The following is a 72,089-nucleotide window of genomic DNA, read 5'->3' as shown; positions in this document are numbered from 1 at the left end:
CGGACCTGGTCCGAAACAGCAGACTTGTAGGCTATTAATAAATAATGGATACATACAAGCAGATGACAAATACGTTATAATAACCGTAATTAACCTACTAAACTATACCTGTTCCATCTCTATACAGCACTCTGACTCTGTAGGCATTATGTCCGACTCGAAATGAACACCGTTACTGAGAGTTTCTGATATTATCATCATTCCGTGAGATGAAATTGTCCTGAGAGACTGAGCGTGAGCTCATGAAGCTCCGCCCCCTGGGTCGTCCAGCAGCAGCTCATTTGCATTTAAAGGGCACACACTAAAACAGCGCATTTTTCTGAGCCCCAAAAAATGACAATTTAAACATGCTGTAAAAAATGATCTGTTGGGTATTTTGAGCTGAAACTTCACATACACACTCTGGGGACATCAGAGACTTATTTTACATCTTGTGAAAAGGGGCATAATACGGGACCTTTAAATGATTATCGTCCAATAGCACTTACATCACTTGTGATGAAGAGTTTTGAGCATTTAGTAAAAAAGTACATAGTATCTGTAACACAGCATCTCATAGATCCTCTGCAATTTGCATATCAAGCCTCTAGAGGAGTTGAGGATGCAATTATAACTGTACTGCATCTGTTGCACTCACATTTAGAGAAACCAAAAACTCATGCAAAAATTATTTTTGTGGATTTCTCATCAGCTTTTAACTGTATTTCTCCCAGTATATTAGCTGCCACCTTGGCCAAAGATTTTTTAATAGATAGTAGGACACTTGCTTGGGTGATAAACTTTCTTAGTTCTAGAATTCAGCAAGTTAAAATAGGAGGGTCTATTTCAGACAAATTGATTACCTCAGTCGGAGCCCCCCAAGGATGTGTTTTATCCCCGTTATTATTCATTTTATATACAGATTCCTGTGCGAGTTCCTTTAAAAATAGACATATTGTAAAGTATGCAGATGATACTGCTTTAGTGAGTCTTTTAAATGATGGGGAGGAAGAACATGGGCCTGTTCTGGACTTTTTTTTTAACTGGTGTGAAAATTCAAATCTTTCTTTGAATATCTCAAAAACTAAGGAAATGGTTATTGATTTTAGAGAGAAAGAGCAAAGTGAAACTCATCCTACATTAATTAACGGGGAGCAAGTACAGTTAGTAACAAATTATAAATACCTTGGTGTAATGCTGGATAATAAACTCAAGTGGTCTGACTGTGTAAGTAAAAAGCTTCAACAGAGAATGTACTTCCTAAAGAAATTACTGTCCTTTAATGTCCATAGTAGAATATTGTTGATGTTTTATGGGGCTTTTATTGAAAGCATTGTGTCATTTTGTGTGATCTGCTGGTATGGCAATGCCTCTGAGGCTCAGAAGAGATCATTGGGGAAGGTGGTAGTAACAGCAAGTAAATTGTTAGGAATAAAGTTAGAGAGTATAGAGAGCATATATAAAGGAAGAGTGTTAAACAAGGCTAACATCATTGTGAATGATAAGAGGCACCCTCTATCCTATGCTTTTGAATTGCTACCATCAGGCCGACGATACTGTGTCCCTAGATGTTTAAAAAATAGGTTTAAATTCTCTATTATTCCCCAAGCAATTAAGTTTTTAAATTCTCCTGCTTCCAATGGTAGTGGATAAATAGTTGCCAGACTGGATATCTTAATTAGGTTTACTATTAGATTATTTTCTTATGTATTCATATTTAAATATGCCAAATGTGAATTTGTCAAATGTCTGTGTGAGTATACGCTGCAAAAACAATTTCCCTACGGGGATAAATAAATACTGAACTGAACTATGGGGATTAAACAAAATACGTTTAGATGGAGCAAGCAAGGAAGTGGCCTTCTAAATAGTATAGTCAATCTCTGTCTAGTGATCAAGACTGACGATGGGACAGTTGGGATAGTTTGTGACAATGGGATCCGCGTAAAAACAGCAAACGCAAGACCCTAAACAATATTGGTGTCCAAATGAACGAGTACAATAAGAATGAAGAGTTAAATAGAATAATCAAATATCTAAAAATTAATGCATAATCAATATTTATGATTAGTTCCTAGTTAGAAACACAATCTAAATGTAATAATAATTCAATGGAAAAAAAATATTTTTTTAACGCTGAAAAGACACTCATTATACCTTCGCCCACGCCGTTGGCTTCCGTCATTGGGCCGACGAGTGGTTCCTCACATATGTAAGGGTGTGTGTTTTCAGACTTTATAATGTTCGATGCCGCTTTACCCCGACCCCTATGCTTGTTCCATCGAGAATTCAATGTGATTTCAGGGTGTCCAATCTTGCTGAGTTTAAAGCGAAAATTAGTCCTCTTAATCTGTAGGTAGTGTTTCCATTCTTCATGGCCAGTGTGAGTTCCTTTTTCCCTCAAGCAAGGGTGGGCATTTATTGGGGCTTCAGCTGCCTGATCAAGCTGACTATCAGTGGTGTATGCTGCATACCTAGATCTACTCAGCCATGCCTGTAAGAATGTCCAATCTTCATTTTGGTGGTGGAATAAGTAGCATTCCACTGTTGCTGAATTTCAGCAGAAAATGAAAAACGAGGGACTACAAAAACTTGAGTCCAAGAACTGGTTCTTGACTCAGGAGACGTATAACTATGTCAGTCTCAGTGCTGCTGCAAAAGGAGAGGGAGTGACTAGTGATCGACCGATATATCGGTCGGCCGATAAATCGGGCCGATATTTGCGGGTTTTACGTGTATCGGCATCGGCCAATACGCGGCTGCTGCGTTCGCCGATAGTTTTTTCCCGGCATTATTTACAGACAGGCGTCCGCAGGCAGCTCTGTGTTGCTGGAGAGGCTGCAGTTCACGTGCAGCCCATGCACTGCCCCTTCCACACTAGCAGAGTGCTGGAACTGGAAGCGTCTTCAAGACAACGGTAAACTTACTAAACTTTAAAGTTTTAAACTTTCAAGGCATCTTTTAACTGTTTGACTTAGCTGAAATATTGCCATACACTTTGAAAGTGGAAACACGTTGCTCTATATGTGCGTGCAACTATAGCCAAGCAAGTTTGTGAGTCCAAATGGAAAACGCGAATGCCTCATCTATAAAACTGCTTGTCATTGTATTTAGGGAGCTGCAAATAGCGAAGTTTGAGGCTATCCATATGCATACGGCAGCTGTTACGAACACTGTTCATAGGATTAAATAATGCCGACGTGATTCCGTGATATTTGTGGGAGTTTTATTCAGCGACCACCTGGCTGTTTGTCGTTTGTCCGGGCGCTCCTATGCCGTGGTGAGATGAAAACATCTGCTAAACTTTTCTGAATGCCGCAAGCGCACGCGGCAGGTCATGTGACAAAAAACAACTGACCTTTCCATGACAACATCGAAAGCTCGGCCGAACAGCTGATCAGAGCTGGACAGGGCGGGTTTTTATTTCTCATCTCCATAAATATATGTAGTCGTAAAGGGCTAGAAATAAATTAATCCTTACTTCCTCGTCATCATGGAGAGAGCAGTTCATGGTTGCATGGCAACAATAGACGCGACTGGAGCGCAAGCGCTTGTAGAAAGGGTAGAAAGGAGAAAGCGGGGCGGCCGTGCTTTCCACACGTTTTTAGATGCGATATGTGAACAGTCCCTAATTCATAATAAACTGAGAATCTATTTGGTTTAAAATAGTTTTTGTTTTGTATAAAATGGACTAGGTTGTAAATAGTTGGTTACTTTTAAAATTAAGTATAGTACAGTTTGCACTTTATTATGCTGCTTGCTTGTTGCTACTGTGCAATAGTGTAATTATTTTATTTATGCTTAAATATTTATTTTCAAAATTTGAATTATGCTTAAATATTTATTTTCAAAATTTGAATTATGCTTAAATATTTATTTTCATTATATTATATTACATTATATTTCATTTTTTTTACTTGTTCTACCTCACACGTTTTTAATATTTGTCAAATACTGTTTTTTTTAAGTTCAATAAATGTTCCTTTTTTAAATTGAGACTTGTAACATTTGTTATCATCATTGTCATTTTTATGATGTAAATTGAGTGAGCAAAAGCAGTATCGGCTCCAAATATCGGCCCAAGAAAATCGGCAGCCCGTATCGGTCATCGGCTAAGGCTGATGAAAAAAAATCGGTATCGGCACTAAAAAATCCATATCGGTCGATCCCTAGGAGTGACAGCAGGCAGCCAAGGGTAGCAGCTCACTCACTTTATGAATCAGGCCAGTTTGTAGCAGGGCAGAAGAAAATGAATGAAGTAGTAATTCAGATTAAGAAAGAGAAGCGATAGATTATGTGCAAGAATTTGCTGGTGAACAAGAGACAGGAGCTACTGCGGGAGAGTTACCAGAAGGAGATGCAAGAGAAGAAAGCCAGTATAGAATTGCTAGTATAGATCAGGAAAATGTGATTGAGACCCTGCTGGGGAGTTACCTCCATAAGCCAGCATGGAACTGCTGCAAATAAAGAGGATGTAATTGCAAAACTAGTGGTTTTGAATTGTCCTACAGATCCCGCCCACATGCAGACATTTAATATTAATTATAGTGACACATATATTGAGAAATGTGTGAGAAAGTCGGACCTTGCCAGCCTGTTATGATATATAACACAGACGGCCTTTCCTGAAGAGATGGTACATGGATCGCCCATGGTTGGAGTATTATTGTATTATTAGTATTATTGGAGTATAGCAACCAAGGCAGCTTCCTTGAACTTGTGAAAACATTGGCCCTGTATGATAGCGTAATGAAGCTGCATTTGGATGCCATGCAGGAAAAACAAGCCTCCATGAAAAGCCCCTTGAAGTGTCCCTTCTCTCAAACAGGAGCCAGAATGACATAATAAAGTCCTTAGGAGGGAAATACAGAATGAAATCAAAGATGCTCAAATCTTCTCTCTTCTTCAGGAAAATTGACTTGACTTGAAGAAGAAGGGCCAAGGATATGATGGGGCTGCAAACATGAGTGGAATGCACAAAGGTCTACAGTCCCGAATACGAACACACAATGAAAAGGCTCTTTATGTTCATTGCCAGGCACACAGGCTTGAATCTGGTCCTGGTTGAGAGTGCAAAGTCCAATATTCACTTTGTGACATTTTTCTCCTTGGTGGAGAAACTTATTTTTTTTAAATGCCAGCAGTCCTTGTATCCTGGTCAGCATGTTGTTGAGTGGCAGAAGTTGTTTGGCCTGCCGAGAAAGATCCCTGACAGCACTCAAAGTTCTGAAAGCTTTTAATCTCCTTGTTTGCTAAGAAATCACCACTTCCAGGTAACTGGAGTAGCCTCTAATGCTCTCTACACAATTTGTTCAAACATTATCACAAAGTTATTCCCAGTTAATACGTAACACCAGCCAGCTAAGATGATGTTACTTTCTTTACTGCACAAACAGTTTACGGTTCCATTGCTTACTACTGTGGCACGCTAATCACAAAAACCATATATCGCTAACTGTGTGCTCAATGTCTTGTAGACAATATCGGCTAACAGCCTACCGACACTTTCTCGAATGGGTCCTGCAAGGCGAGAGATTGGGTAGAGGCTGTCATATCAGTCTACCCGCTTGTGTCGTGCAGGCAATCCGACTGAAATATCCAGCTCCAGATGGCCAGTACTGCGGGCACCAAGAAGTGGAGGACGCTCAGGAGGAACTATAAATTTTGTTAACATTATTATTATTTTTGTTGTTGTTGATATAATTATTTAAAAAAATGGATCACATTCGCGTTGTTGTTGTCCTTAATAGTGTTGTTCCAAATTTATGTTTGATAAATAGTTAGGCTATTGGACGACCAACATTTCATAAGTGGAACTATTAACCAACTGTTGCCTTACATGACAATAGATAGCAAAATGATGGAATTTTGCAAGTCTAAATTGCATTATATGTTTTTTACTAGATCAGTTTACTCCCATGTTTATAATGTTGAACTTTAGTGTAGACAGAAAGAATTGAATAAGTTTTTTTTTCTTCACAAATTTAAGAATTGTGTCATGGATAGACAAGAAATTAAAATAACAAGGGCATACTTATAAAATCTAAACAAAATAATAGCTAATTTAGCTAAAGCTAATGATTTATATATACATCCAGTATTTGCATTATATAAAAAGGCACAGAAGGTGTTGTCCCAGAACAGAAGTGAGAGAGATGGAGATTGAGTTGGGTGCTATGTGAAGAGGTCTCAGAAGTGGCTTTTGAACAATGCTTTGGCAGTTTCTTTTGATGGTTTTGGTAAAGGGGCAATGTTGGGTGGCAAATCAGGTTGTGGCAGGGCGAGTGAGGAGGTTAGGTTTTGGAACTTGATGTTCGGATTGTATCTACTTTCCAGTACTCTCGATTAGATCTCCGACAAACTTCGTTGTGTGTGGCATAGAGACTTTTTTCAATATCCAATGCTTAGACTTCTTGCAGTATACTTGATTGAACTGTGCTTCTCCTGTAAATGACAAGGAGTATAATAACACAGAAAATATGAATGAAGATTTGATTGTAGTAGAGTTCTCTCCCCAATTAATATATTTGGATTATATATATATATATATATATATATATATATATATATATATATATATATATATATATATATATATTATACACTTTTTAGAAAAAGTATGCCAATTCAGTTAGCTGTTAACATTCTAATTTTGGTTATTATACTATTCGAGGATCGTACATGGTAACAAACCTGTCACTGTGGTGGCTTGTTTCCTTTTTACAATGTTTTCATTATGGTCGAGGATGGCGAGGTGGGACCTCTCCCTCATTCCATGGTATGAGAAGGCCTGCCGCTTGGGGAGGTATTTCAGCATAGCACTATGAAGGGGCGGGACTTACCAGCTCTATATGGTCGAGGTCTTTCAAGAGCCTTTTGTTTAGGACCAGCGACGACCGGGCCTGAAATGCCACTGAGTCTTAGTCAATCCACTAAGATTGACTCAAGCTGATAGCTTTCGTCAGTTGGGCAAACTTCAATGCTGCTGGCACTCGTATTGAGGCCTCCAGGTGTACTTGGGCATGGTGACTGTAAAATCAAAAAGAAGTGTACAAACTTACAAACTGTGCTGCTTGGATAGGGGTATGTTTCTTGACTGGTGTTGACTCGACGACACCAAAGCAGCAGCAGACACTGTTGGCAGAGGCGAACCAACATTGAGTGGGGGCCCCAGGCAAAATTAATCAATGAGGCCCTTCTAAAATAGTTTTTTGTAAATATATCTTTGATACCTAGAGATATAATTATACAACATACAAAAAGTAGTCAAAACACATCTAACAGAACATTGTTTACAACATTAAATTACTTATGTTTTATCAAGATACAATATCATTCTCAAGATACAGTACATAAATATTCATATTTATAATCTATTGTCACCTTAAAAACGCCGTTTACGAGCCTTAGCTACGGCAGATGCTGTCACGATGTCCTCCATATCCAAAGACCTTCGAATGTTCCGATCAATGGAAATTAGTGGAAGTTCTGAGAGCCTCTCTTGGTTCATTGTTGACCTGAGGTATGATTTAATCAGCTTTAAAGCTGAAAAACGTCTCTCACCAGAGGCAACGGTGACAGGAAGAGTTAGAAGCAGACGAAGAGCAATGCTCAAGTTTCCATACAAATCTTTGCTCCTTGAAGATGTAATCTAACATGTCACTTGGTGAAGTAGATGAATGATCAGGAAAGGTATGGACAGCAGCCCTGACCTCCATAACCAAATCCTCTGAATGTATGTCATGTAAGGCTCTTTCCCATTTTTTGCAGTTGTCTTCGAGTTGTCCACTATGCAGTGCTTCTCTCATGTGTTCTTTTGAGAACAGAAAACTATACATGGCATAAACATCCTCCAGCTTACAGAATCAGTCATTGAGACTTCCAATGGCTGTGTCAACCAAGGGCAGAAAAAAAATGTCTCAGAGTTACAAATGATTTGCTCTAATCATCCGATCGTGGTTGTATCTCTCTATTAGTGTTACTTGATCTTAGTGCTGTATTTGATACTATTGACCACAACATTCTTTTAAATAGACTAAAAAATTACGTTGGCATTAGTGGAATTGCATTAGCATGGTTTAAATCATACTTATCAGTTTGTAGCAGTAAATTAAGAGATGTCTTATCGATCACAAGTTCAGTATGGTGTACCACAAGGCTCAGTACTAGGACCGCCGCTGTTCACTCTGTACATGCTACCCTTACACACACTCACACACACACACACACACACACACACACACACACACACACACACACTCTGTACATGCTACCATCAGGAGATATCATTAGGAAGCATGGAATTAGTTTTCACTGTTATGCCGATGACACTCGGCTCTATATTTCTTCACACCCTGACGAAACTTACAAATGCACAAAATTAACGGAATGTATAGGTGATATAAAAAAATTGGATGACTAGTAATTTCCTACTACTTAATTCTGAAAAAACAGAGATTCTAATTATTGGACAAAAAACCCTCCTCACGTAATAACCTAGAATACTGTCTAACACTTGATGGCTGCTCTGTTAAGTCTTCGTCATCGGTTAGGAACCTGGGTGTGCTCTTTGATACCAATCTTTCTTTTGAAAGTCTTGGTCTAGTATCTGTAAATCCGCATTTTTCCAATCTAAATTACATCATATGCTGTCATTGACAAATGCAGAACAATTAGTCCATGCGTTCATGACATCAAGGCTAGATTATTGTAATGCTATTATGGGTGGTTGCCCTGCACGCTTAATAAACAAACTACAGCTGGTCCAAAACGCAGCAGCTCGAGTTCTTACCAGAACCAGGAAGTATTATAGTCCTTCACGTCTATTGCAATCTCAAAATTCCGTCCAGTTGATAATACCTAGAATATCAAAATCAACTGCTGGCGGTAGATCCTTTTCCTATTTAGCACCAAAACTTTGGAACAGTCTTCTTAACATTGTCCGGGAAGCAGACTGTCACGGAATGGGAAATAGTGAAGTGGAGGATTCAAGTGCAGAAGGATAATTTATTAAATAAATAAACAAAACAAAACAAAACAAAACAAAACTACCCTGTGGGGGAAAACAAGAGATTGCAGGCGGGAACAGGAAACACAAGGGAAACATGGACATAGAAACAACAAACCAGCACAGGACTTCTTCTTCTTCTTTAGGGTTTATCGGCAGCTTGCATCCATTAATGTTGCACTACCGCCATCTTCCGGATTTATTTTCCTTTCATGTCTATTTACATCATATTCTTCTCATCAGACCTGTTCTTGATAAAAAAAAAGAAAATATTTCCTCTGCTTTGTTCATTCTCCCCACTTTGCAGTATTTCCCTCACTCCTGTCCCTATTATTCCAACTTTTCCTAACTCTTCCATCATATTTTTCCTCTGTTCTTCATATTGTCTGCAACTCCAGCACAGGACTTCTTCTTCTTCTTCTTCTTGTGTTTAATGGCGGTTGGCAAACCATTTAACGGTGCATTACCGCCACCAACTGGACTGGAGTGTGGAACGAGAGATTAAGCAGAAAAAAAAAAGAAAGAAAAAAAAAAGAAAGAAAAAAAAAAAAAAAAAATCCTTAATAGACTCAGATTCTTTTAATTAATTCAGTTTCTTTAAGAAACCTAATTATATAACAGTATATCTGACCTGCTGTTTTCCCCAAGAGACCTGACAATGAGACGTCATGATGTTTTGCCTTCCGTAGTGACTGAAAGAGGTGCTCCCTATTAATATTGTATTTCCTACACTGAAGAAGAACATGTTCCACTGTTTCTGGTTGATTACAATATGTACATTTCCCAGTTGGGTGCTTACCTATTTTATACAATGAAAGGTTTAGACCTGTATGACCTATTCTCAAACGAGTTATTAAACTTTCTTCCCTCCGTTTCCAGCCCACCATCTAAATAATGATTTACCAGATTTAATACTCATAAGTGCAGACAAACTATCAGATGCAATAACAGTATTATTTGTTTCCCTCTCTTCTATCCACTGCAGGGCCAATAATATTGCAATCAATTCTGTGGTATATACTGACACATGATCCGATATTCTTTTCTTAATATATGACTCACTTGCTGGGATGTAAACTGCTGCACCTGCACGCCCTGTATCAGGATCTTTGGAACCATCTGTGAATATAAACATGGAATTTGCAAAATGCAAATCAAAATAATTCTGTACTATTCTGCTTTCAGGAAGTTTCTTTGACATATCCTTCAATTCCTGCTGTATGTCTAGGTCTACACGTGGTGTTGAGAATAACCAGGGAGGAATTGAAGACTGTATCACTGTAGAGCTGTAATCTAATTGTCTTAATCCTATCCAGCACAGGACTGCAAACACAAGGAGACTAAATAGGGAAGCAAACAAAAGAGGGTAACAAGGAAAGCAGGTGGGGGAAATTAATCAATAATCAGGTAACAAGATGGGAGGGGTTAGACAATTGACAGGAGAGCACATGGCACAATACACGACAAGCCATGTGCTCACAATAAACCAGACTATACACAAACACATGACAAACCGGGAATGCCAGAGCTCTGTCACTAACCCAAGATGTAACCCAAACTGAAGTGACAGAACTCTGACACAGACACACTCTGTCAGTTCAAAGCTAGACTAAAAACACATCTCTTTGACCTAGCACACACATAACACATTATAGACTTTTATAATTCAATGTTAGGCTGCATAGATTAGGTCAGCCGGAACCGGGAACACTTCCCATAAATCCTGATGTACTCGTTACATCATAAGAAGAATGGCGTCTACGCTAATATTAGTCTCTCTGTTTATCCTGAGGTTTACCGCAGTCCGCCGGATCCAGGCCGTATCCAGATCTGACGAAGGACCTTCGCCTGGACGTGACGACAGCACAGTCCTGAAATGTCAACTAGGCTCTTCCCTGTGGAGGCCTCCCTCCCCTCCCTTTACCTCTCTACAGATAAAGCGTTGTCGGGATAATTCCGGTTTGCATGACTATGTGGAAGCGATAAAAATTCTGTATTATTAATTTTAAGGCCAGACAAGTAGTATGTTGAGGGTTGATTTGTAGGAAAGGACTACACGCCTGCGCACATATATTCAAACGCACACACCTATAGACTGAACCCGTAGTACGCATGTGCACGCCATCTGCGTTCTCACGGGTTCGTGTTTTTGAAGTTTGCGCAGAAAGAACTTAAGAGTTTTCTGTTAAAATGGTGTCGTGTTAGCGGCCCCTAAGTTAATAACTAATGATCGTTGCGACGGAACTGAATCAATCAAACTAATTTTAGCTGGACAATAACTTTATTCTAGAGCTGCTATAAAGCCAAAACACTTTACTTTAATTTCCTATTGCCAATGTAAAGCTGCTTTGGAACAATCTACATTGTTAAAAGCGCTATATAAATGAAGATGACTTGACTTGACTTCACAGGTAGAGGCATCTACCAATAGCTGTGAAGAGTTCTTGAAGTTTTTCACTGAGAACATTTACCACATCAGAACACAGTTCACTCCCGTTGTATCTGAAACACCACAACATTTCCCCATTGCTACAGCAACTTTTGACCAATTCCAAGCAGTGTCCTACATTGAACTATGGGACATTGTACAGCACATGAAACCATCAACAGCTCCACATGATCCTATCCCTTCACAGATTATCAAAGATGCTTTTGATGCTATTGGTCCCTCCATTCAAATTATTCTTAACCCTTTAGGCGCCAGAGGTTTTTTCCTAAAACTTTCGATTTTGACATCTTAATTTCAAAAGGCTATATCTTAAAAGTGATAAAAGATAGAGACTTTCTGTAAATTAGAGAAATATTAAGGATGACCCAAAGTTTATGTAGGGATTACATTTTCCCATCTAATTTGCATATTATGACGTCATATGGTGGCGGCCATTATAGAATTATAGAATTTTCATGAAAAGTCACGTTTAAATGATAAAATGCAGCACTTCTTTCCCCCCAAAATGTCCCTCACCTTCTGTATGCTATATTGCACAATACTGAATGCTCAGGTAAATAGTAAGTAGTAAACAAACTGTGTAAGTCATTACTAATAAATGGTAGAAACAAACCGAATGCATGTAGCGGTTGGCCTTTTGCTGTAGAGATATTCCATTTACTACATACAGTAGGCACTCTGATTCCATGTATGGGGCACATATATATTGCGATAGACTATGCATAATAGCCCCTCTGCCCCGTGTCACACCGCCTCTGCTCCTGCTACGAGCAGCGCGGTCACAGTGTCTGGTTTGTGTTTCCCTGGGTGTCCACTAGAGGTCTCTCTCCCTTACTGTCACCATTCATTCTGGAACTGCATTTCCCACGATCCTTTGTCTGTTCTCATCACTCATCATTGCACACAGCTGTTTCCCATTACATTGTTTAGTTTCTGTGTATAAATACCCTGTCTGTTTCAGTCCATGTCATGGAGTCGTAATATATTGTCACCACACTTCTGAGGTCTGTTTCTCGTCTGTTCTTGTTTTGTTGTTTTGTTGTTTTGTTGTTTTGTTGTTTGTTGTTTGTTGTTGTTTGTTGTTTTGTATTTTGGATTGCTAACATGGATTTTGAACCTTGCCTGGATGACGACGAATTGGATTACGCTTTAATAAATCATTACCATCACACTGCTTTTGGATCTACTTATTTTCCTGTGTGTCCCCGTGACACTCTATGCAGCCTCTTTTAGACTGTTTGAAAGAAATTAAAATATGGATGGCTAACAATTTCCTTCAGTTAAATGATAACAAAACTGAAGTTATTGTTTTTGGCCCTTCAAAATAAAAAAATTCCATCTCTGCCAACCTTGGCCCCCTTGCCCCCCTTTGTTAAATCCCATGCATGTAATCTGGGTGTTATTTTAGTCTCCCATCTTAACCTGCACAAACAAATATCATCTGTTGTAAAGACTAGTTTTTTATCAATTAAAAATCATTTCCAAACTCAAGTCTGTTTTATCATAGAATGATCTGGAAAAGTCATCCATGCCTTCATAACCTCCCGCCTAGATTATTGTAACTCTCTCTACTTTGGTCTTCCGTTGACACTGGTGGCACGGCTTTAGATTGTCCAAAATGCAGCACCTAGGCTGCTCACAAATACAAAAAAGCGTGAACACATTACACCTGTTCTAGCCTCCTTGCACTGGCTTCCAGTCCAGTCTAGGATACAATTTAAAATACTGCTTATGGTTTTTAAAGCTCTTCACGCCCTGGCCCGCAGCTAAATAGCTGGTATTATTCATCCGCATGTAGCCCCCAGGTCCCTCAGATCTTCCAGCCAAGGTCTCCTCCATGTCCCACGGTCCCGGCTTTAGCAAAAAGGTGACAGAGCCTTTTCTATTGCTGGCCCTCAGCTGTGGGACCCACTGCCACCTGACATCAGAAATGCCTCTTCAATTACAGTTTTCAAAACCAGGCTCAAAACCCACCTATTTACATTGGCCTTCCCTGTGTTTTAACTGTCTTACCCTGTTATGTCTGTAATTAACTGTTTTTCTCTTGATGTCATCTTAGCTTAAATTACTGATTTGTAAGTGTATTTATTTTATTTTATTTTATCTTTTATTATTCTGTGGCTATTGCACTATTTACAGCACTTTGGTCAGTGCAAGCTGTGTTTAAATGTGCTATAAAAATACATTTTACTGCTACTGGCTGAAGCGCTTCAGACCTGTCTGTTATTGGCTGAAGCTCAGGGATCCACCGCAGTAATTTGAAAAGGCCCATCTCACCCTGTTGCTCGGTCTGCACTTTTGTCAAAGTACTTTTGGTGAAATTAAAATCTTTATTTTTATTCAACTCAAGTAAAAGTTAAACTACCACTATTATTTTATTTGAAAGTATTTGTAATTACTTACTTTCTGACTCTGGAACTGAACACACTTTTAATGCCGTACAAGTGTAGTAATTATGATGCAGTCTTCCTGATTCTCAATCATTTTTGAGTGACAGTCTGAGACTGACATCTAGTGGATGTTTTATGATCTGTGACTTTACAGCAGGGTTCCTCTTTATATTCCTGGAGAGACACAAAAGTGTTTCGTTTCAGCTGTTACTGAACAAACCTGAATTAACTAAGAAAGGTTTTTGCATTTAAAATAACATCCAGGTGTGTGGGAGTACGGTTGAAACTGAACTCTACGGGAATAAGGCTGTCCAGGACCAGGAATGAGTCATATTTTTTACAGACTGTTTTGCACACGTCACTCAAACACAGAACCAGGAAATAGGAAGAGTTTGTGAAAGAGAAACTGAAGTGCAGTTGAGCTGTTGTGTGTTTGTGTGTCTCATGCAGTAAAATGGCAGAAGCCAGAATTTCAGTGGATCAGAATGAGTTCCTGTGTCCAGTGTGTCTGGATCTCCTGAAGGATCCAGTGGCCATTCCCTGTGGACACAGTTACTGTAAGATCTGTATTACAGGCTGCTGGGATCAGGAGGATCAGATGAGAGTCTACAGCTGCCCTCAGTGCAGACAGACCTTCAGGCCAAGACCTGCTTTAGCTAAAAACACCATGCTGGCTGAACTGGTGGAGAAACTGAAGAAGACTAAACTTCCTGCTGACTGTTACGCTGGAGCTGGAGATGTGCAGTGTGACGTCTGTACTGGAAGAAAACACAAAGCCGTCAAGTCCTGTCTGGTGTGTCTGGAGACTTACTGTCAAACTCATTTTGACCGTCATGAGGAATTTCACTCCCGTAAGCCACATAAAGTGACTGATGCCACTGGACGACTGCAGGAGATGATCTGCCAAACACATGATAAACTCCTTGAGGTTTTCTGTCGCACTGATCAGAAGTTTATATGTGTGCTGTGTACAATGGACGAACATAAAAACCACGACACTGTATCAGCTGCAGCACAGAGGACAGAGAAACAGGTATGAAACTACACACTGATGAAATAATGTTGACACTATTTATATTGGCACCATATGATCAGGAAACATCATTCACACTGCAGACGTCACAGAAGTGAACAGAAGCTGCAAGTGGACTTTCACTGCTGAGCGTATTTGAGCTTCGCATTTAACTTCACAGAAAATATGGTGAAAATACACCGTATACATTTATCAACACAAACTTTTTTACAAAAAACTCTTCACATGATGATATAGTGACAGTATAAAGTGGCATCTGTGTTATTGGTTTGTGCTGCAGAAGCAGCTGAAGGAGACGCAGAGGTCGTTCCAGCAGAGGATCCAGCAGAGAGAGAAAGATCTTCAGCAGCTGAGAGAGGCTGTAGAGTCTCATAAGGTGAGTCTGGAGAAGAAGAGAAGTTTGAGAAGTCTCAGTCAGGACTCACTGAAGCTCACTGTGTGATTGTGATGTGTGTCCTAACAGCGCTCTGCACACACAGCAGTGGAGGACAGTGAGAGGATCTTCACTGAGCTCATCCGCTCCATTGAGAGAAGCCGCTCTGAGGCGACACAGCGGATCAGAGATCAGGAAAAGACTACAGTGAGTCGAGCTGAAGAACGACTGGAGCGACTGGAGCAGGAGATCAATGATCTGAGGAGGAGAGACGCTGAGCTGGAGCAGCTTTCACACACACAGGATCACATACATTTCCTGCAGGTAACAGAGATCCAGAAGAACAGGACAATATATTTTTTGTCCTTTAAAGAGTGAGTTACTAATATGAGCCTATAGGCAGGTCCACAACACGCAAACACTTTGTCCCATAGAGCAGGGGTTTTCAAAGTGGGGGCCTCAGCAAGTTGGAAAAAAAAAAAGTTAAAAAACGTAAAAAAATAAATATTTGCTAATATGAGTATTGTTATAAAAAAACATTATAATAATTTGTTGCATAGCCTATCTGATATCTGATTGATCGGCTAGTGACAAGAATTGGCCGATTTTCACTGATTTTCAGTCTGACATATGCCAATTCAAATGCACTCGGGCGCCGCATGAATAACATCGCGCAACATCAACATCACACATGCACACAGAACGCACATGTAGGAAACCTTGTGAATTACGGCCGTTTCAGATCGCGAGCGGCGAGTGAGCAGCGCGAATTTTTTTCGGCGTGCATGTTCAGTGAGTGCATTCACACCGCGAGCTGGAGCAGCGCGTGAGCGTCAAGCAGGAGCGTCGCATGAGCAGCAGTGAAGCGGAGGGTTTCGACGCCGAGTCTATTTTTGTAGCGCTGCTCACGCTCAGTTAAAGTGAAAGCACACTTTTGATGGACAAAATAAATATGATTTGCATGTATAGTGTGTTTTAACAAGGAGTAGGCTATGTCAGAAAAGAAAATGAAGACAAAAATATTTATAGAGAATGTATCCATTTAAACTTGTTTTTATTAACCAGTTTGGGTAAAAGTGGTGTTTTATTATATATATATATATATATATATATATATATATATATATATATATATAAAATAAATATTTGTGTGTGCTGTAAAGTGGTTAGAAAAAATGAAATCAGAATCGGCTTAAATCTGTATCGGCAGGTCAAACTCAATGAAAAATCGGAATCTGCCTTGAAAATTGTAATCGGTGCATCTCATCTTTCTGATTGGCTGGTATCAAACACCATCACATAATCTGATGTTCACCTAGATGTTTTATTTATTTATTTCTACATGTGCCGTGCCGTAGTATTGTCGATGGGTTCAATACGGGGGGCCTTGGCCAGAACCTAGTGGTATTTGGGGGGCCTTGGCATGGAAAAGTTTGGGAACCCCTGCCATAGAGGGTTTGCTTGCGTGCTTTAACCTTGCGCACGAGCAGATCCCTGTCCTCGCTAGAGAAGCATTCAGTTTTTCCACTTGCAAATTCCTCCATATAAACAACGAATCCGCCATGGTGCGAATGCAAATGGCTTTTAAAGGGAATGAGAGATGAGACTCTTGGTTTATTGCACTTCAGGGGCGGTTCTAAGGTCAGTGGATATTTTTACTAAAATATTAAACTAAAAGGCTTATTGTATTAGTAAAATAATTTAAACTATTTGCAAATAATATTTTTTAATTAGTTTTTAAGTATGCATACATTCTCTCTACAATGAATCAAGGAAATGAGAGCATATTTTCGTTCAAAAAGACAAAATTTTATAAAAATAAAAAAGTAATTTGCGTCACCGGATACTGACAGTAGTTGAACATTTCTGTTGTAAAACAGTTGTCAGATATTAAATGTTTATCTACTTACATTTTACCAGGCATTCGTTCACTGTTAACACCCTTCTGTGAACGGTAAGCCCCGCCTTCTTTAATCATTCTGACATTGTTGAGCTAGACCGTTGAACTTTCTCATCCTTACAACAAACAGAGCGGTGTGTAAAGAAAACACGCCCAAAACACACCCATTACTCATTAAGAGAATAGGAACAACCCTTTTAGACCATGCACCGGGAGCGCTGACCATTTTTCCTGTCGTTAAACTAGGAAAAGTGGATTCGGACACGCTCTAATGGCTCGTTTCCATTGAGTGGTACGGTACGGTACGGAACGGTACGCATTTATTTGCGTTTCCACTATCAAAAATTGTGAATGGTATCAAAATGCCGAACCGTACCATACCACTTTTTAGGTACCCTTCCACAGGGTTCGAATTATGATTTCATCTTTGTGGGGGTCTCTTAAAAAAAAAAAGAAAAAAAAAAAAAGTAGCCTATGAGCAGGCGCGGTAGCTTAATAATGTAATATAAAAATATAAAAATGTGTAAATATAATACAAATTTAATAAAAAAGCGTTGGTAACACAATTCAATTTAAATAGTACATTTGGTTTAATTTGTCGTGTAATGAGGTCTAATATATGCTGTTAGTTGTGAGAATTTTCACGTGAGTAAATAGATAGATCCGACAGATTCGACTGTGTACTTAAGTGGTCCAGTGGTAGAACATTTGCTAAACGCATCAGATGTTCTGGGTTCGAATCCGCACTCATATAAGCTTTTTTTTTTTTTTTCATCAAATCCGATTATGTTTATAAGTGGTTCTATATCAGGCAGAGACACGTTTGTGTGCATTTTGTTTTGTAATTTTACTGGAACGAATAGAGAGTCTCCACAACGGATTGAAGCGCGCCCGAGTGAAACAAACACAGTATCCGCGCCAATGATCGCAGCGGCACTTTTATCACTTGATTTAAGCATAAGGATGTACCGTAGTGTGATGACGATCCGAGATCCCGCGAGATCCATGTGTTTGGCATCTTGTCCTATCTTTTAAGTCATGCTACAGTAGTCTGAAGGAAAAAGTGCTTTATTTGTAATTTAAAATAATGGTGCTGATGATTTTTAGAGACCCCCACAGGTGTATGATTTTACTGCTTTCATGGGAGCTCATCCTCTCTCTATGGGAGCTCAGCTCCCACTGGCTCCCACGTAATTCGAACCATGCCCTTCCATTGGGGTACCTAGCACAGTGGAACGGTACTAAAAGGTGGAGCTAGACTCACTGCAGGACGTTGATTGGTTAACAGGGAATCGTCACTTGCGCGTGCTACAAGGGGAATGACAACATAAGAAGCGCCCTTTTTAATATACAGTTTAATATAATACTACTGTTACTGTGTCACGAAATGTAATTTTAAGAGTTTTTCAGGCGAGAATGTAGTTGTTTAAAGCTCAAATCTGTGGTTTATTTATAAAGATGATTTTTTTCCCCGGTTGTGAGATCCATGCGGTCAGCGGGCGCTCGGCGCTCATGTTTCCCGGCTGGATGAGCCTTTCCTCGGCTAGTTCTTCTGACGTTCGCCGCTGACTCCGACGGTAGTGGTTAAACATGAGATATAATTCGTCTTGTGTAGACCTAACGGGCGATCTTTGGTCTCGTGAATATATAATTCGTTCCCTGTCAATCGTTTTGGCTGAGGGCTAAGTTTAGTTTCATATTATAGGCTATTTGTATATTTAACTTTACTGTTGTAATGTTAGACTAGAGCGCTGCATTTGGATATTTGACTGAACTGTTTGCTTTATTTCTTATATAGTATAGCTTCTTGTACCTTTTACTTAAACTTTTATATTGGCTATTATTGATAAAACTGAAATTTTACAAAAAGAAATATGGTTTCTTGTCATTTTTTTATTACAAGATTATCACTGATGTTTATTGCAACATTTGTACAAATCAAATGCATATATTGCCTGGAATATGTTTAATTATTATTTTTTTTTACGAAAAGAGGTAACGTTAGGGTTGTGTTTTAAATTTCGTTTTGTTATAAATAGAATAACGTATAACGTGCAGTGAATAATCAATATGCGTTGCACATGAACCACATTTGTGTCCCTATAATGTTTAATTTATTTAAATGAAAACAAAAAGAGGCAGAGTGGTGTTTTATAATATATTTCGTTTTATTTTTGCTTAAAATGCCTACATACAGAGTAACAGAGATAACCGGAGTAGCAGAGCGAGCTGAGTGACGCTTTTAAGAACGCGCTGTACCATTTGCATGTAGGAGTCGCACATGGCAAGTACAAACTTTGCGTAGGCTACTTGATATTGAGAAAAGCATAATGTCGGCGCTTGTCTTCTTGTGACAAACATGTTGAGGAGCAAGAACAAGATCTGCTGTATGTCATCCATTGTAGTTTACTATGTTCTTCTTCGCGCGAAAATGACGTCGATCGAAACACCACGCCTATCAAGTAAGGGTACTGTTGGCAGTGGAAATGCTAGCCAGATCATGGTTAACAGACCCGAACCGTACCGTACTGTCCTGTACCGTACCGTACTGCTCAGTGGAAACGAGCCATAAGTGCACTTGCGCCATGTGCTTTAGACCATGAGCTTAGATCATTAAAATAGGGCCCATAGTTAAATGATGACAGAGTTGATCAAATGATAAAAGCTTGATCATCAAAGTATTCTTTTTGTAACAGACCTTTAAGAAATTTAATAGCTTCTCCCACTCTATAAATCAATGCAGAAATGAAAGTAATAACTCATTTTTTGGCGACGGTAAAAAGTAGCAGTGCACCGGTGATGACTTGAGCTCATCAGTCCACAGTAACCAGGGTCTGAAACAGCACTATTGTGGCACTGACCACACAAAACATACAGTAGTGGCCAAAAGTGATGTGTGGAGTTTCTTTTTTTAAATGACCCTACAAGTCTGATTAAACTATCAAATTAGGAGGATTTTTATGAGGGAAGATCAAAACACTTAACTTAGTGAAGGTATTTATCTGACAAAATTATTTCAAGTCAAGTCATCTTTATTTGTTATAGTGCTTTTTACAATACAGATTGTTTCAAAGCAGCTTTATATTGATTACAGGAAAATAATGCAACAAAGTTAGTTTTGGCTGTACAGCAGATCTAGAAGAAAATAGTGTCATTGTCCAGCTTAAGTGAGTTCAGTGTTGATTCATTTCCATTGTAAAAATCATTAGTTTTCTATTTAGTTCATTTATCTATACAGCCGCTCTGGAGAAAACAGTGATGTCATCGTCCAGCTCAGTTCAGTTCTGTCAGTGCAGGCAGATCAATAATATTGATGAATATTAAGTGACAAAAAAGGCAAACTACAGCTACAGGCTTTAGAAAAACTAAAAAGCTCAGAGGAAAAAAATAATCATACATTGACTGCATCATAGTCAGTTGTTAATACACTGAACAAAATTATAAACGCAACACTTGTTTTTGCCCCCATTTTTCATGAGCTGAACTCAAAGATCTAAGACTTTTTCTATGTACACAAAAGGCCTATTTCTCTCAAATATTGTTCACGAATCTGTCTAAATCTGTGTTAGTGAGCACTTCCACTTTGCCAAGATAATCCATCCACCTCACAGGTGTGGCATATCAAGATACTGATTAGACAACATGATTATTGCACAGGTGTGCCTTAGGCTGGCCACAATAAAAGGCCTTCTGATTCTTGCTTCTATTGAGATTTCTAGCAGATCATTTCTCTCTCCTCATCACTCGCTGCCCGATCACTAATAAAAAATCTCGCTCTGTATTCACTCCATGTCAAAATTAATTCAGTGTGCTTTTAAATAAAGCCAATCTCTAGACGCACGATGTGTTCAACAAAAATAAATGGACAATGTTTAGAATAATATGAGAAATGTTTTATTATTTCATTTAATAATTCAACAGTATTGTTTCTTCACTTTCAATGCTGCAATAGTAGCCTATTATTTTTTTAAATAAAACTTAAAGTGCTTTATTAAAAGTTAAATTACCCCAAATCCAAGCATATATAAAATTATTAAGTACTTCAGGTTTCATAGTAAATTAAATTAACAAAGACAAAAATATCACATATTAATGCCTTTTCATCACACAAATATGAATTTAGCAAAGTCTGCCCTTAAATTATGTGAATAAAACAAAGGCTTTAATGACATTCCCATTAAAGAATGTCATTCAACTTTTTAGAGTCCAATTTACACGATATGTGACCCTGGACCACAAAACCAGTCACATGGGTCAATTTTTTAAATTGAGATGTATACATCATCTGAAAGCTGAATAAATAAGTTTGTTAGGATAGGACAATATTTGGCTGAGATACAACTATTTGAAAATCTGGAATCAGAAAATGCAAAAAAAATTAAACATTGAGAAAATCGCCTTTAAAGTTGCCCATTTATGTTCGCGATTGTGCTGCATTCACTCACAAAAATAAATGTTATATATATTTACGGTCAGAAATTTATAAAATATCTTCATGGAACATGATCTTTACTTAAGCAGTATTTCTAATTAAAATCGTGTATTTCTCAAGCTAATATTGAGCTTAAATTGATTTCCTAGGAAGTTCACATATAGTGTAAATGGCAAACGCTAGAACTTGTGTCTCTAATGTCACATAATGAATATGAGAAGAATGAAGCTGATGCTGTGAAAGTGCTGGATTGAGGAGAGTTACTAAAGATCAACAAGAGCCGCACAAATCTGACAGTAGAGCAGGTTATTGATGAAGTGTGGAGGTGATGAGCTTTGATTTCTGTTTTCTCTAGAGTTTCCAGTCTCTCTCAGCTCCTCCTGAATCTACAGACGTAAATGACAATCTCTTTAGTTCTCTCTCCTCTTTTGATGGCGTGAGAGAATCTGTCCGTCAGCTGAGAGACAAACTGGAGGATTTCTGCAAAGAGGAGCTGAAGAAGATCTCTGACAGAGGTAAAGTCCTGGAGATTCTGCTCTCAGAAATGATCCTCCATCATCTCAGATCATGTAGAAGATCATATTAGAAATGTCTTAGGAACGGATGCAGGGATCATTTTCTCTTGACATGATAATCGCACTCTTGTCTGTTGATTTCCACAGTCACTTTCTACAACATTGTTCCCAGGACCAGGAACGACCTCCTACAATGTAAGTCACTGAGAAAACAAGCAGAAAAACTCACTGAGGGCCCTATCTTGCACCCAGCGCGACTGACTTTGTACAGCGACGCATGTATCATTCCCATTTTTGCACCCGAAGCACAGCGGACTTTTCCCTCCACAGACGCACGTCGGTAAATTAGGGAATGAACTTGCGCTCCCCGGTTCAGCGAAAAGAGGAGGCGTGTTCCGGCGCAAACGTTCCCTGGTGCTATTTTGCAGTTCCAGAAAACAATTCCACCACAGACCAGGAAAAACCTAGTCTAAAGTCAGTGGCGTGTTGCGCATGTTATTCATATGCTATTTTAAGGGCGCATGCTTGGCCATAATCAATGTAGCGTGTGCACAACGCGCATACACTTTGATTCTCTCATCTACACAGAAGCAGCAGTTTTCATTTTTGCAAATCATAGGCTACATTATTACAAGGAAAAATATTCCACATGAAGGAAATCATTGTTGTGTCCATGAAGATGTGGAAAAATAGGCATAAAACTAGCTTACACATTTACCCAAATTATTATACGCCTGTTTAACCGAAGCTAATTTGGGTGTGTTTCTCCATCCCCAATGTCACTTCTCTGTGTTATGACGAGAACGTCGGTCTTCTCGGCTGTGAACCGCGCCTGGCAAATCCGCCATGGAACAAGCGCTCCTGCTCTTAAAGGGAATGTGAGATGTCGCTCTGATTGGTTTATTTCACGTTACGCCCAAACCACACCTATGATATACCGCCGGTATAATTGCAACAGCGCCCAAGACCCGCCCACAAAGTTACTTGCGTTTCGCATTTGATACTTGCATTTCAGATCGCTAAAATAGGGCCCTGAGTGTGTTCATGTTCTCCAACATTGTTCCCAGGACCAGGAACGACTTCCTACAATGTAAGTCACTGAGAAAACAAGCAGAAAAACTCACTGAGTGTGTTCATGTTCTTCCTGGAGAAGTTGATCATGTAAATGATGATTTGCTCAGTATATCTGGTAAACTGCACTGAGACACTGATGATAAATTGAACATGAAGAGTTCAGATACATTAAAAGATCAGACAGATTCATAATTCCTGATTCTGATGTGTTTTATCTCCATCAGATTCCCATCAGCTCAATCTGGATCCGAACACAGTGAATAAACTCCTCCGTCTGTCTGAGAGGAACAGAGTGATTACTAACACTTTCCCACAGTTTCAGTTGTATCCTGATCATCCAGACAGATTTGATGTGTATCCTCAGGTGTTGTGTAGAGAGAGTGTGTGTGGACGCTGTTACTGGGAGATTGAGTGGAGTGAAGAATGTGTGTATATATCAGTGTCATATAAGAGCATCAGCAGGAAGGGATCGGGTGAAGAGTGTGTGTTTGGATCTAATGATCAGTCCTGGAGTTTGTTCTGCTCTTCCTCCAGATACTCATTCTGGCACAATAACATAGAGACTGAACTCCCTGCAAAGCCCATCAGCCGTAGAACAGGAGTGTGTGTGGATCACAGTGCAGGAACTCTGTCCTTCTACAACGTCTCTGACACGATGAGCCTCATCCACACAGTCCAGACCACATTCACTCAACCGCTCTATCCTGGGTTTGGGGTTTATAGTGGATCAGTGAAACTGTGTTGATGAATCAGGATAGACTCTAGAGAGATTCTACCCATAATACTTTGAGCTGCATGATAAATCATAAACACTGAGATGTTATAGAGTCTTTTACTTTCTCTTTATTACATTAATACTACAACTGAGCTTCTGTCAGTGAAATAACATGTTCAGATTATGGTTGAGTAAGTGCTGAGCTTGAAGATGATATAATATTCCCTGCTAAACGCAATAAAAATATTGTTTTGTCTCATCATTTCTTATGTGTGCCTTGTGTATATGTATATGTGTGTGTATATGTGCATATGTACTGTTTTATGGTGCATCATTTTTAAACACCTTTTAACTAATTTTGATTATTATCAGGTTAATAAGGTTAAAGTCAAATCTGTCCTAAATCATAAGCATTTGAATTTTCACACTTACAGTAAATAGGTCACAGAAGACTTCTCCGTGTTCAGTTCAGCTCAATCTCTGAGACTTTTGGCAGATTAACTTTTAGTTTCAATTAAATATGTTTTTATTAACTACAGGTTAAATAGTTTACATACAAAGTACTAATATATAAAAAGAAAAGAAAACAAAGTCAAAGACAAATCGTTTACAAGCTTTGTCTGCAGGAAATGCTAACAGCAAGAGCATCTAACACCGGAGAGGCCGTTCCTGTGGATCAGCGTCTGCCTTGATCTCCTCATGTCTGCCTTGTGTTCACAATCTGAGTTCTTGAGGTCTTCATCTTTGTAAATCCCCTCATAATTCATTAATCTTTTTATGGACAAATCCGAAGCCTTGAACAGTCATAAGTTCCAGAAATCCCCTTAAAACCTGTTTATATACAGTAATCCCCTATAAGAACCTGCCAGTTCAGGGTGCATTATCATCTTCTTCTTCTTCTTTTTCTTCTCTTCGTTTTCTGGCGTATCGCAAACAACTTTTAAAGGTGCATACCGCCACCTACTGTACAAGAGTGTGTATCACCATGTCACTTTTACTATTCAATCTAGTGCATTTTAAAAAGGTGAAAGTGCCCTCCTGATCTCTCTTACCCCTTCTTCTTCTTCCCCTTCTGTTCCCAAAACCCCTATTAGATCCCACACCCGTCCTGTTTCTCTTACTTTGTCATGTAAGTTTCTTCTGTCAGATTCATATATGGAACAGTGCATGAAGACATGATCTACATTTTCTTTATCTCCACAGTTAGCACACTTATTAATATTTATTTTCCCTAGAACAGCCACTTTTATGAACTATTTAATCCTGTGTGATCTAATCTGAGTCTTTTATTATTATTTCCTCTCTTCTGTTCTTTTCTTTATAGATCTTTATTTTAACAGATTTTTGAATTTTATAATATCTCCTTCCTTTCAAATCTTCATCCCACTTTTCTTGCTAAATCTCCATACCTTTATTCTTAATCAGGGCTTTCCTTTTCCTAATGTAATTGATATTGTAATTTATTTTGCAAAAAGTGTTGCCACTCCCATTTATTGCACATTTTATCCCGAAATCATATTGCACGATCCGTAAATATGCAGGTAAACGCGGTTGCCTACTATATCAGTCAAGCCAATAGTGCGGCAAGATACTGACATAGGATTATTATTAACCAATCAGATGTAGCTTATTTAGAACAGCTGTCACACGTATGATTCAGCTATCGGACACGAGCAGCATCAAAATCTCTTTCTGTGATTGTAAGTATTTATTTAATAAGAATATGATATCTATATAAAATGTTTGTTTTTTACACTGTGTTGTTCAAACGTATGTAAGCGTTGCGTTAGTGTCGTTTTAACCCTTGTATGGTGTTCGGGTCTGTAGGACCCGCTTCATTTTTTATCAAGAGAAAAATTATACGATTAATTATTTTTTCATCTTGCACAGGTACTGACACAAGCAGTGGAGGAATGGAAGATAAAGAGGCCCAGTACTAATATCCCAGTCACAACTGATAATGCCAAAAATCAAATAAATGCAGTGAATGAGGTAGGACTGGGCCCACAGATAGGGTGCTTTGCACATTAGTGAATTTGGCATCACAGAAGGGAATCTCAGTCAATAGGATGGACCGCCTCCTTGGGAGGATCAGGAAGGTGGTTTCCTACTTCCACCGAAGCACAACAGCTGCTCATGTGCTTAAGACAAAGCAAGAAATGCTAAAGCTGCCTACTCATAAGCTCATACATGATGTCCCAACAAGGTGGAACTCCATTTATGATATGTTGGAGCGTTATCTGGAGCAGCAGGCAGCTATATACTCTGCATTGACCGACAAGACCCCGAAGAAAAATGTCAAAGACATCATCACCCTGTCTGATGATGATGTGAGAGTGGCAGAGGAGGTCCTCCAGGTGCTTAAACCCCTCAAAACTGTTACATCTCTGCTGAGCACTGAAACTTCACCATCTGTGTCAACGATCCTGCCGCTGAAAACAAGGATTCTACAATCCATGGCTCCAAGTGTGGAAGACAGCACCATCACTCGAGATGTCAAGACTGCCATTAGAGAGGACCTGAAGCCCAGATACACTTCACCCCCTACTCTACAGGACTACCTTCACAGATCTACTGCCCTGGATCCGAGGTTCAAGTCCCTGTCTCACATGGACCCTGCCCTACGCCAGAGGACATACAGTGACCTCACCACTGAGATTGTGAGCAGTCTGGGCACTGAAGACTGTGATGAGGTAAAGAAAAAGAATATTATTTAAAAATTATAAATTTAAATCTAAATATTTTTTTTATTTTCAGTAATAATGGCTTTTATTAAATGTTATTGCCACATTTTTTATGTCTATGAAACATGAAAATAAATAATAGGTTTAATTAATTAACAATTTTTTTTCTGCAGGGTCAAGCTGCAGAGCCAACAGGAGCAAACTTGGACACATCTCCTCCACAAAAGAAGTCAGCGATGGCAGAGCTTTTTGGAGAGACCTTTGCCAGCAAAGACATGGACAGCAAGACTCCTGCTGACATCATCAAACAGGAGGTGGCATCCTACCTGGCAGCAAGCGGCATTACAGTGGATGGTGATCCACTGACATGGTGGAAGAGCAATGAGTGTAAATACCCTCATATTGCCAAGATGGCAAGATGCTATCTCGCTGTGCCAGGCTCTTCAGTTCCTTCCGAGAGAGTGTTCTCAACAGCAGTGGACATAGTGACTGCAAAGAGGTCCACACTCTCCCCAGACAATGTAGACATCCTTGTCTTTTTGAAAAAGAATTTGAAATTATAAGCTCAGGTATGCTTTGCTTTCTTCCTTTTATTCTTCTTTGATGATGTGGACATAGGCTTTATTTCACTATCCATGTTTAAAGGAAGGAGATATGCCTTTTTATGTTGCGCTTTAAGTTGTTTTTCATTAATTATGTTAAAAAGAAGATATTATGCCTTGTGCACTTTAAGTTGATTTTATATATTTTAATTTAATAATTTAAAAGTGTTAATAAACAAAAAGACAAAACTTATGTTTATTTATCTTGTTTTTTTTTGTTTTTTTTGCTGATCCTAAAAATGATCCGATCCGTGACTCTGATCCGAGAAACGATCCGAACCGTGAGTTTTTTGATCCGTTGCACCCCTAGATATGGGTATTACAACGTAAACATGGTTTATGAGGACATCTGTGTCCTTATAAACCAAAAGGCTTAAAAAAACATGCTAAATTATGTTTTTTTGAAATTCAAAAAAAAGCAAAAAGTTTTCTGTGATTGGTAGGTTTAGGGGTAAGGTTAGTGTAGGGGGATAGATTATACAGTTTGTACATTAGAAAAACCATTATGCCTATGGAGAGTCCCCGTAAACCACATATCTGAGTGAGTGAGTGAGTGTGAGTGTGTGTGTGTGTGTGCCTGTGAGAGAGTGTTTGTTTGTATGTGTGAGAGAGTGTGAGTGCAAGAGTGAGTTTTGTGTTTCTACCCCTGCCGTTCCCGCACAGGGTTGCAATTCTTTAATGTGATCTAACAAAGGTAAAGAGAAAATATTAACCATATATGCAGTTTATATATGCTGTTGAGTATTTTAACATACAATTTTTTGTGCCCTAGTCATCTTCAAGTGACTAATTGTCTAATTGACAATTTGTTTTTTTACAGGAGCAGTGCACAAGATCCAGTAGAGATTACGGCATAAGACCTCAGAGCCCGTGTTTTTACTGGAGTTGCCTCACCATCCTCTGCCTCTACCACTAAAAAAAGTGCAAAACAATAGATCTAGGTTCTGCACTCTTCCCCACATCACTGATGAAGGAAAAATGGTTTGTAACTTTTAGCAGGGGAATAGCAGTTCAGCAGTTCCCTTAACATGGGTAATAACCAGTTTCACAGCATGCAGGTTTCTGGCCTTGTTGATGTTAATTATGCCATAATTGGAAGGGTAAATTTTTGCAGGGTGTTTTTATTATATAGTATAACTGTAAATACACCGTATATTATCTATATATTTTTTGTACTACTCTTATTATTTGTACTACTCTTATACTGTTACTGCTACTACACTGCACATATCTTTATATGTTGTTCATACTGCATATCCATATCTATTCTGCTCTTTTAAGGCTACTGCTAATACACTGCACATTTATATTTAATTTATATTACTGCAAACCATACTATCTTAACTGTATACTACACTGTATGTCTTATACTGCACTGCCTGTCTATACAATATAATACCAACCTTCCTTTGCAATTTCTTCAACTAATACTGACTTCTCTCCTCTCCTTTGTGCTCGTCTTATCTTCGTGATATTTGTGAAATGGCTGTAGCACTCCCTGTGGTAGCCAGTGTTAGCTGGTTTGACTAACTGGTTTGTAGGTTCCTGTCTTTGTAACTTGTATGCCTGTAGTGCCTCTTCTGCTATAATACTTTCTCTGCACTCAAGGTCTTTCCACAGAAACACTGATTTAATAAATTTGTCCCACCTTGTGTCTGTGAAGGGAATGGTGGGTCCATTACGACAGACTTGTGAAAGATATTGAAATTAGTAATTTCAAACCTTCTGTACAACTTCTGTACAAGCCAACACTGACCTGGACCATGCGAGAAGAATTGCATTGTTCTTTTTTCCCCCCTTCGTCGGCATTTTATTCCGGAAACCTGTGTTCGTAAATTCAGCACAATTTTGTTCAAACACCAACATTTTACATTTATTTATGCATTATCCACATTCACCCTCTCAGAGCCATTTATATCCACCGTTTAGTTTAGGTTTATTTAGCTATTATTTATTTACTTTTGTTCAACTATGTATATGATAGAGTTAACCTCACACCTTTCACACCTCACCTGGCGCCAAAGCTTTGCTGCCCTTAGCCAGTGTAGACGTGTGGGTTGTTTGTTGTTGTGGTTAAATAAAAACAAATCACACCTCTACAATGGCTGAGTTCAGCAAGGCTGCACAGATCTGGGAGGGGGTGAGGAGTGATACAATGAGGTGTCCTGAGAAGTGTGGAGAATTGCATGCGTGTGTTTACAAGAATGGTAAAAAAAACACATACCTTTGGCTGTGTGCCAGATGTCAAATTCATGCTGGATATTAAGATATTGTTGCCTCATTGTCTTCCGTATTGATGCAGAGCGGTCTGTGGTCATCCCCTCCACGTCAAGGCCCAAGTCCAGAAGCTCTGTCATTCCCCTTCTAAAACACAGTGGCTCTATGGCTCCAGAGCTAGTGGCCTCTGTAGACTAAAGATTCAAGTTAGTTTGATGTTATCAAAGTTTTTAACATAGCAGTAGTAATTTTACATTATTGTTATTCTGCATCTATTTATATGTATGTTACCTGTACCAGTTCTGTGTGTAGTATCTCCTTTGTATAGTCTAACACAGTGGTTCCCAAACCTGTCCTGAAGGACCCCCAACACTGCACGTTTTCTTTGTCTCCCTAATCAAACACACCTGATTCAACTCATCAGCTCATTAACCCATGTGATAATGAGCTGATGAGTTGAATCAGGTGTGTTTGATTAGGGAGACAAAGAAAACGTGCAGTGTTGGGGGTCCTTCAGGACAGGTTTGGGAACCACTGGTCTAACATAAACGTGTAGTGACAGTATTTCGCATTGAAACCTGGCGAGTCACATCAGCCATCACCCGCCAAGTGTGGCCGCTTCCCATCCTCCTGTTCCAAATAAACTCTTGCCAAGATTTCTGTTCTTCTTTCTTCATACAAGTTCTCAATAGCAGGGTGCAAATATGTGTTCTGGATGGCGTAAAATGTAGTTTGTCCAATCGTTTGGACACCCATGGTTTTGCACCAGTCTGAAAGTTCTGTGTACTGTATGTTCCTCCCTTGAAGCTGATAGCTCAAGCTGATAGCTTTCGTCGGTTGGGCAAACTTCAATGCTGCTGGCACTCCTATTGAGGCCTCCAGGTGTACTTGGGCATGGTGACTGTAAAATCAAAAAGAGGTTTCTTTTCAGTGATAAATTCCACTAATTTCAACCATACATTAGATTCAGAATTCCGTTAGAGAGAATATGCTGTACAAACTTACAAACTGTGCTGCTTGGATAGGGGTATGTTTCTTGACTGGTGTTGACTCGACGACACCAAAGCAGCAGCAGACACTGTTGGCAGAGGCGAACCACACTGTAAAACCTAACAGTAATATTAACTAAATACAATTGAGTTCACAGCACTCAAATATTACCGAAACTTGAATGACTGAAACAGAACTCAAACTGAATGAGTTATAGAACATTTCTAGATCCCAGAATGATAATTGTATAATTAAGTGATTAATTAAGTGATGATTGAGCATTAGTGATGAGCACCTGCTGTTAACAAGCAGAATCACTGAAGGAAAGAGAAACACAAGAACTACAACTGACTTCCAGCCTCAGCGAAATCAACTGGAGATAAAAGAAGACATTAAATATCTCAAGATCTCAGCAGAGGAGGATTAAACAACTCCACGAACAGCATTACCAGCTTCACTTATTATTAACCACTTTGACTTTATTACTGCCATTCGTCTACAGAAGTTCTTATTAGAATTAACAAAGGTTTAGAAGTTGATGATTTGAGTTTCATTTAAGGTCACCATGATGGAGATCAGTGCTTACTTTAGTTGAGCTCTTGACCCTTGACTTTTGCACTTAAGATTTTCTTTGGCTGCTATAATTGAGTGTTTATAAAACATATTTGTTATGGCACAAAAGCCAAGGAAAAGTCTGATCTGGTGTTGATGGTGCAGGATTGTTGATGACAATCATCATTTCGTGACTTGATTCACTGATTTCATTCAGAGTCTGATCTCTGATTAAAAGGGCAACATATTAGTTTCACTCAAAACTGTGATTCTACAGCATAAGAGCTAGCCATGTTGAGACATCAGATAATATGAAAGATTTTACAAATAGTTGTGCACAAAAAGTTTCACAGAAAAGGTATTGCATTATTAAGACTCACACAGACATCAAGAATCAGCATATGAATCTCAACAATGGTGACCATTAAATAATGATGCATGCTGGGTACTAGCATAATACAAAACTTATCCATGGCTCCCAGCATGCATTGCGGCATAAATCATTTTTTAATGGTCACCATTGTTGAGATTCATATGCTGATTCTTGATGTCTGTGTAAGTCAGCATAATACCATAGAGGTTTTTAAAATCTGTTAATCACAACAATGGGCCTTACAGCAGAATCAGTTCTATTATAATGAATAATACAAGTAATACATCACCTGTCTAATCAGAGATTAGGCTCTGGAAATGATCAGAGAATCAAGTCACTAAATGATGATTTGTATCATCTTAACACAACCACATGCTCATATTTTCTTTTGGCGTATGTGCCATAACAAATGTGTTTTATAAACACTCAGTTACAGCAGCCAGAGGAAAAATTGGTGTTAAAAAGTCAAGGGTCAAGAGCCCAACTAAAGCAAACACAGATCACTATCATGGTGTCTTTAAATAAAACTCAATAAATCATTATCATGTAACCCTCTGTTCATTCTCAATAACAACTTCTGTAGACGCATGACAAAAGTCAAACTGTTTAGTAATAAGTGAAGCTGGTAATGCTGTTTGTGTAGTGGTTTAATCCTCCTCTGCTGAGATCTTTAGAGATTTAAACGTCTTTTCCCATACAGAAATGTAATATATGTCAATATATGTAAATTACATATATAATGTTAGTGCCCATGTATGTCTGCTGCATATATGAGAATATATGCAAAATTCATATATGTAAAACACATATACATATATGAAACATATATTTCAAAATATATCAAAAATGGCCGTTTTCATGTAAGTGCCATATATTTTCCCATATATGCACATAAATGTGAAATATATGTAAGACGCATATATGTATACATGCATATATGACGCATATATGTATACATGCATGTATGTACTCATTTCTATAGTACATACTTTCACATATATTAGGGATACAAATCTTATATCTGAATGCCTTGAAATTAAATGCCTATAGTTGGAGATTTTGTCTATTGTGTGAATACCAAATATAGTATTTTAATACAATAATGCAGTGTTTTGTCATTTTTGACAAATACATCCACAAAGTACCATAACCATATGCCACAGCTTTAAAAATGCATCAGTATCACATGCATGTACACTGTAAAACTTTTCACTGTAAATTTACAGTTAAATACTGGCAGCTGGGTTGCTATCCACATACTGTATTTTTACAACACTACTACAGTAAACAGCATTTACAGTACTCCACTGTAATTACCAAATACAGTATATACCACATTTTACATTATTAAACTTGTCGACAGCAATAAATTGTATTTTTACAGGGAATACTGCTTTTATTATTACATAATTAAAATATTATACTTTAAGGTTTCATAAGAGTAGTCACTAGGAAAAAGAAAACAACATTTTCTGGGTTTTAAAACATTTATTTAGTTAAAATGCCATCTGTGAACATGTTGGCTGAATTACTTTTTAAACATAAAATGCAGTTTTAACACTTAACAACAAACAGGTAACAGTTAGCACTTAATTAAAGGAATAGTTCACCCAAAAATTTAAATTAGCACATGATTTACTCACCCTCAAGTCATCCTAGGTCTATGACATTATTCTTTCAGACGAATACAATCAGAGTTCTATTAAAAAATGTCCTGGCTCTTCCAAGCTTTATAACGACAGTGAAATGCTGTTTCTTTTTTGAAGTCCATAAAAGTGCAAACGAAATCCCATTCAAAGTCTGCAAGGTTTCGCAGAAGTGAGGACACCTGTAGGCTTACAGTGGTGTTCTTGTTTTGCACAACTTGGCCAGTTTTTTTTTAAGTTACTTGTCCTTTCTTTGTTTTTGATCCACGTTCAGGATTGATGTAAAGAAAGCGTCTAAAAGGCAGAAAAAAACAACAATTAAATATTATTAACTGAGTGTATATATTTTGACAAAGAGAGACAGCACAAAAGCGGTCTAAAACTGAACATAAAAAAAATAATTAAAAAAAAAATGCAATGTTGGATGTTGTGAAAAAAAAAAAAATGCAATGTTGGATGTTGTGATCAATAACGTACTCGGTTACTAACGTAACCTCGGTTCTCTCTAGAAGAGGGAACGAGTACTGCGTCTTAGCTAAGACGCTACGGGAAAAGTCTCTTTTCGTACGCACGGCGGGGAACGCAGTACTCGTTCCCTCTTCTAGAGAGAACCGAGGTTACGTTAGTAACCGAGTACGTTCTCTTACGAGAGTTCTCTCGTACTGCGTCTTAGCTAAGACGCTACGGGAACCCAATGTAAAACGCCGTGCGTGCAGGGATGAAACACCAATAAACCTGGAAGCGAAGCCCAGGATTTACAGTGCACAATCACTAGAGGGACTCAGAGAGTCCTAGAACAGGAGGGGGAATCCTCCGTCCCCATATATAGCAGCGTCCGCAGACGCGATAATATGACATCACATAGTCAAGGCAAGAGCCTGACTAATGTGGGAATGTGGGTCTTACGCAATACTGCCCATATGACAGTCGGCAGCGCGCTGCGCTTGCGATCTCAGTGTTCCAATCAGACTACTGATTCAGCTACACCGACAACAGCTTAGCCTGTAAGGCGGGAACCTCTAGGTTATAAAACCTGATAAATGTAGACGGCGAGGCCCAACCTGCCGCCATACATATATCCTGTAAGGATATCCCACTAGACCAGGCCCACGACGAGGCAACGCCTCTCGTGGAGTGCGCTCTGACACCCAGTGGGCACTGAAGACCCCTGGAAGTGTAAGCTAACGCTATGGCGTCAACTATCCATCTGGATAGGCTTTGTTTCGAAACAGCCATTCCCTTGGAACGTCCACTGAACGAGACAAACAGCTGCTCAGTCTGTCTGAAGACAGCAGAGCGAGACACATAAGCTCTTAAAGCCCTAACAGGGCAAAGAGAACTTAAGTCTCCTTCCTCTTCCGACACCGGCAGGGCAGACAGGGAAATAACCTGAGCCCGAAACGGTGTGTTGAGGTTTGAGTATGACTCCTGAGTCATTAGGCCCAAACTCCAAGCACGTCGGGCTCACCGAGAGCGCGTGCAGGTCACCTATGCGCTTCACTGAAGCGAGAGCCAGCAAGAACACTGTCTTAAATGACAGATGTTTGAGGCTAATCGTCTGGATGGGCTCGAAAGGGGAACCTTTCATGGCCTCCAAAACCGTAGAGAGGTCCCATACAGGGACTGAGGGAGGTCTGGGAGGATTCAGCCTCCTAGCTCCCCTGAAGAAGCGGATGACCAAATCGTTCCTTCCTATTGACTGACCGAGCGTTGTTTCAGAGAACGCTGCGATAGCCGCCACATAAACTTTGAGCGTGGAGGGGGCTCTGCCCTTATCCAACAGCTCCTGTAGGAAGGAGAGAACCTCCGTCACCTCACAATCGAGGGGTGAACATCCCCGAGCTGTGCACCAGCTGGAGAATACCGACCACTTTGAAGCATAGAGCCGTCGAGTCGACGGAGCTCTAGCCTGAGTGATAGTATTTAGCACTCCCACTGAGAGATCAGCGGGTAACCGTTGAGCGCCCACACGTGGAGGGACCACAACTCTGGTCGAGGGTGCCAAATCGAGCCCCTGGCCTGCGAGAGGGGGTCCCTCCTCAACGGCACTTGCCACGGGGCAGTGTCTGCTAACTGCATCAAATCTGGAAACCATGGTTGGTTCTTCCAAAGTGGTGCTACAAGCAGCACTGAGCATTTCGTTTCCCTCACCCGTTCTATCACCTGAGGAAGGAGGGAGACGGGGGGAAAAGCATAGAGCGGACAGCGAGGCCACCTTTGGGACAGCGCGCTTTCGTTCTTGGAAAAGAACACGGGGCAGTGAGCGTTTTCGTGGGACGTGAAGAGGTCCACTTCCGCTCTGCCAAATCTCTCCCACAGCAGCTGGACTGTTTGTGGGTGTAAAGACCATTCGCTCATGGGAATGTTGTTTCTGGACAGTCTGTCTGGACCCAGATTCTGTAGCCCAGGCACATGAACTGCTCTCAGCGAGCGCAAGTTGTGCTGAGCCCAAACCAGGAGGCGTTCCGCCAACCTGTACAGGTCTCGGGATCTGAGACCGCCCTGGTGATTTATGTAGGACACCACAGACATGTTGTCCGAACGGACTAAGACGTGATGGTCCTTGATTCGGGGATGAAAGCGCGTCAGCGCGTTTTCCACTGCCAGCATTTCCAGACAGTTGATATGTCGAAGCTTTTCTCGTTCTGACCACAGGCCAAAGAACGGTCTGCCCTCGAGCAGCGCTCCCCATCCCGAGGTGGAGGCGTCCGTCGACACCACTTTCACTCTCGAGGAAGTCCCCAGGCTTACACCTGATTGGTACCAGTCGTTCGCTGTCCAAGGTTTTAGAGCTGTAACACAGCTCTGATTGACCTTGAGACGCAGCCGACCGGATATCCACGCTCTGCGCGGTACCCGCGCTTTCAGCCAGAACTGCAAGGGGCGCATGCGGAGCAGGCCCAACTGAAGAACTGGTGATGCTGAGGCCATGAGACCTAGCATCTTCTGAAATTCCCTGAGCGGGAGGGTCGCGCCGCAGCGGAGAGAGCTCGCTGCGCGCTGAATGACCAGCGCGCGCTGTGGCGACAGCCGCGCCATCATAGACTGTGAGTCCAGAACTATACCCAAAAACGGGATCGTTTGACTGGGGTTCAGTGAACTCTTCGTCCAGTTGACTCTGAGACCAAGTTTCTCGAGGTGATCGAGTAAAATGGCCCTGTGCTCCACGAGCTCTGATCGTGATTGAGCCAGAATCAGCCAGTCGTCCAAATAGTTCAGCACTCGCATGCCTCTGAGTCTGAGAGGAGCGAGCGCTGCGTCCATGCACCTCGTAAATGTACGAGGCGCCAGGGATAGGCCGAACGGCAGGACTGTTATACTGGTATGTCTGGCCCTTGAAGGCGAATCTCAAGTATTGCCTGTGACATGACGCTATCTGTATTTGAAAATACGCGTCCTTCAGATCTATTGACATGAACCAGCCTCCTCTGCGAATATGCGCGAGGATTTTCCTGGTTGTAAGCATTCTGAAACTGCGTTTCGCTAATGCTTCGTTCAGCTGTCTAAGATCCAGTATGGGTCTGAAACCCCCGTCTTTCTTGCCAGACAGTATCTGCTGTATAGCCCCCCCTTCGCTTTGAGCTTGAGATACAGGCTCTATAGCCCCTTTGCTTATCAGTTTTGATATTTCGGCACGAAGTAGGTGTGCTACTTCTGAATGCACCGTAGTTTCGACGCGCGCTGTGAAGCGGGGAGGGCGTCGACAAAACTGTAGCGAGTAGCCTCTCTTATAATGTCTAGCACCCATTCCGAAACCTCTGGGCGACAGAGGTGCTTCGGCGTGCTGTAACGTAGGCATTATGCCTGTGACATTCGAGGCGGGGAGCGCGCTGATCACAGCGGGCAGAGCGCTCGTCCTCGACCCCACTACGGTGCTTAACCGAGAGAGGGAGGGCTGAGCGAGTCTCGTGGGACTCGTTGTCTGTGAGTAAGTGTGGGCGGGAAGCGGGCACATTTACTGCTTTTGACGCGCTGTCTGCCTGAGCAGAGCGAGCGTGCACAGGTTTCGTTTTACAGAAACCACGTGACACATGTGACATAGTGTTTGTGGCACTGGGGAATGTGCACATTTACTATGTTGGGTGCGCGATCGACCTGAGTCGAATTTATGGGCGCAAGCCCCGTGTGAGGGGCTGTGCTTGTGTGTAGCGATGGGCACTGGGCAGTGGGCATCAGCACTACATTTATAGCACCATCGGCCGTGGCCGGGACACCAGAAAATACATCCATATGGGATATTTCTGGGTAGCCGTAAAACGGCTTTTGTGTGCAGGCAAACAGGCACGGGTTGTACCACGTGGCCGTCGGTTGCAAAATACATATCTGCAGTCGCCTCTCAGGGCACTGGCAGAGCGATTTGTATTTGGCGGCATAAAAACTTTTTGCCGTCAGACCTGGGAATCGAACCCGGGTCGCCCGCGCGAAAGATTTAGAATCTACCACTGGACCACAGTGGAAGACGCATTAACTTTCAGTTAAACGCGAGTATTTGTTTGCAAGCATGCGGGTAGCATAACATGCAATATCGACATTTTCAGACGCACTCGACCTCGCCACGGTGTTTAACCGAGTGAGGGAGGGCTGGGCGAGTCCCGTAGGACATGTAATGTCTGTGAGTGAATGTGGGCTCGGAAGAGCGTACACATTTACTGCATTGAGCGCACTGTCTGCCTGAGCAGAGCGAATGCGGACAGGCTTCTTTTATAGAAAAACCATGAGGCATGCAAAACATAGTGTTTGTGGGCACCCAATGGAATTTTTCTAGGTAGCCGTAGAACGGCTTTCGTGTGCAGACAAGCGGGCACGGGTTGTACCACGTGCTCGTCGGCTGCAAAAATTCACATCTGCAGTCGCCTTTCAGGGGACTGATAGAGCGAATTGTATGTGACGGCATAAATTTTTCTGCCGTTGGACCTGGGAATCGAACCCGGGTCGACTGCGCGAAAGGCTATGAATCTACCACTGGACCACAGAGGAAGACACATAGGCTTTCAGTTACCGCGAGTATTAACCACACTAGCGTTTGTTGCAGGCATGCGTGTAGTACAACATGCAATACTGACATTTTCAGACGCCTGAAAAGTGTCAGAATGTGAGAAGAGTGGATATCGCCCGGTTTCAGCGGGGCTAAAACACTCCATTCTCTTTTCGCCAGTGACGCACGGGAACCGTAGAAACGGTGTTCGGTTGCAGGCAAGCGGGTACTACGCGCTTGCTGGCTGCAAAAATGCACCTCTGCAGTCGCCCCCGGGGGACAGACAGAGCGGAGCATTGGCGGCATAAATATATGCCGCAAGACCGGGAAACGAACTCCGGTCTCCCATGCGGGAAAAACCTATCATTCCACCACTGAGCCACAGGGGAATACAGGCTTTTAGTATACGTAGAGCGTCAACATGTATTCTTCGGCGTTTGCTGGCAGGCGTGCGCTTGCTGCAAATGACATTTCCAGTCGCCGACAGGGAACTGGGAAATGTAAGAGAAAAGGGGCCAGTAACTACGAACACACTTTTCTCCTTTCGCCGGTGAATGACGCGCAGAGGCAGGGTAGTTTTTCTTGTAACGTAAAGAAAAACTAACCCCGACCGTCCGCTTCCAGGAGGAGCAGCCTCGGAGAAGGATGCCAGGTGAGTCCTCAGAGTCACCATAGGCAATCGGCTCGGAGTGAGGGCGGTCGCCGTCAGCGAGCGCGAGAGCTGCGAGATCCTCTAGGAAAGGGGGGCGTCTTGAAAAAGACGCCCGGCTCTTTTAGTGTAAAATGTACATACATAATACACATTATACACAGAATATATAGAAGGATATAGGCGCCGGAATGCGCAGCAGGTACGGCAGTGGAAGGCGGCGCTGGCCAGCGGCTTCAAGTGGCTCGTCCCGCTGAATTGCTTCTCAGACGACGCGTTGCTTCTCTCGTGATCCAACGATGCGTGAGCTTCGCTGAAGAGATGAAAAATCAAGTGAGTCAGCCTTTTCGAGCTACCTTTATAGGGCTAGGCCACGCCGTTTCGGCGGGAAGTGGCAAGGAGGGCGCGAAGCGCCCTCATTGGTCTGATGTTGCATCAGCCCTCGCTCGATAGGCTTATGCAGTTGCCGCAGAGCAGCCAATGAGCGAGCGAGCCGTCTCGCCTATGGCTGTATGCTGCTGCAAATGCGCTTTACAATATTACAAAATTAAGGATAATTTTTTGCTTCAGTATTTCGTGAAAAGAGACTTTTCCCGTAGCGTCTTAGCTAAGACGCAGTACGAGAGAACTCTCGTAAGAGAACTGATATTTTTTCTGCCCTGGTAAAATACATAAACTCAATGTGTCTGTTTACATGCACACTGTCAACTAACTATATTTTTGGAAGTGAGGTTGCCAGATTTAAAGTTTTATTCTACAACTTTTGTCTACTCATCACCCAGCTCATTAACAATATCATGCCCTCATCCGGTGCCATCTGAGTATCAGTGGAAAGGCAGTCATAGACTCTCCGTTTATATAGAGCACACACTGCCAGAATCCAGCCCAAACCTTTGTGACAGAAATAATTTAACTTAATTGCAAGCCTTGCAATGTTTATTGCATATATGACAACATGATTTACCAGACTAAAATGCATGTTTGCACCCAAAAATTTAAATTCTGTCATTATTATTCACCCTCAAGACTTTTGTTCATCTTCGGGACACAAATGAAGATATTTTTGATGAAATCTGATAGTTTTGTCCTTCCATTTATATCAATATCATTGCAACTGTCAAAGCCCAGAAAAGTGGTAAAAACATTGGTAAATATATAGCTACAGTGGTTCAACCTAAATATTATGAAGCAGGGTTTCTGCACATTTTTTAAAGTCAAATTTAAGGCTTTTTAAGACCTTTTTAAGACCCGAAGAAATCAAAATTAATACCATGCATTAGGGGTGTGCAATATTGACAAAATATGTCTCGATCGATATTTTCAAAGTTTTCTTGATAATAATTAGATAACATTTTACTGATTGTGTTTCTGTGCTTGGTGCCATGGCTTGTTTAGGCCTGTTGACAGCTGACTGACAAAGATATTCATATTTTTCATATTCTATGCAGTGGTCAGTTTACAGCAGTGACAGAAATTAACATTTTTTATTAAGGGGTAATATTTGCCACCTTAAATTGATTTCAAGGGGCATTTTCACCTATATATGGACATTTGTAGATGTTTCAACAAGATATCTTTCACATCTACTGCAGTCAGATTCACCCGTGTTCACTCTGAAGGAATCACTCACATGGCTGGGCACTTGTATGACACATCAAGGATGTTAAGAGGCTAAAAGCAGGTTTAAAACTTGAAGTCAACAGGGTGCAAATTTTAAAAAGAGGGTAACACGGTGTAGGCAACACCGATTTTTGTCGTTGTTCTCTGTACTGACAGCACTCCAAATATACAAAAAAATGAGCTCATGTTAAAATTGACCGGAGTTCTCCTTCAAGGTTGCACTAGTTACATGGATTATTTAAACAATGTTTTTACTTGCTTTCTGGGCCTTAAAAGTTGCAAAGACGTTGCTGTCTATGGGTGGTTCAGAAACCTCTCAGATTTCATCAAAAATATCTTAAATTGTGTTCTGAAGATGAACGAAGGTCTTACAGGTTTGGAACGACATGAGGGTGAGTAATTAATGACAGAATTTTCACTAATCCTTCAACTGAAAACAACTTGCACTGACATATCTTAAAATATATGACTGCCACTGTTTTATCTCAAGATGCACACCAGTAATGTTTTTTTTTTTAATGATACATTATTATAAAAGCTGCTTAAATACCCTAATTTTATTAAGGCCTAGACCTGGCTTAAGCTCTGTATGGAAACCAGGGCCATATTGTTCATACCAGTAGTCAACATAATAAATACTGTCAAGTCAAGGTTAGTGACACAATTCAGTCTAATATATATATATATCTATATCTATATATATCTATATATATATATATATATATATATATATATATATATATATATATATATATATATCTATATATATATATCTATATATATATCTATATATATATATCTATATATATATATATATCTATATATATATATATATATCTATATATATATATATATCTATATATATATATATATATATATATATATATATATATATATATCTATATATCTATCTATCTATCTATATATATATATATATATATATATATATATATATATATATATATATATATATGAATGGCAAATATGCCAATGACTAACCTCTGAACAAACTCAAGGTGCTGCCTCTTCCTGGTACTGCAAGCTGAAGTTATAGGAGGAGGCAAACAGCGCTGCCAGGCCAGTGATGAAGAGGCTGTGATCCTTCACACACACCTTGACCTTCCAAACTTAATATCCAGCACTGGTTGCTTAGAGATTGACCTGTAATGGAATAAAAAAAGAAATAAAAAAAGAATAAATAAATAATATTAATAATTAAAATAACTACTGTGGGTTCCACTGTGGTTCGATGTAGTTGTCTATTCATAGTTCTATGAATTAAATTTTTCAACTAAAAATTAAAATTGGTTAGAATGCTAAAATGCACTGGCATATAATTTAGTTTGTTTTAAGCATAAACTCACTTAATTTTGACTTATTCTTTCAGAAAACAAGACAATTTTTACGTGTCTATTAAATGCTTCTTCATCTAAGAATTTTAGATATCTGGACTGGAAACAAAATAAAAACACTAATTAAGAAAAACATATTTTGCAGTGGGGTGAGTAAATGATGGCTTTTCATTTTAGGTTTCATCTACCCCTTTAATGTTTACATACCAGGAAATAAGTCGTGGACTTTCTGGCAAATGTAGATTGCTGGACATCAGCGATTTAAATTCCTGAAACAATTTTTAAAAAGGACAGCACAACCTTGATCAACAGAACCAAAACATAAAACATATTACAAATTAATGAGATTTGCTGAATAATCTCTACTCATCTGCTTGAAGGATAACACCGTCTAACTTCTTTGAATTAGAGTAGTTGTAGGACCATGGGATGGCAATCAGGAATAGGCCTACTACATTTGGAAACAGCAAGTTAGGAACATGGATTTTCATGTGCTAGCAAAATTCTGACAACGATTCAAAAGCACGATCACAGAACTGACAGAATTTGACAGCATTTTTTTTTTTTACCACATAGACTATAACTGTAACACTACTTAAAAGCACTTACATTAACAATGGCCATCAGATTACAAAGCCTAAAACGAAAAAAATATATATCAAATGCACGTCATGCAAATAGCATGGTAAAGGTTGTCTATTATATGAAATGTCGAAGTTAACGTTACTTGGTAAACAGTCAGTGAATTGCTTGTGCGGCCACGGTAGTAAACCGCGTTCGCAAAATCAAACCAAATACGTGAAAACAATGTAGAAATGCGAACGCAAAAAATAATAATAACTTATATATTGGCTTACCGTATCACTCAGTTGAACAATTCTCCATCTTCTCAAACTCTAAATCCCACTTATCGTCACGCGCAGGTTAGATTATTCAATGACAAATTCTTCCATCCGTCTTCAGGTAGCTGCTACCGTTAACGTCGTCCATTTTCTGCTGCGTCACAGGCAACTAATGTTTGAAACACGAACCGAACCGAACCTCAAAAAAGCTTTAAAATTGCTCACAGATTCGCAGACATTGTTTATCTTGATAACAGGAATGATTATTTGTTCAGTTGAATCCCGCTGACAAAACGAGTTTGCCTGTTGTAGCTGCCCAACTGTCTGCTCGCATGACGCGTCACATTTGAACTGAATTGAGCGCGAAAGAAATCAATCCCACAATGCAATGCCTTTTCAGTCAGTATGATGGTAACGAATTTATCAGGACGAAAACAGAAATGTGCTGTATATTTACAGCTGTTCTGTAAAAGATACAGCTTAATACTGTATTATGGAAATACAGTACAATTCTGTAAGAAATTCGTTGTAAATTTACAGTAAAGGGTTACAGTGTATGTTTACATACATACATTTATTAAATATGTTGAAAACAAATATGTATGTCACATATTTATAATTAATGTTGTCCATATATGCGAGAAACCAATACTATACTGTATCTATATGCAGATATATGGTATCATATATGGATGAACTCAAATATTTTCTTCACATGTTTGGACACATAAATGTTCATATATGTTGCAGTCATATATTGTGTTCTCAGATAAGTCAAATATATGTATAGATATATGTTGCAGTCATATATTGTGTTCTCAGATAAGTCAAATATATGTATAGATATATGTTGCAGGCATATATTGTGTTCTCAGATAAGTCAAATATATGTATAGATATATGTTGCAGTCATATATTGTGTTCTCAGATAAGTCAAATACAGTGAGGAAAATAAGTATTTGAACACCCTGCTATTTTGCAAGTTCTCCCACTTAGAAATCATGGAGGGGTCTGAAATTGTCATCGTAGGTGCATGTCCACTGTGAGAGACATAATCTAAAAAAAAAAATCCAGAAATCACAATGTATGATTTTTTAACTATTTATTTGTATGATACAGCTGCAAATAAGTATTTGAACACCTGAGAAAATCAATGTTAATATTTGGTACAGTAGCCTTTGTTTGCAATTACAGAGGTCAAACGTTTCCTGTAGTTTTTCACCAGGTTTGCACACACTGCAGGAGGGATTTTGGCCCACTCCTCCACACAGATCTTCTCTAGATCAGTCAGGTTTCTGGGCTGTCGCTGAGAAACACGGAGTTTGAGCTCCCTCCAAAGATTCTCTATTGGGTTTAGGTCTGGAGACTGGCTAGGCCACGCCAGAACCTTGATATGCTTCTTACAGAGCCACTCCTTGGTTATCCTGGCTGTGTGCTTCGGGTCATTGTCATGTTGGAAGACCCAGCCTCGACCCATCTTCAATGCTCTAACTGAGGGAAGGAGGTTGTTCCCCAAAATCTCGCAATACATGGCCCCGGTCATCCTCTCCTTAATACAGTGCAGTCGCCCTGTCCCATGTGCAGAAAAACACCCCCAAAGCATGATGCTACCACCCCCATGCTTCACAGTAGGGATGGTGTTCTTGGGATGGTACTCATCATTCTTCTTCCTCCAAACACGTTTAGTGGAATTATGACCAAAAAGTTCTATTTTGGTCTCATCTGACCACATGACTTTCTCCCATGACTCCTCTGGATCATCCAAATGGTCATTGGCAAACTTAAGACAGGCCTTGACATGTGCTGGTTTAAGCAGGGGAACCTTCCGTGCCATGCATGATTTCAAACCATGACGTCTTAGTGTATTACCAACAGTAACCTTGGAAACGGTGGTCCCAGCTCTTTTCAGGTCATTGACCAGCTCCTCCCGTGTAGTTCTGGGCTGATTTCTCACCTTTCTTAGGATCATTGAGACCCCACGAGGTGAGATCTTGCATGGAGCCCCAGTCCGAGGGAGATTGACAGTCATGTTTAGCTTCTTCCATTTTCTAATGATTGCTCCAACAGTGGACCTTTTTTCACCAAGCTGCATGGCAATTTCCCCGTAGCCCTTTCCAGCCTTGTGGAGGTGTACAATTTTGTCTCTAGTGTCTTTGGACAGCTCTTTGGTCTTGGCCATGTTAGTAGTTGGATTCTTACTGATTGTATGGGGTGGACAGGTGTCTTTATGCAGCTAACGACCTCAAACAGGTGCATCTAATTTAGGATAATAAATGGAGTGGAGGTGGACATTTTAAAGGCAGACTAACAGGTCTTTGAGGGTCAGAATTCTAGCTGATAGACAGGTGTTCAAATACTTATTTGCAGTTGTATCATACAAATAAATAGTTAAAAAATCATATATTGTGATTTCTGGATTTTTTTTTTTAGATTATGTCTCTCACATTGGACATGCACCTACGATGACAATTTCAGACCCCTCCATGATTTCCAAGTGGGAGAACTTAAAAAATAGCAGGGTGTTCAAATACTTATTTTCCTCACTGTATATGTATAGATATATGTTGCAGTCATATATTGTGTTCTCAGATAAGTCAAATATATGTATAGATATATGTTGCAGTCATATATTGTGTTCTCATATAAGTCAAATATATGTATAGATATATGTTGCAGGCATATATTGTGTTCTCAGATAAGTCAAATATATGTATAGATATATGTTGCAGGCATATATTGTGTTCTCAGATGAGTCAAATATATGTATAGATATATGTTGCAGGCATATATTGTGTTCTCAGATGAGTCAAATATATGTATAGATATATGTTGCAGTCATATATTGTGTTCTCAGATGAGTCAAATATATGTATAGATATATGTTGCAGTCATATATTGTGTTCTCAGATGAGTCAAATATATGTATAGATATATGTTGCAGGCATATATTGTGTTCTCAGATAAGTCAAATATATGTATAGATATATGTTGCAGTCATATATTGTGTTCTCAGATAAGTCAAATATATGTATAGATATATGTTGCAGTCATATATTGTGTTCTCAGATAAGTCAAATATATGTATAGATATATGTTGCAGGCATATATTGTGTTCTCAGATGAGTCAAATATATGTATAGATATATGTTGCAGTCATATATTGTGTTCTCAGATGAGTCAAATATATGTATAGATATATGTTGCAGTCATATATTGTGTTCTCAGATAAGTCAAATATATGTATAGATATATGTTGCAGTCATATATTGTGTTCTCAGATAAGTCAAATATATGTATAGATATATGTTGCAGTCATATATTGTGTTCTCAGATAAGTCAAATATATGTATAGATATATGTTGCAGGCATATATTGTGTTCTCAGATAAGTCAAATATATGTATAGATATATGTTGCAGTCATATATTGTGTTCTCAGATAAGTCAAATATATGTATAGATATATGTTGCAGTCATATATTGTGTTCTCAGATAAGTCAAATATATGTATAGATATATGTTGCAGTCATATATTGTGTTCTCATATAAGTCAAATATATGTATAGATATATGTCATGCTATTTAAAATATAAGTACATATATGGCCATATATTACATTTTTGTATGGGTTATCTTGAGTTGATTTCATCTAAGGCTGTGGTTGGAAGTCAGTTGTAGTTCTTGTGTTTCTCTTTCCTTCATTGATTCTGCTCGTTAACAGCAGGTGTTAATCACTAATGCTCAATAATCACTTAATTAATCACTTAATTTATTGACTGCAATGTATATCTACTTTTAGTAAACTCAACTGAAATAAGTTCAGAGTACTCATAACTATTGTTTTTATAAACTTAATTGAATTGAGGCAATCGGTTTCCTCAAATGAAATGAGTTAGCTTAACTTGTTGGGTTTTACAATGAATTAAGGCAATCGGTGTCCTCAAATGTAATAAGTTAGCTTAACTTATTGAATTTGACTTTGTATTACTGTTTTAGTGGACTCGATTAAAATAAGTTCAGAGTACTCATAACTATTGTTTTTTATAAACTTAATTGAATTAAGGCAATCGGTTTCCTCAAATGAAATGAGTTAGCTTAACTTGTTGGGTTTTACAGTGCAACATTGAGTGGGGGCCCCAGGCAAAATTAATCAATGAGGCCCTTCTAAAATAGTTTTTTGTAAATATATCTTTGTTACCTAGAGATATAATTATACAACATACAAAAAGTAGTCAAAACACATCTAACAGAACATAAATTGTTTATTGTTTACAACATTAAAGTACTTATGTTTTATCAAGATACAATATCATTCTCAAGATACAGTACATAAATATTCATATTTATAATCTATTGTCACCTTAAAAACGCTGCTTATGAGCCTTAGCTACGGCAAATGCTGTCACTATGTCCTCCATATCCAAAGACCTTTGAATGTTCCGTTCAATGGAAATTAGTGCAAGTGCTGAGAGCCTCTCTTGGTTCATTGTTGACCTGAGGTATGATTTAATCAGCTTTAAAGCTGAAAAACGTCTCTCACCAGAGGCAACTGTGACAGGAAGAGTTAGAAGCAGACGAAGAGCAATGCTCAAGTTTCCATACAAATCTAGAAGTTCCAGCGCGACGTCGCAGTAGCCTAATAGGATCCGTTTCAAATAGAATTGTTGCGTGATCGCGGCTGGTTAAACTTTGATTAACATGGAAAATGATACTTTTTATCGCGTGTCGCGCCGTCGTGTCGCATGTAGTTAGGACGCGGTCAGAGCGCTTCTGCCTCGATGCCATGTTTGCTCATAGTGTTTGCTACGTTCTGAACCAAAACAACGCAGCACGTGTGTGATGTCGTGTCACATTTGAACGAGCGGAACCGATAAGCGGAATCGTTAAGCAGGCATGCTAACGGTTCCAAGGAATCGATTCACTGGGCACCGGTTCTGAAGAAGAACCGGTTCTCGGTTCCCATCCCTAGTGGATTGTGTCTGATCTCTGCCCTCATATAGGAATTGTTGTGATGTTTTGCATTGTCTTTTCTCAGGCAATGTCATGTCAATATCTAGAGCTCCTGCTATCTCTCTTGCATCCGTTTGACAAGCAGCAAGTCCACTTTCCCTGAAATTATTCAAGTATGTTTGCACTCCCTGAGATTCCTTTTTAAGTGTTCTAGAGAAACACTTGGGCTCTGAAGAATATTGCTCACATGGTTAATCTGGGTCGGATGTACTAACAGTGAAATTGACGTGAGAATGTGTGTTCCTCCAAGCCAATTTCATGTCTGGCGTACGTACATTTCTCATTGTTTTTGTTCTTTGGCGACTCTTACAGGCAATGAAGTGAAGTTGCAAACATTACACAACGAATTGTTCTACAAGTCTATCGCACCACCACCTGTGGGAAGCATTGCTATTAATTTGCAATTTATGAAATAATAATATATTGTCACACAAGCCTTATGGCAATATTCTATCAATTATGCAATTAAGTAAGAACATATAAAAGCATATGCAAATTGATTCAACCCTTAGTCTATGGCAATGGCAGCTTTGGCCTTATTAGGGGACATTGCTAATGGCAGAATCCGAAGAGAACGAGTTTTTAGGGACCACAATGATTTTCTGGCACAGGATGATGACTGGCTTATCAGCTATTTCAGATTTCCAAGGGCTATCCTCTTGGAGCTGACAACACTTGGTTTCCTGGCAACTGGTTCTTTCCAAAGGGAACTGGCAGACCGCTCAGGAATAAGCCAGTTGTCTTTGAGCTGCACAATGCCATCGGTATAGGTCGGGATCATCCGCAGGTCTACCAGGTATATAAGGTTCCCATATGATGCAGTTGACCAGCCAAACATTAAAACGCAATTTGCAGCGATAGCTGGTTTTCCTAATGTAATCGGAGCGATTGACTGCACACACATTGCTATAAAGGCGCCATCTGAAGAAGAATTTGCATATGTGAACAGACAGCATGGTTGGGATGAGGCTCTAAGCTGGCAGGGTGGGTGGCTTCTTGGTGAGTGATGCATTTAAAGTTATGGTTCTATCTTATTGTATTTTTTTTTATTTTCATTTAATTATTCAACAACCATTCAGGAGACCGCGGTTATCCACTAAAGACATGGCTGTTAATCCCCCTCACCAACCCACAAACTGACAGAGATCGCAGATACAATGATGCTCATTCTCGCACTCGGTCAGTTGTAGAGCGGGCGATTGGGTAGCTGAAATGTCGGTGGCGCTGCCTTGACAGGACTGGCCGGATGCTGTTACACCACCCTGACAAGGTGTGCCACATTGTGCTGGCCTGTGGTGTGCTGCACAATGTCGCGCACAGGCATGGCATATCACTTGGTGAGGTGGCAGCACCACCAGATGACCCTGACCCAGGACCAATGTATGTGCAGCCCAACCAACAAGCCATTCAGGCTCGTCAACATGTAATTGTGACAATATAAATGGTAATCGGAGACAAAGTTCATTTTTTGACCAATTCCTTTAATGAGTGGCTTATATCTGTGAGTGCGTCAGTGATATTTTTCAGGTGACTGTTCATTTCTCCGATGGCCACAACGATTTGCTGTTGTGACTTCAGAACAGCATGTGTCAAGACGATCCGGCCACACAATCACTTTTCCCTTGGCCCAAGTACCGCAAAGAATGACGGCTGAAGTGAAGTGAAGAACCTGAAGTGGCCCAGAACTGGATTAAAGACGAGGGTCACACATGGGCCATAACCATTATATTCTATTCAATTTAAATTTTATTTAACAATAATACACAAGCCAAAAAAAAAAATTACACCTAGAATTGTGTAACAGTGTGAAGGCTATTTTATTTTGTACATTCGAAGTGTAACATATTATTACAACCCGTAAAAGTGCATATAATTTCAAAATGTTCAAGCTTACATACTTTAGTAATGCACAAGCCAAAAAAAGAAAAGAAAGGATAGCTAGAGTTGTGCAACTGTGTGAACGCTATGTTAGTTGCCTGAGCTACCTAACTAAATGAATCTAAAAGGAATCTAGTACTGAAATTTGAACATTATAATCTAATTTACTCTAAACAAAACAGAGCAAATTAAAACAATTTACACATCAGAATGTGTGTGTGTGTGGTAGAAAGTGATCCTATTTGGGCCGCTTTTCTCCTTAAGCGCTCTCTCCTTCCTCCATCTCGATCAGGAGCAAGCTGAAGCCATCTTTGAATGGTTGCTTCTATCTCCTGATCGGTGGCATGTTGTGTCAGGCGATTTTTTTCTCACAGCAGCTAAAAGACAAAATACTAAATTAATAATACAAAATTAACATACATATAGAAACATTCATCCACCTACTGTACATACATGTAGGTAACAAATTAAAATAAGGTTGCTTTGGTTACATTTTATACAGGACATGATTGCTTATGTGGTACTATTGATTGACTAACTGGCTTGTCAGACTTTGACAACAGTATTTTGACAAACAAGACCATTTTAGCAAACAAAAACCTTAAAAATGTTTATATATGGAAACTTTTGTGTAAACAGTTACAAATGAACTGTCGAAGTACTGATAATGTAACGCATTCAAAGCATAACATCTTATTTTCTCCTAAAAAAAAAAAAAATGCTTTTAATAATCTTAAACAGTTGCTTACGTATTGCATTGGTCAATTTAAACTAACTATGACCTCCTACAAATACCAAATGCATGTATTAGTAGCATTATTTATTTGCAATAGTATGCACTAATTAACATGTAAAAAGCATATTATACAGTTTTAAAATAACAGTTGTAGAAATTGAAGTACTGGGCATACAAAAAATGTTTTAGACTGTACTATTTTAAATAAATTAATTAGATTTTCTTTTTAAAAGTGGTCATGCTCATTACAGACTTACCAAGAACAATATTTCGTAACTTTTAAAGCTGATCTTCCCATTAACACCACGCATATTTATATTCTTAGCCAGCGAGTTTGTGATTGTTGCTGTCATTATTCTCCAAACTCCATCTCTGGTGTCTGTCCCACCTTTCATTGCCAACATGCTTATCTGTGAATTAACATTTATTTTAATAATTGTTCAAATAAAATGCCAATTATCCACTAAAGGGATAGTTCAACCAAAAATGTAAATTCTGCCATCATTTCCTCACCTCCACTTGTTCCATGCCTGTATGAGTTTCTTTCTTCTGTTGAACACAGCAGATTTTTTTGGGATTTATTTTTATTTTTTTGAAAATGTGACCTTTAAGTGATGACATAGTTCCTGGTGCTTGGTATAACGGCTCAAGACGAATAATTGTGCTTATAAAGTATATCTTTTTTTTATTTTTTATTTTTTAAATGACCGATCGTTTCGCTAAATCAGCCTAATCTTCAGATGGGATCCTTCACCAGCCCGTTGAAGCTCTTCAAAGACCTTTGAAACTGCATCGATTCTGACTGCAAAATGATGGTAACCATTGAAGTCTATTCTGAGTAGAAAAATCCAGAAATGTTTTCCTACAAAAACGTAATTTCTCTTCCACTTAGGAAAGAAAGACATGGATATCTTGGATGGCATTGGGGTGAGTAAATTATTAGGAAATTTTCATTTTGAGGTGAACTAATCCTTTAACCAGACAGTAGATGGTAATCACTAGCTTCCATAATATATATATATTTTTTTTTACCAATGTTACCTTCAACTGCTACCAACATTCCTCAATATGTCTTCTTTGTGTTCATCAAAAGAAACCAAATCATCCAAGCTTATGTTTTAAATTTTCAGTTTTGTTTGAACTTACTCATACATACATACATACATACATACATATGCCTTTAGTAAGCCTAAACAAAACATATATATCTTGAATATAACTGACTTACCAATTGCTAGATTATCCAATTGATAGATTATCTTCATTTGGTCCATCATGATCTCTTGATTTGTGAGAATGTTACGCAGGAGGGCTGAAACAAAAGCAAGATAAACCAATAAAGTCCATATGGTACACAATATATGGACTTTCTGAAACAGCTCAGCAGTTGTGTGGCTTCTCTGAAGCGGATCAGGGGAATTGTGGCCTCTCTGAAATGAGTCTGAAGTTTTGTGGCCTCTCCGAAGTGGATCAGAGGAAGTCTGGACCTTCTGAAACGGCTCAGCAGTTGCACTATTTCTCTGTCATGAATCAGGGGAAGCGTGGCATCTCTGAAGCAGGTTAGGTGGAGTGCAATCATTGTCAGACAAGTTGGGAGAAGTACAGCTTGTGTGGAATCTCTGAAGCTGGTTAGGATAAGTGCGGCTTCTCTGAAGCGGGTCAGGGTTAATGCGGCTCCTCTCAAGTGGATCAGCAGTTGCATGGTTTCTTTGAGACTGGTCAGAATGTGTGTGGGTCCTCTAAGGTACATTAGAAGTATGATGACTTTGGAAATTAGGAGGGATATTTGGTAAACTATTTGGGGGTTTGAAGAAAGTTAGAACAGAGCATTTTAGGCATTTTCACAAGTTAAATTAATCAATTACCTTACTCAAAATAACAACTTTGTTGGCTTAGATTTGGCCAACACAGACTTCTGAGTAGATCCAGTCTTCTGCATCCTTTGGGAGTCAGAAAATGAGTGAAAGATCTTCGGAGCTCTAGGCAGTTCTTCTTTTCTGTTCTGTTCAGAGAAAGAGAAAGAAGCTATACAGTGGGTACGGAAAGTATTCAGACCCCCTTAAATTTTTCACTCTTTGTTATATTGCAGCCATTTGCTAAAATCATTTAAGTTAATTTTTTCCCTCATTATTGTACACACAGAATTGTTGACATTTTTGCACATTTATTAAAAAAGAAAAACTTAAATATCTCATGGTCCTAAGTATTCAGACCCTTTGCTCAGTATTTAGTAGAAGCACCCTTTTGATCTAATACAACCATGAGTCTTTTTGTGGAAGATGCAACAAATTTTTCACACCTGGATTTGGGTATCCTCTGCCATTCCTCCTTGCAAAATCAGGTATTAAAAAAAGCGCCAAAAAAGAGAGTGAACTTCACTTACCTGAACAGCGGTCTGAGACGTCTTCTTCAACCTTCAGCGGGAGAAATTTCAACCGACGCATCACGTGAACCTCATTCACCAACCAGAAAAGCTGCTGTTACCGTGGAGATCGCACCAAAATAAACAATAGTTGACTGCAGTTGTAACTGTACATATTTTTAAATAAACTGTTATTTAGAAAAAAATATAGATTTTTTTTAACATGATTTTGTGGTGATTAAAATAAAAAGTATGGAAAACGTAGACTTGTATGTGGATTTTTTATATTTTTTATTACACATTTATAAAAACAAATTAAAATAAATAATAATAATTAAAAAAACTAAATTATCATGTTAGTAAAATGTATATTTTGTATATTTATGATTATTGAATTTTGTGAACATTGCTGAAAACTAAATACTATATTTATTCATTATTATTTAAATTCATTTTTTTATTCATTTTTTAAACAATTAAACATATATTTTTTCACTGACTCATTTATAAGTCAATTAATATCATTATTATTAATTATTAAAATCTTTACATCTTTTTCAGAACAGGGAGGGGAGAATAATCTTGCCTTGAAAATATAGTAGCAGGCTTATAATTGTCCGGTACACAAAGTATGGCCCATAATCGCTACACTGATCTGGGCCACACACCTCCCATGCACAATCGGCCCAAATGTTGTCTGCCGTCATGCAGTGCCATCATTGCCACACTTGGCCCACAGTTGGCTGACATGATCTGGGCCACACACCTCCCATCCACAATCGGCCCAAATGTTGTCTGCCGTCATGCATGCAGTGCCCTCGTTGCCACACATGGCCCACAGTTGGCTGACATGATGCATGCCAGTGCCGGCAACACGCCAGCAGTGCCATGATGAGGCCACATTTGGGCCAAGTCTGTTTGCTATGTGGGACTGGAGGGAGCACTGGAAATGCTGGGCACAGTGGTTGCTGGGTGCTCAGGAGGGGCGGATTCCAAGTGCGTGCTAGTGGATGTTCCAGCTGTTGCACCATATGAGTCTAAATAAACACAAGCACATGTTAACTGCGATTTGAGTCTGTTCCTTATTAATGGGTACATGCATTTGCCATAAATGCAATGGATACATAAAATCTCTGGTGTACTTTTGGTCAGCTACATTGCATGCATTTGGAAATTAAAAAGGTAAGCTATGTGTACCAAAGTAAAAACAAATGAGAAATTGGTTACCTTCGTGGCAATCCTGTAGTAAATCTGAGTCTCCCACAGGAGCAGATACTACTCCAGAGAGTAAAGTGTCACCCATAATTGAGGCAACTCTCTGCTTAAAGGGTGTAAGTTTATTGACCCCTTTGCCACTGCCTGTTCTGCCCACACTTTGTCGGTGCGCAGCAGTTCTCTGTTTAACGTCCACTTTTATATCAGACCATTTCTTTTTAAGGTCATTTACAGTGCGACATTCAGATCCCACCGCATTGACGGCATCAGTCAAACTCTCCCATATTTTTTTATTTGGACAAAGTTCCAAATAAAATATTTTTTCTTGTTTCTACCTCCGATAGTAGCACCTCCAATTCACTTTCTGTAAAGTTTCGTTTCTTGCCGCTTGCTTTAGCCATTTTCTTACTGCTTTCTTTTGCCAAAGTGGGCTCATTACCATATTTAAATTGATTTAATTAAAGCAGGGCTCAGTAGTTTCGGGATTTCTTCGCTGTATTCTCGCTTTTTGCTCGCAGGTTTCTCTCTAGAGCTCCCCCCACAGCTTCGGAATAGATATTTGACAACACTGTTGTAAAAACTCTTTGGCGATTCTCAGACACCAGAGGCTATAGATCAACGACATCAAAGCAGATGGGACATTCTTTAAAATGTCTTCTTCATTCGGGTTCGAACAGCGTGAGGGAGCGCAATAATGACAGCATTTTAGCAGATTTCTTTTGGCCGTAAAGCAATTGTTTACATCGCGAGACCTGATATCACGAGATACTTCCTGACGCGGCGGCCGGCGCCCCGCCGGCTCAAACTTGCAAGTGTGGATTTTCCGCTCACGGGCACCAGGGGGGTGCGAAACGACCACCATTCAACCCGAAATAAGTAATATAACCATTCCAATGACTCCGAAGCTGTTCAGTTAAGGTAAAAAAGTTACTTAGTTCACCTTTAAGGGAGGAGACTGGGTGGGCCATTGTGCTTGTGCATGTGCGCTCAATTTTACGTTAATTGGGATGTACAAAGAGAATATGCGTGGGATCCTTCGTACGCAGAGATTCATACATGTTTTTTTTTTGTGCGTACGCACATTTAAAGCTTTGTCCGTACGCAATGATTTAGTATAAATTCAACGCAAGTCTTTGTACATGAGGCCCCAGGGCCCTCATTTATCAACAGTGCGTAGAAAAGGTTCTATATTTTGTCCAACGAATGAAATTTAGAATGTGCCTAAGTACAAGAAAATCTGCATTTATCAAACGTGCGCACGCAGTTCTTACGCACATGAGTAAGCAATCATTGTTGATAAATACCACATGTGCGTAAGTACCATGCTCGTTCACATTCATGGTCATTAGCATTCGGAAACGCCTCCAATTAACCATATATGGTGACAACACTTCCCTTTAAAAATTACGTGATTGTGTTTTTTCCTCACTGCAATAATGGCAAAGAGAGCAAAGAAGAGGAACTTCACAAACACAGAATTAGAGATACTTGTAAATGAAGTTGAATCCAACCAACAGATATTGTTTAGTTCATTCACTGCAGGAGGAATTACAAATAAAAGAAAAAATGCTGCATGGGAGAATGTCACCAATGCAGTTAATTCCGTTGGGTCTGAGGAGAGAACTGTCCCAGAAATTAAAAAAAAATGGTTTGATATTAAAGTATTGGCTAAAAAACGTGTCACAGCACACAGACGAGAAATGTCCGCAACTGGAGGAGGACAGACAACAACGGAACTTTCCCCATTGGACAACCGCATAGCCTGCATCATCGGAGACACGGCTCTGTCCGGGATTACTAAGGACGGTGACACTGATGCTCTTGTGACAGAACAAACAGGGCCATCTAACACCCAAAGTGAAGGTAAAATAAACCAACTGGAATAGGATATTGTGTTTGCATACATTTTATTTCAATTTGTAAACTTTTAATGAAATCATTCATAGGATAAACTCAATTAAATTAATGTGAACATGTGTTTCCTTAATAGCGACACCCGTTGTGCCTGAGGAGCTTGAGGAGCCGGGCCCATCCATTGCCCCTTCCATGCGTCGTGCGCCAAGAGTGCTGAGTGAGGCGGTGCTACAAAATCAAGAGGAAACAACAAAATCCATTAATGACCTAAAGGATCAACTGAGCAACATAACGAATGTATTGATTCAAATCAACGAGTCTCTGAAACAGATTGCCTCTTGCGCAAATACAATTGCTAATAAACCATAAACCGCTGACTAATGTGATTTCAGTTATTTGTTTCCATGAAGCTGCAAAACACAAAATGAAATCGCTGTAATGTTTCTGCACTCGACCAATGGCCAGACTTACCTAAAATGTCTGTATGATCCTCTGTCTTGTCTGAATGCCAGCGGCATTAGGAGGTGGCAGGGGCACTGCATCGGGCATAGGGCCGTCTGGTCTTGGGGGTTCCTGCAGAGGGATGCCCTGTCTGATGGCCAAGTTGTGTAGCACACTGCAAGCCATGATGATTTTGCATGCTTTTTCTGGCTGATACTGCAGTGTCCCTCCCGTGCTTGACAGACGTCCTTTCAGCAGGCCTATTGCGCGCTCAACTGTGCTCCTTGAGCGCGCATGGGCACGGTTGTACGCCTGTTCCTGCTTGGTCCTCGGGTTGGTTAGGGGGGTCATTAGCCATGGCTTTAGCGGGTAACCTTGATCACCTAATGATGAAATAGTTTTAAGTAATTGTACATAGCCCTACAATAGCATTTTAAACATGTTGTAGCCTTAAATTCACCAATGAGCCAGCCATCCTCAACAGCGCCTTCTTGGAGACGCACACCCACAGAGCTATTCTGCAGAACGAACGAGTCGTGTGTTCCTCCAGGCCACCGCGCAACGACGTTTAATAACAACAAATTTGCATCACAAAGCACGTTAACAGAATGAAACCCTTTTCTATTTACATAATTAAATTTGTTGGTTGATGGTGCTTTTATGGCGATGTGGGTGCAGTCTATAGCTCCAATTATGTTTGGGAATCTAGCAATGGCATGAAAGTCCCGTTTTATTGCGGCTTGTTGAGGATTTCGATAAGGGAACTGGATGTAGGTTGGGGCCAAGGAAATAATTGCATCCAACACTGCCGGCATGATCCTACTCACTGATGGCTGGGATATACCACATATGTCTCCAACCTCATGCTGAAATGTGCCAGTAGCTAAAAATCCAAGGGTGGACAGGAGTTGGATGTGCACGGGAATGGCTTTCGTGCGATTTGTTTCTCTCTCCAACACTGGTCCTAAATCACGACACAAATCCAGCAGTACATTTTTGGGAAAGCGGTACCTACTTAGAAGCCACTCTGTGCTCTCGCCAAGCAGATCAGCGCGATCTTGGAAAACGCGCTCTCTGCGGAGCGCATTGTTTGCCAAGTCTTCCAATAACGCAAGATAAGCCATTGCACTGAGACAAATATATTTCACATCTGTCTTTTATAGGGTTTGACACCAATTAAGCATCGTGTTTAAAACTAGACAAATTATAAATTGAGTGTTTTAAAGGAAACACAGGACATATGTGGATTGCTTAATGCTTACTGTGACACTCTTAAATGCTTTTTATGTGTAGTGTCGCTATTCTACCACTAGATTATCTGCGTAAGCATGCTCAGAGGTGTGCTTATATTTACACACATTTCTACGTATAAGTACAACTTGGTGAATCCCACACTTTGCGTGAAATTGTTCTTACGCACTCACTACGCACAAATCTGTCCGTACGCACCATTGATAAATGAGGGCCCAGGTCATTAGCTCATTCTGAATGCTGTTTGCTATGGACATTGTCTCCGAGTCTTTCTTCTCCACAGCAAATTTCTGGAGGGCAGACAGGGCTTCCACAATCTCTGGCAGCTGGTAATGTACCACCTTGCAACCGTCTACTACAGTATCGCATCAGGCAGTGCATTGTAGTCTCCCTGAGGAAAAAATTTATTAATTTATTGCTATATGAGAGGAAGAATTTTGCAAACTCGTTAATTCATCTAAATCGGGATGCTGAGAACATGTATGTTAGACCCTGTTCTGACTAAGCTACTGAAAGAGATGCTCCCAGAGGTCATAGATCCTCTTCTTAATATCATTAATTCATCTTTGTCACTAGGATATGTACCGAAAACCTTTAAGCAGGCTATGATTAAACCGCTTGTTAAAAAAACGCAACTTGATCCTACAGAATTAGTCAATTACAGGCCGATCTCGAATCTACCTTTTCTGTCAAAGATACTAGAAAAGGCAGTATCCTCACAACTATGTTACTTTTTAGAAAGAAATGATATCTGTGAGGATTTTCAATCCGGATTTAGACCGTACCATAGTACCGAGACAGCTCTCGTTAGAGTTACAAATGATTTGCTCTTATCATCCGATCGTGGTTGTATCTCTCTATTAGTGTTACTCGATCTTAGTGCTGCATTTGACACCATTGACCACAACATTCTTTTAAATAGACTCAAAAATTATGTTGGCATTAGTGGAATTGCACTAGCATGGTTTAAATCATACTTATCTGACCGTTATCAGTTTGTAGCAGTAAATCAAGAGATGTCTCATCGATCACAAGTTCAGTATGGCGTACCACAAGGCTCAGTACTAGGACCGCTGCTGTTCACTCTGTACATGCTACCATTAGGAAGCATGGAATTAGTTTTCACTGTTATGCTGATGATACTCAGCTCTATATTTCTTCAAAACCTAACAAAACTTACCAATTCACAAAATTAACGGAATGCGTAAATGATATAAAAAATTGGATGACTCGTAATTTCCTACAACTAAATTCTGAAAAAACAGAGATTCTAATTATTGGACAAAAAACTCCCACACGTAATAACCTAGAATACTGTCTAACACTTGATGGCTGCTCTGTTAAGTCTTAGTCGTCGGTGAGGAACCTGGGTGTGCTCTTTGATACCAATCTTTCATTTGAAAGTCACATGTCTAGTATCTGTAAAACCACATTTTTCCATCTTAAAAATATATCTAAATTATGCCATATGCTCTCATTGACAAATGCGGAACAATCAGTTCATGCGTTCATGACCTCAAGGCTAGATTATTGTAATGCTCTACTGGGTGGTTGCCCTGCACGCTTAATAAACAAACTACAGCTAGTTCAAAACGCAGCAGCTCGAGTTCTTACCAGAACCAGGAAGTATGACCATATTAGCCCAGTTCTGTCAACAATGCATTGGCTGCCTATTAAACATCGTATAAATTTTAAAATATTGCTGATTACTTACAAAGCACTAAAAGGTTTAGCTCCACAGTACTTGAGCGAGCTCTTAGCGCATTATAGTCCTTCACGTCTATTGCGATCTCAAAATTCCGGCCAGTTAATAATACCTAGAATATCAAAATCAACTGCTGGCTTTTCCTTTTCCTATTTAGCACTAAAACTTTGGAACAGTCTTCCTACCATTGTCCGGGAAGCAGACACACTCTGTCAGTTCAAAGCTAGACTAAAAACACATCTCTTTGACCTAGCATTCACATAACACATTATAGATTTCTATAATTCAATGTTAGGCTGCATAGATTAGGTCAGCCGGAACCGGGAACACTTCCCATAAATCCTGATGTACCTGTTACTTCATAAGAAGAATGGCATCTATGCTTATTTTAGTGTCTTTGTTTATCCCGAGGTTTTCCCGCAGCCTGCCGGATCCAGGTCGTATCCAGATCTGATGAAGGACCTTCGCCTGGACCCGATGACAACGCAGTGCTGAAGTGCCAACTAGTCTCTCCCTATGGAGGATCCCTTTACCACTCTACAGATAAAGCATTTTTGGGAAATTCGTTTCGCGTACCTACCCCGAAGTGATAAAAAGAAAATAATGAAATAAAATAATGATGATGATAAAATAAAATACAATTCTTTATCAAAATTTATAAGGAATTTATAAGCAAAGACCAGTACTTTGTTTAGGCTTGGTTTGTAGGGAATTACAAACCTGCGCACATATATTCAAAAGCACATAACTATAGAACCAATTCTTAATGTGAACACCATCAGCGTTTATCACAGGTTCGCATTTAAAGTCTGTGTAGAGAGAATGGTGTCGTCTTGGCCTCTCTGTGCGTAATCGAGCTCTCCTTCCATGAAATCCGGAATACTTCTAGTTTTGTTTTCTTCCAGTTGCTCTCCATTTTTCTGGTTGCTCTCTTAAGGGCCTGAGTGTGCTCGTTGTACCACGGCGTTGGACTATTTTCTTTAATCTTCTTTAAGCGCAAAGGAGCAACTGTGTCTAAAGTGCTGGAAAAGAGAGAGTTAAAAGTTTCTGTTGCAATATCAAGTTCTTCTAAGCTATCCGGGATGCTGAGATGATGAAACTGGAACTTGGAACTGAAACTTTAGCTGGACAATAACTTTATTCTAGAGCTGCTATAAAGCCAAAACACTTTACTTTAATTTCCTATTATCAATGCAAAGCTGCTTTGGAACAATCTACATTGTTAAAACCGCTATATAAATGAAGATGACTTGACCTGACTTCAGAGGTAGAGGCATCCTCCAATAGCTGTGAAGAGTTCTTGAAGTTTTTCACTGAGAAAATTGACCACATCAGAACACAGTTCACTCCTGTTGTATCTGAAACACTAGGGATGGGCATTCGATTAAATTTTCTTAGTCGCTCATCGGGAGAATTAAAGGAGCCGTATGTAAGATTGTGGCCAAAACTGGTACTGCAATCACTTTCAAATTACTGTAGAACAGTGTATCCCCTCCCCCTCCCCCCTGACTCGAGGTTGCCAGATAGGCTGCAGAATCCAGCACAAACGTTTGTAGCTGCAGCTGTGGTAACTAGAGCTGAGCTGGCAACCCGGATGCAGAAACACTACTGACTTTGTGATTGGTAGATAGGTGGAGGGTGGCGCTTCAGGCCAAAACACAACATGACAACATCAACATCAGTTGAGGGCTGCAACTTCACTTTTTAAATGACAATATCCTGGCCGTACTACTGTTGTCAGTGATATAAGTATTTGAAATGAACATGATTTCTTAATGTCTAGTGACATATCAGGGCCATTTTATGATTAATTGAAATACATTTCTTACATACAGCTCCTTTAATATTGAATGGTTTCATATGGATTGCATAATCAGATAATATTTGTTCACTCAAGCTTTCTATAGACATATTTCTTATCGTGACCGAGGCAAGTAGCCTTTAGAGTTTTGGTTCATTTCTGTGACGGAGACCGAGACGGCAGAAAGCGCACCCTGTTTGTTTTCTTTATTTTACAAAAGCACAACATTTAATTGTTATTGTGAGTGTACATAAGTAAAAGTTTGTTCGCGTTTGTCGAATGCTAATTTAAAGGGGGCCTATTATGCAAAATTCACTTTTGCATGCTGTTTGGACATGAATGTGTGTTGGCAGTGTGTGTACACAACCACCCAATAGTGATAAAAATCCACTCACTCCTTTTTTATTAATCCACATAAATCATCAGCAGTGTCTCCCAACGACCTGTTTTCAGATTGCGACTTTAGTGACGTCACTAAAGCCACAGGCCCCGCCCACGAGTTTTGACAGACACTGCAGTTTTAACATAGACCCGCCCTGATCGAGTTCACAGCGAGTTGTACACATCCGCCATTGCTGCACTGACGAGAATGTCTCCCAAGCGTTGTAGGTGTTGTGTGGCTGGATGTATTAATCCACATAGCTCTCTCTCTATTTACTCCCGAAATCTGAGGCAGACGCTGAAGACGTGGTGGAATTATTTTGTTTTCAAAGAAAATGCTCCCTCAACTCTACCGAAATTCGTTTATGTACTTACGCACATCTTATACTGTGTTTACTCAGCTCTTACGGTGATTTTCTGGAGTAAAACTGACGCTTCATCTTTTGTGTGATGTACAATAAACTTTACTACACTCATCTGTATATTTTTGATCATCATTTGGACCTGGTCCGAAACAGCATACTTTACAGTGGTATGTAAGTTAGTATGTAGTGGATGCATACAAGCAGATGACAAATACGTTATAACCGTAATTAAACTAAACTATACCTGTTCCATCTCCATACAGCACTCTGACTCTGTAGGCATTATTGTCCGACTCCGAGTCGAAATGAACACCGTTACTGAGAGTTTCTGATATTATCATCATTCCGTGAGATGAAATTGTCCTGAGACTGAGCGCGAGCTCATGAAGCCCCGCCCCCTTTGCCGTGCAGCAGCAGCTTATTTGCATTTAAAGGGCACACACCAAAAAGTGACCATTTAAACATGCTGTTAAAAAAGGATCTGTTGGGTATTTTGAGCTAAAACTTCACATACACACTCTGGGGACATCAGAAACTCATTTTACATCTTGTCCCCTTTAACATGCCCGAAATAAAATCAGATTTTAGAAGAATTTGTAGCGCCACTCGGACAGGTGTGCCAAAACACTTATTTATAAACTAAGGACGTCTTCGCCTACACAAAAACCTGCTCACTTCAGGCTTGAAAAGAGATGTGGGTTGCCCAATTTTCCGTTTTAGAGAAAAAAGGAGTTTGTACAAAGCTCATGGATGTCACAATTCCTGTCGCAAACAGACAAAGTGACAAGGAGCCACGTAGTCGGCAGGGTTCGAACCTGCGCGGGGAGACCCCAATGGATTTCGAGTCCATCGCCTTAACCTCTCGGCCACGACTACTCCCACCGGTGAGTCACATGCTCAGAGAACACCGGGGCCAACTATCAGTGTGGATGGCGAAAATATTGTGTTGGCAAAAAGGAGTTCAACAATGTCTTCACCTACACGAAAAGATGCCATCATCCGGATTTGGACTGGGGATGCTGCGGGCACAACGCAGAGTACTAAATGCTATACAGAGTAAGCAATCTTTCCACTTGCCCCGGGCCTGCACATACAGAGTCAACGGCAAGCTTCAGCTGAGTTCTCTCAATGTCCCCCACCACTGCTTGCTTAGACAGTAGGGACTTTAAGCAACAGCCTCTGGTGGAACGGCATTCTGCCGTTCTATTGTGCACGTGCGACGTTCTACTGTAACCGTCTACCACGTGAGAACAGCTGATTTGCCGTAGTCGTTACTACGTGACAGATTAAGAATATTAATGTTATGTTTTAGGTTATGTGGCATTGTAATCATTTCTGTATATCATTAAATGCCAAAAGCAACCCTTCTCTTCCTTTTTAAAATCACTTCCTTTTTTTGTATTTTGTCTGATGATTAAATTACCCCTACGCCGTCCTCTTTACTGTCGCTTAGTGATTTTTACGCTCTTTAGCTCTTTGCCATTGCCGGAACGGCAGTGTTGGGCAATCCGCAGCTGTTGCTTAAAGGGACACTTCACCCATTTGCATTAAGAGGTCCATTGTTAGAAAACCAGTCATACTATTGAATGGTCGTGCAACATTCTCTTATTTTCCCCTGAGACGAGAGAAATCCACTATTTACCTTTTTCACTTCCTCCTACAATGACACAAAAATCGTCATTTGACGTCATTGTAGGAGGAAGTGTAAAAAGGGTGGATTTCTGTAAAGACTACAAGCACAAGTTTCCACCCTTTCAAACCCGCCCATAGGGGGTTGTACCTAATGCGCTAACAGACCTATCACAGATCAGTGCCAGTGCGTTTGATTTCACCGGGATAAACTTTTCGAAAATATGGAGGAAAATACTGAATTTTCAGACGGATGCATTGGGGAGGATTTTGATTTTGACGAAGTTCTGTTAGAAACGGATGTTCGTGGCTACCTTTATGAGCCACAGTATAGCGACGAGCAGCTGAGGTCTATGGAGGAACAGGAGGCGGCTGAAGCTGCTGCCACCACAGCCGATGCAGACGATCTGCCTGCTGCGGACGAGGAGCCCGCAATGGCTCGAGCTGGGGCAGATTGGTGGTGCCTGTGTTCTCACTGTATGCCAATGGACACAGAACAAGACTCTGTCTGCTGCCGAGAATTCCAGCGGTGCCAATTTCTAATTGACGAAATTAGGGAATCGGAGGATGACACAGACGTGTGTGTTGTTGCTCACCCGAGTTTCGCACCCCATATGGATAGCGGCGTCCTGGAGACATACTTTAGAATACCCAAGGTCAACTGGCAACGTCAGCCAAAGCCTACAGGGCCAAATGGTCGTCTTTCTGTAAAGTAAGTGTATTTTCATTTTGTTAACACGCTAACGTGGCAGTTTCATTGCACAAATATCTTGCAGTTATGCTAGCTATTGTGGCAAGCTAGGTTCAAAGACCATCACTCACTTTGTTCTCTATGTTTTGTCTAGACAATTTCGCCTAACAGCCTACCGGCACTTTCTTGAGTGGGTCCTGCAAGGAGAGAGATTGGGCAGAGGGCGTCGTGTCGTGATACCAGCTTGTGTTGTGCTGGCTATCCGTCAGAAATACCCAGCTCCAGACGGCAAGTACTGCGGGCATAAAGAAGCGGAGGACGCTCAGGAGGAGCTGTAGTTTCACTTTTTGTATAGTCATTCAGTTTTGTTATTTATTGTATATAGTAATTCAAATAAATGGTTAAAATGTACGTTGTTGTAGTTCTTTCTTAGTAGTGTTGCCTAATTGTTTTCTACAAACTTTTCAAAACTGGAACAAAGTTACGAATCTACTGTTGGCTCAGTTGACAAAGATAACAAAATGTTGATCATACCTATCATTTCTATTAGTTATAACGTATTACAAGTATACATTGCATTATAAGTTAGTTGCAAATCAGTTGCCTCCTTCCAAGTTTATGTAATGATAAACGAAGTTGAAGACAAACAGGAGACCTGAAGTGTTTTTTAAACATTATTTATTCACAAAGACAGAATTGTGAAATAATTGTGTCATGAACATCCAAACACAACAACAACATTAAATATTAAACACAATATAAAAAATATATATATATATATTGACCCCGTGATTATGTACAGTAATGTGCTCGGTGTAAGTGCAAACAGGTAAGGCAGTGCAAGTATAAGGTAAAAAAAAAACATATAAAGACATAAATAAACAAAAGACCTAAGATATGGTAATTTTTACAAATATTTATGAGTAATGGGTTATTGTACCGCTGACGTCTCAGAAGCGGCTCTTGAACGATGATGTTGCAGCTTCCTTTGGCGGCTTTGGGACAGGGGCAATGTTAGGTGGCAAAGGAGGTTGGGTGCGTAAGGTATCTGGGTCCTTTAATGATATGTTTGGGTTGCGTCTATATTCTATGACCTTCTCAATTAGTGTGTGGATGAACTTGGTGGTGTGTGGCTTATAGATTTTCCTGACAATCCATTGTTTTGACTTTTTGCAGAATACCTGCTTGATACGTGGTTCTCCTATAAATGACAAGGATTGCAATGATTACACAGGAATAGAATGCACTTTTTAGCAAAGTATGCATTTTGAGCAAGCTGTGAACATCATAAATAAGGTTATTTTAGTATTTAGTGTACATGAAAACACACCTGTTGTCGTGGTAGCTTGTTCCCGTGCCACAATGTTCTCATTATGCTCCATGATAGCGAGGTATGCCCTCTCCCTCATTCCCTCGTAGGAGAAGGCCTGGCGTTTAGGGAGGTACTTTAGGAGAGCACTGTGAAAGATCTCCAGTGGCCCTGTGTGAAAAGAGGAACATATAGTACTAATTCAAACATTTTCTATAGCATATATTCTAAACATGTTGATAAACAGGGTGTCCGTTCTAACCAGTATGTTTGAAGAGGGCCATCTTCTGAAGATCTTTCAGAAGCCTTTTATCAAGTACTAGCGACTTCAGGTCCTGATATGCCACTGAGTCCTTCTTCAGCCACATCCTCTTCTTCTGCTCCTCGATTGTTAGAGGTTATGCTGCTTTCCATCTGTGTCAGTCCATCTGTGTTCATTGACCACATGGTGTGGAATGATCTTCCACCTATTTTGTAGTGCCTTTTGGAAAGTAAAGTTGCTAAATAATACTATTACTTAAAAAAAATTAATATAGAAATTGTATGGCAGCTTTTGATTGCTTACCTCGATGTCTCCATTACTGGTGGCACAGGAAAACCACATGTGGTTTACGACCGACCTGTGAAAGATATTAAAATTTGTTATTTTCCACCTTGTAAATCAATTTATCTGTAAGATTCGGGGCTCATTTGAAATTAAATTATTTGTAGGTGAAATTATACAATACATGCAAAGATACCACAGAGAATTGACTTTGACAACAATCAACGGAGCGGACCTGGAAACTTATTGTAGCCGATTCAGCAATAAGTTAAAATTTTATAAAAGTGTAAAGCAATACCCAAAGTGCGTGCAAAACCTTTTTAGTTCCATTCAAACCATCCTCAGTGCAAACATACAAATGTAAAAGATTGCAAACCAACACTGACCTGTTCCAAGCAAGTAGGATTTCGTTACCCTTTTTCTTCCCCTTTATTAGCAACTTTTTCCGGAAACCTGTAGTAATAAATGCAGCATTATATTGGTCAAACAACAACAAATAATAACATATTTTCCCCTTTCACCCTGTTTTAGCCTTTCATAGTTTTATTTCATTTAGCTATTGTCTAATTTAGCCACATAGTTGACTATTGCACAGATTGTGACTTGTCAATGTGATATTTGTAATAACTCTAGGTGGTGTGATCAATTGAACAAGTAGATAGAAAGATATACATATAGATAGGAGAGCAATGTGTGTCACATCTTCTGGTTTCATACTTTAAACCCCATCCCAGATCTTTGAAGCATTGCTGCATTCAGCCAGTGCAGACATGTTTTGTATGCTGTTTTCACACCTCTACAATAGATCTACAATTCTGATTTTAGCAAGGCTGCACAGATCTGTACTAGGGTGCAAAATGACACCATGAGGTATGTATCAATGGCTGTAGGTTCTGAATGTGGATAATAGCATGTGTGTGTTTACAAGGACTGTAAAAATACATACCTTTCGCTGTGTGCCAGATATCGAATTCGTGCTGTACATTAGGAAAGTCTTCCCTCATTATCTTCTGTATTGACGTGGAGCGATCCGTTGCCATCACCTCCACGTCAATGCCCATGTCCAGGAGATCATTCATTCCCCTTTTAAACCCCAGTGGCTCCATAGCCCCAGAACTGGTGGCCTCTGTACACTAAAAATTTTAATTTGAAAAGTTATAAAAATGTCCATATAGCAAGAGTAATTCTATCAAAATGTTGTTGTCACAACGTTCAACAGAGCATGAGTACTTATAATTATTCTGCATCCATTCATATGTGTCTTACCTGAACCAGTTCAGTGTGGAGTATTTCCTTCGTTCTGTCTAGCATGAAAGTATAGTGGCAGTATTTTGCGTTGAAGCCTGGTGAGTCACATCTGCCATCGCCTGACAAGTGTGGCCTCTTCCCATCCATCTGCTCCAAACACACTCTTGCCAAGAGGGCACTTCTTTGCTGCATGTACACATGTTCAATAGCAGGATTCAAGTACGTCTTCTGTATGCTGTAAAATGTTGTTGCTCCAATCATACGGACACCCATTGTTTGGCACCAGTCGGAGAGTTCGGTGTATGTGCCGCCTCTAAACAGAACAGCTGCAGCTGAAAGTACATTTACTTCTGGCATTCCCCTTATGTCTGGTGAGGATTTCCAAGTACCAGAATGACCTCCAAGACACATCCATTTAACAGTCCTCTGTGCCCCAGTATCATAGATAGTTTTTGAAGAAATTGGTCTTCCACACATTTGACAAAACTTGAATAGTGCCATTAGACTTGATTCATTAACAATTATTTTCTTGCTACTCCAGTCTTCATATTCATCTTCTGACGTTGATGACGATGTGGTTAGGGTTGTCTCAGGTTGATAGCTATCATCAGTTTCAGCAACTTCAAGGGTGTTGGCACTGGAATCAAGTCCAGGTGTACTAGGGCATGGTGACAGTAAAACAAACAAAAAAATCGATTAAAACAATAATTCACTAATTTAAATCAAACTTTATTATTAGATATTCTGTCAGATTGCTAGAGATAGATCAAGTGGTGAAATAAGCTGAAGGTAGGATAAACTGCAATAAGGAAATGCGCTACTGTTTCTCTTTTTTTTTTTTTTACATAAAAGAAAAATTGAGAACATATTTGAGAATGGTGAAGATTACTATTTATTAGTGCTATGCGTACTAGATAGTTTCAAGAGTGCATACACTATATTAGAAAATGCATTGAATGTATTGAGTGGTGGAAAAACTCTATAAAGAGTTGGATAAAGTTTTTATAAAATTTCAGAGGTGGGTAAACTGCGTTTAGCCTCACTGCAGTCATGATTGATGTTAGAGATAATATTATGTATAATACTTACAAACACTGATTGAACAGAGGGAGGAATCTTTACTGGTGTTGATAGCATTGGTGTTATCGCTAACTGTGATTCTTCCTCTTCTGATGACGAGGACAACAACGCTGCAGCAGAGGTCGACGCTTTAGTCTGAAAGGTCATAAGTTCAATTTGCTAAAAAAAACATGAAAAACGTCAAACTAACACAGTAAAACATGGTTGATTTACATCGATAATAGCAAACTTATATATGACTTTTAGCTAAGTGTCTAACGTTACATTATTACGTTACATACTAACTTTGCTTACTCATTGCTTGACAAGTGTAACGTTAGTTAGTGAGGCAGACACATTAAAACAACAAGCGAGCAAAACATACAAGATATTTAGTTCGTAAACAGAAAAATCATAGGAGATGTGTTTCTTTACAGCAGACGACTATGTCAGTGTGTGTTCTCAGTAGCCACTAGCTGATAATAGAGTCTAGTCAGAAATAACATTACCTCCAGGCAAATGCGTTTAGTGCTGCTAGTGCTGGTGGTTCCCGACGTTCCTGGCTTTTGGTCGTCATCGTCTGGCAAGGAAAATACTGAAGGAATTGCGTTTTTCAAAAGCGCGGGTCTCTTCAATCCTAAGGGGTTAGGCTCAAAATCTTCGGGCTTGAAATGTAAACTGCACACCGTCTGATTTTTTAGTGCTTCAAGTGTTGTGTCCTCACCGAACTTAGGGTTATTGATAGCCCGTAGCCACTTTTTGCACAAGTCCGTATCTTTCGGGAATCTGTGAATACTTACTCCGGGTATTTTCCTTGTACTTGAACAACATCCCGGTACTATGCAAGTGCACACCATTTTGTCACAAAAACAAGTATTAATTATATACTTGGGTCGCAAAATAACTCTTCACAACAAATTGTGCCAAATAATTTCCAATCGGTAGCGTAGAGGAGAGCTCACCTATAATCCACATTGATGGGCGGAGTAGTGGGAGTGGCCTGCGGAGCTGAGCATTGCAATGCACTATGGGGATTGTTGTCTACAGTCCACAAGCTCTAAAAAGTTATTTTCTGCCTTTTATAGGCCCAGAAGGACCAAAATTAAAAAAAAATTGATACTATTATACTACATATATGACCCACTTTCAATACACATTCATGTCTCCACGGGTGAAATGACCCTTTAAAGTCCCTAGTAACCAAGCATTACAGCAGGCAAAACAACACCAAATGCTGGGAAATAACCCCGGCACATCTTATCTTGAAGAGGAAGACCACCTCTCTCAAAGGCTGGGAAGAGCACAGCAAGAGATTAGGGGAGGTTTCCTTGAACCCTGGACCCTCAGATTAAAAGTCTGATGCTCTACCATTTGAGCTAGCCGGGCTTTTGCCAGGGAACAGCCACCCTAGGGATATAACAGCACTTTCTCCTTAAAGTGTTCATGCTTTGTCAGCTTAAAGTTTGTGGTATTAAAGGATGAAGACCACAAGTTATAAAGGGACGAGAGAGATAGGCTGCTCCTTCCAAAGCTAGGAACACTGCCATTGAAAGAGTGGAGTTTTTTTTCATGGCATGTTGCTAACTCTAAGGTGGTTTCGACAAAAGAGCACTTGGGACATAATGAGTAGGTTTCTGTTTGACTTTTCTAAGAAAGAACGAATGCAACATTTCAAAACACTAATATCCAAGATTCTCCATAAAATATAATGCGGCGACTCTTGAGCTGCACAACATGAAGGCTGTGAAGTTGTCGGGGGATGCCAAAGCCATTGCTCCGACAGCCTGAATAGAATGGCCAAAATCACATATGATCTGGGCCTTTTGAAATGATGCCCACTTCAGGCTTGAAAAGAGCCCAATGTCCGTGTTAGAAAAAAAAAAAGCAGCTCGTACAAAGCTCCTAGATGTCACAATTCCTGTCGCAAACAGACAAAGAGCCACACAGTCGGCAGGGTTCGAACCTGCGCGGGGAGACCCCAATGGATTTCAAGTCCATTGCCATAACCTCTCAGCCACGACTACTCCTGCCACTTCTCGCGTGGGTTTGGTTGTATAGTCATGCACTGTGAAACTGTCATCGGTGCATCGTGCACACAGCAGCAACTGAACGTTACCCCAGATAGCCGTGCAGTGTGAAAAGAACAGGGACCCGACTACTTTGAAAATTGTGCAGTGTGAACTCGGCATTACAGGCATTAAGAACTCATTTGGTCGCAGGCAACTAAAGGGATCATCTGTTAATAGGCTTGAAGTTGCAACTTCCTAAATTAAAACAACCACTAGAAGACAATTTCACTAAAATGCTTCAGAATGCAGAAGACTATTGGTCAATAGACAATACTGGTTGAAACTTCACAGAATTCATATAATTGTTCGTCCAATCATTGCATTTGGATTCAGACGTTTCCATGTCAACACCATCAACGCCGAAATGAATCTGCATCAGTCAGGTGGTACAACTAGCGCACTGCAATTTGTTTACATTCATTATCACTGTAATGTTATGCATTTTAGACATGAGGCAATTTAGTGCAGTCTTTCAACCTGTGACACTTTACAGACTCTGCTGTGTGCGTTGGAGAGTGGGATCTCACGCATTGATTCCAATGAGCCATTATGTGAGAGAACAGCCAAACTAACACTGGAATACAAAAATCTAATCCCTTGTTTTCCAAAAAAAGAAAAGAAAAAGAGGAAATGGTCTTACAAGTGTGAGATTTATTTGGTGATAAACAGGGAAAACACCATACATCCAATGGTTAAATCAGCACTGCATGCATAGCCACATTAATTATGGCCAGGACATTGGCCATAAGGGTCAGTTGGCTTTGGAGGTTCAGCTGCAGGCTTCATTGGAGGCGCTGCAGGCTTCACAGGAGGCCTCGGGGGTTCGCCTGCAGGCTTCATTGGAGGCTTGGGCGGTTCGGCCACAGGCTTCACAGGAGGCTTCGGGGGTTCAGCTGCAGGCTTCATTGGAGGCTTCGGGGGTTCGGCCACAGGCTTCATTGGAGGCTTTAAAGGAGGCTTCGGGGGTTCGGCTGCAGGCTTCATTGGAGGCTTCGGGGGTTCGGCTGCAGGCTTCACTGGAGGCTTCGGGGGTTCCACTGCAGGCGTCACTGGCAGTTCGTCTGAAGGCTCCGGAGGTTCGGTAGAAGGCTCCGGCAGTTCAGCAGAAGGCTCCGGCAGTTCTGGAGAAGGCTCCGGCAGTTCGTTAGAAGGCTCCGGCTCTTCGGTAGAAGGCTCCACTGGAGGCTTTGGAGGTTCGGCTGCAGGCTTTCCTGGTGGCTTTGGAGGTTCGGTTGCAGGCTTTCCTGGAGGCTTTGGAGGTTCGGCTGCAGGCTTTCCTGGAGGCTTTGGAGGTTCGGCTGCAGGCTTCCCTGGAGGCTTTGGAGGTTCGGCTGCAGGCTTCCCTGGAGGCTTTGGAGGTTCAACTGCAGGTTTCACTGGAGGCTTTGGAGGTTCAGCTGCAGGCTTTCCTGGAGGCCTCGGCGGTTCGGCTGCAGGCTTCACTGGATGGATACAGATAGTCAACTTCAGTCAGTCCGTTTAGAGGCATTCAGCCTCAGATACAGCACAAAACCCAAATACCAAATTTTACACCTTAATTCTTAATCATGATCGTATTATTAATCATTTGAATTAATTTTGTAAAGCCACCCTGTGCTATTGGCTGAATACTTTTTACATTGAGAACGATTAATTATAAAACAAGACAAACTGAAATGAGGAAGCTGACCCAAACACTAATATAATAACATAAATACCTGCAAATGGATCCATACACTGATGTCCACATCCATTGCTGCAGCATTTCTCATTGTTCGGACAGTCACTGTCATAGTAACACAACTCTGCACACATTCCTGCTCCAGACTTTGTGCTTGGACACTCCCCTGCCTTTGCTGTTATAGAGAGACATGACAGAGAAACCACATCACTGAATACTGAATGTCTCATACACTGTATGAAAAAAAAAAAAAAAATCGTAGGAGGATTTACCGGAATATTCAGTCCATCTGCTTCATAGTTTCACGTTTAGTTCAATGTGTTACTCATGGTTTCTTTGCAATTATTTGTGAAACTTGCTGGCAATTTCTGAGTGAAAACTTTTTCAGGGTTTTTTTTTCCTGGAAGACGTATAGCATGCATCAATAATTAAAACTCACTGAAAACAGGCGGCACACACGCGGACCCACAGGGAAATTGACAGCATTTGTGTCCTCCAGAGCAGTCTCTATCAG

General features: G+C 40.0%; 2 protein-coding genes and 2 long non-coding RNA genes across 5 annotated transcripts; 1 reads left to right on the top strand and 3 right to left on the bottom strand.

Annotated features, from left to right (window-relative positions):
• The first annotated feature begins 14,193 nt into the window (after positions 1–14,193).
• On the top strand, positions 14,194–24,129 carry LOC311088053 (tripartite motif-containing protein 16-like). Its single transcript, XM_084121695.1, has 6 exons — positions 14,194–14,858; positions 15,139–15,234; positions 15,322–15,555; positions 21,919–22,078; positions 22,226–22,273; positions 23,377–24,129. Exons 1-6 carry the CDS (start codon positions 14,280–14,282, stop codon positions 23,895–23,897), a joined length of 1,638 nt encoding a protein of 545 aa, XP_083977821.1. The 5' UTR covers positions 14,194–14,279; the 3' UTR covers positions 23,898–24,129.
• Positions 24,130–32,940: 8,811 nt separating this feature from the next.
• Positions 32,941–41,803, bottom strand: LOC311088082. Of its 2 annotated transcripts, none has more exons than XR_014607428.1 (3): positions 41,735–41,803; positions 41,175–41,336; positions 32,941–33,225 (listed from the first exon to the last, which is right to left on the bottom strand). It is a non-coding gene; the product is annotated as an uncharacterized lncRNA (long non-coding RNA). The 2 variants fall into 2 exon arrangements; XR_014607429.1 differs by lacking the exon at positions 32,941–33,225 and adding an exon at positions 39,613–39,669.
• A 132-nt stretch (positions 41,804–41,935) lies between these two features.
• On the bottom strand, positions 41,936–42,897 carry LOC311088083. The gene is made up of 3 exons (XR_014607430.1): positions 42,385–42,897; positions 42,137–42,164; positions 41,936–41,978 (listed from the first exon to the last, which is right to left on the bottom strand). It is a non-coding gene; the product is annotated as an uncharacterized lncRNA (long non-coding RNA).
• Positions 42,898–65,386: 22,489 nt separating this feature from the next.
• LOC311088894 (uncharacterized protein) lies at positions 65,387–67,144 on the bottom strand (the record flags this gene model as incomplete). The annotated part of the gene is made up of 5 exons (XM_084123266.1): positions 65,387–65,476; positions 65,561–65,615; positions 65,926–65,992; positions 66,486–66,672; positions 66,806–67,144. 5 exons carry the CDS (start codon positions 67,142–67,144, stop codon positions 65,387–65,389), a joined length of 738 nt encoding a protein of 245 aa, XP_083979392.1.
• Positions 67,145–72,089: the final 4,945 nt, after the last annotated feature.

This window comes from Abramis brama, assembly GCF_963993115.1.
Source record: "Abramis brama genome assembly, chromosome: 8".
In the NCBI taxonomy this organism is placed as follows: Eukaryota; Metazoa; Chordata; class Actinopteri; order Cypriniformes; family Leuciscidae; genus Abramis; species Abramis brama.
This window is presented reverse-complemented; position numbering and strand designations above follow the sequence as displayed.

What these genes read in the sequence shown, in the direction of transcription:
- LOC311088053 (XM_084121695.1), top strand. Translation starts at nt 14,280, where the DNA reads ATGGCAGAAGCCAGAATTTCAGTGGATCAGAATGAGTTCCTGTGTCCA. An exon ending in CACAGAGGACAGAGAAACAG is followed by an intron (nt 14,859 to 15,138) that starts GTATGAAACTAC and finishes TTTGTGCTGCAG; the next exon opens with AAGCAGCTGAAGGAGACGCA. An exon ending in GAAGAAGATCTCTGACAGAG is followed by an intron (nt 22,079 to 22,225) that starts GTAAAGTCCTGG and finishes TGATTTCCACAG; the next exon opens with TCACTTTCTACAACATTGTT.